Source organism: Nomascus leucogenys, chromosome 4, assembly GCF_006542625.1.
Source record: "Nomascus leucogenys isolate Asia chromosome 4, Asia_NLE_v1, whole genome shotgun sequence".
Taxonomy (NCBI): domain Eukaryota; kingdom Metazoa; phylum Chordata; class Mammalia; order Primates; family Hylobatidae; genus Nomascus; species Nomascus leucogenys.
The window spans coordinates 71,380,614-71,452,001 of NC_044384.1; the positions used below are offsets into that span (position 1 = coordinate 71,380,614).

Genomic DNA, 71,388 nt, shown 5'->3' on the forward strand with positions numbered 1-71,388 from the left:
TTTAATTTGGATTTCTCCACTTATTAGGAAGATTGTGCATATTCGTGTATGTGTATTGGCCATTTGTATTTCTCCCTGTGATTTTCATAATGATACGTTTTACTAGTTTTCTAATTCATTTAGTGATATTCTTTATATGTTCTGCACATTTATTATTTCCATATAATTACTGAGTTTTGTTTTCTTAAGGTCTGTGTCATAACTTTTACTTTGTTTATATTGTTTTTGTTTTGAAAAAGCTTTTCTTTTTACATAGTCAAATTTTCAATATTTTCCTTATCATTTCTGGATTTTGTGACAGGCTTTCAATAGTTGGTCCTTTTAGGGCTTTATTGATTTGTTTTGTTTTAAAGAACATGCTCAAATCCTACATTATATAGTGATTTACTTGCTCCCTTTATAACACGTGGTAGACATAACTAGTTCCAACTAATGTAGATTAAATGTATTCTTTTCAGTTGTGTAGTAATTCATATTATAGATACTTTCTGATTTCTTTATTCTCTATTAGATGGATATTAAGCTTATTTTTTAAAATTCCCGCCACTAATGACTTTCCAGTAATCATCAATATACATAGATCCCCCAATGTTTTTGGGTTTTTTTGTTTTGTTTTTGTGTAGTATACAATTCTCAAAATGGTATAATTGAGCTACGATAAATTATACTTTAAAAAATACTGACATTATTTTTCACAGAGTTAATCAAATCACACTCTTAACAATTACATAAGTACGCCTCTTCCTATGTAGGCTCAATAGCACTAAAAGTTTTTTTAATAAAAATACTAATTTGGTTTGTGAAAAATCCCATAGGTGCTTTAATCAACTATTTCTATTTCAGTGAGTTGCGTGTGTGTGTGTGTGTGTGTGTGTGGCTGAGCCAGCCCTGCCTGTGCCACAGCTACCCTAAAAAGAGAGGAAGGACTGTAGGTCAGAGTCACAGCCCCCTGAGGAGAGAGGGGTGTGAAGCAGAGTGGGGTGAGGTTCCCCCTCCCTATGCGGGGGGTGAGCAGGGTGAGGACAGGAGCCCAGGGTGTGGTGCAGACACAACTCCCACTTCCTGACACTGCTTTGGAGCCTGGGCTCCTTCAAAGCCACCTTACAGCTCCTAAAACCTTCATGGGGGCAGAGCCACTGCATGCAAATAAGAGCTGTTACCCGTCTGTCCCTGGGCCTCCCTCCCCTGGGTTCTCACAGCTGATCCAGTGGGTGGAGGGGGGTCCTTGCTGTCAGCGTTGCAACCCAAACCTATCCAGTGGGCACCGTGATGGCTGAACTCCCCTGGAGGCCCTGAGGGGTTTCCCAGCTGGGAGGGGCCATCTCAGCACTGTCCCCACTGTCCCCCACTGCCCTCAGACCCCAAAGTCTTCCTGCCTCCCTGACATAGCTGGGCATCTCAGTATGAGGCCCACAGTTTTCTAAAGCTGTTCATGGTGTCAGAGAGGGGCCAGGGCATCTGGGAACTGTAAACAAGGGTGCTGTCAGTGGAGGGGGGGTCCCTCTCCCTGAAAGGAGCCGCAGCCACCTACTTTCCAGCTGTACCAGCAGGGCATGTGTGCTATTTCTTCTCTGTCGGTGTTTCCTGGGAACTCTGCCTCCCGGGTTCAAGTGGTTCTCCTGCCTCGTCATCCCCAGTAGCTGGGACTAGAGGTGTGCATCATCACATCTGGCTAATTTTTGTACTTTTAGTAAAGACAGAGACAGGGTTTCACTATGTGGGCCAGGCTGGTCTCAAACTCCTGACCTCAAGTGATCCTCCCACCTTGGCCTCCAAAAGTGCCAAGTTCCTAATTTCAATAATTAATCTCATAGATTGCTCTCACATAATGCTCTTTGCTGCATCTCCCAATTTTCAATTTGCACAATTTTTATTATTTATTAGCAAGTATCTAGTTTCATTGTGATTCTTACAGAGATTTGAGTTTAGAACTATGCTCTACATTTTCTCATACTGCAGCCAATGCTCTTGTGCATGAGTCTTCATGTTTTGCAAGTCTACTTTGGGATAGATTTTGAGATGTTGAATGATGTGTCAAAGTGTTAGTGCTTATGCAGCTTTGCTAAATGTTGCCAAACTCCTCTCCACAGGTGCTGTGTCAGGCTTTCTTAACAACAATGTGTGCAGAGCCACACTAACGTAGTTACATGTGAAACTTCTAAAATTTTGTCTTGAAGTGGTTTCTTAGTATAGTTTTAATTTGAATTTTTCACATTTTGAATGAGATTAAAAGCCATTTGTTCTTTTTGTTTTTCTTTGAACTGTTTGTCTCTGACATGCTTACGTGGGATTGTTGGTAGTCTTTTCTTCCCTATTTTTAGAGACTTGTTATATATTAAGTATATTAACACCTTTGTGTTAGGCACAGAGTTTACACACACCACACTCTCATCAGCCTCTCTTTTATCTATTTTTTTCCTTTATAACTATTTCAGATCATGTTTCCGTCCATCTCTGAGTCACCAACCCAAGTGTAAATAATGTGGACCACTCTTCCAAATAATCTCTACAGATACTTAAAGATTTCATAGAGTGTGTTTGCATTTTTGCGTTAAATTATTTTCCCCCTTTAGGCCTCATCTGGTTTTTTATTTTTTCTGAGATTTAAACTCATACATTTAATTTTATCCATGTGTGCCTGTGAGCCTCTTCCGTGACTTCCAACTGGTCAGCATTGCATCAACTACACTTTCCTTATAAACCCCCTTGTGCTGAGCAGCCAGGTTGCTGCTGATACCAGCTACCTCCTACAGTGAGGACTCCTCTTGCATCTTTCCTGCCTCTGAACGAGAGAGGGCTTGGTGCATGGAGGGTGCACTCTTAATGTTCGTGTGTGCTGAGGAAATCCCTCAGGATGGTTGACCTCCTAAATACTCCCAGTTGTGAGTGAGAGTTTGACTCCCCATAACCTAACTAGCAATTTATTTTGATTTTTTTTAATTGCAACATTAGTTGTCTGCTCAGCACTCATTGGTTTCATGCCTGACTGAGAAATAAGTGCTCAGTTCTGGACTGTCCACGAGAACCCACAGGTTTTGCTTCCCCGGGTCATGCTGGCTGGCGGACCTCCATCCCTCTCCCTGTTTCCAGCCCAAGGGGCTCTGGCTGCTCCCGCCACTCCCATCGCGCTCCGCCCCAAGCCCCTTTGCTTTCCCTTTGCCCTTCCTGGAGGGAGCCGCCCACAGAGACGTGCTGGGCTTCTCCACAGCCACTCCTTTTGCCTCAGGTGGATCTGAACCTATGTTCATATGACTTTTATTCATCCACATTTGCCTTCTGTAATTGCTTTGTTGTAATATTTGTCCATTTTTAATTAGGTTTCCATTTTATTTGTCTTTTCTATTTTTTTCAGAATTCTTGATAGTCCTTGCAAATATCTTTCCATTGTTTGATACCCTGTGCAATTTTACCTATTAAATCCTTCTTTGAACAAAACACCTTAAATAGTCGTGCAGGAACTCATAAGGTTATGTGGTTTCTCAGACAGAATAACACACCATGTACTCACTTTCGTCTGTCAAATTCATAGAAACCTCAGCAAGTTTGGCATAGTAAAGCCTATGAAAGTGCACTCAATCACACATGATCGGAAGAATGCATATTCAAACTAGAGTTTCTCACTTCTACACCCACCAAAATAGACACGTTATCAGAGAGAAAAATGCAGAGGGTTGGTGAGGTTGTGGAGGAACTGGAGCTATCACATGTGACTCTGGGAACATACTTAATTTCAACCACTTTGATAAATGGCTTTCTAGGGTGTACTAGAGTAATCGGTACCTGTGACCCTATAATCCCACTCCTGCTACCTACGGCCAAAATACATGTATGAGGCAATGATGTTGGTGTCCCCCTGGGGGGCTTTATAGCAGCATCACTTCATGTGACTATAGCAGGACAAGCCGCAGACAAAACGCCTCAGACACCGAGTTAAAGAAGGAAGGGCTTTATCCAGCCGGGGGCTTCGGCAAGACTCACGTCTCCAACAACCGAGCTCCCTGAGTGAGCAATTCCTGTCCCTTTTAAGGGCTCACAACTCTAAGAGGGTCTGTGTAAGAGGGTCGTGATCGATTGAGCAAGCAGAGGGTACGTGACTGGGGCCTGCGGGCACCGGTAATTAGAACGGAACAGAACAGGACAGGGATTTTCACAGCGCTTTTCTATACAACGTCTGTAATCTATAGATAACATAACCGATTAGGTCAGGGGTAGACCTTTAACTACCAGGCCCAGGGTGTGGCGCCAGGCTGTCTGCTTGTGGATTTCATTTCTGCCTTTTAGTCTTCACGTCTTCTTTCTTTGGAGGCAGAAATTGGGCATAAGACAATATGAGGGGTGGTCTCCTCCCTTATAACCATCATGATAAACAGAGTGAATGTAAAACATAGAGGGTGTAAACTCATTGTGCCAACTTCCTACAATGTAGATGTTATATATGGACAGGACCGAGCAGTACAAAATGCTGAATATTTCATCACAATGGGACATAGGTGAAATTCACATGATATTCACGTATAATTTTCATTCAGACACAAAAGAGTACATACTGTAGGTTTCCATTTATACAATGTTTAAAAATAAATTTAAAATATGTTGATCATGAGCAGAATAGTGAGTGTCTCTTGGAAGTTACTGCCTGGGAATTAGCCAAAGAGGGGCTGCCAGGGTGTTTATATCTGGGTGGTGGTAACACAGTATTTGTTAGAAGGCAACGATCTGTACATGTAATATACTGTGCATGGTACCACAAGTAAAGCAACCATCAAATAAACACAAAGTAATAGAAACTATTTTTCCATATGCAAACTTCCATCCTTACTGTCCCCTCTGAGTCCGTCACATATTTTAAATAGAAGTAACTCCAATCTTGCATGCACACTTCCAGATATAGAGGGAACACACACTGCTCTCTTTTAATCGGGACAATCATGACAGCAAATTCAGCAAAAGACATCACAAGAAAGGCGAATTAAAAGTCACACTTAGTTGGGTGTGTGGGCTCCTGGGGACAGTGGGGTGTCCCCTCCCCTCACTCCAGCTGCCCTGATTTTCCAGCACAGGATTTCCTGGCCATGCCCTTCACTCTGTTTACACATCGCCCCCAGCTGTGAACCCCTCTAGGACCTGGATGTGACTCAGTGTTTAGCACCCCTAGGGCCTCACAGAGCACCTGGTACTTATGCCTGTGCCCAGGAAGTACATACTAGATGAAAGATAACACTAGGCCATTGATGGCTATGCTGGAAGGAAAACCCAGGGGTGGGGAGGTGACGTCTCCCTCATCTCTGAATCCCAGTTCTGGGCTCTCTGGTGTCACGGTCATTAACCAGGTGTATCTGTATTTTAAATTAATTTTAAAATGTAATCTCCAGTATCTCATCACACCAGGCATATTTCCAGTGCCCTGTAGCCCTGCGCTCAGAAGGCAGAGGGAACATTCGCGCCTGTGCAGAACAGGCTCGTGGCAGTGGCTCCAACCTGGGACAGTGCCTGTTTGTGAATCACTGACCTGTAGGGTTGGAGCCCCACATTGATAAGGCTGGTGGGAAGAGCTGCAATGATCCGGAAGAGAGGGGAGTGGCAGGTGGAAAGGGGGTCCTCTCTTGATGTGAACATTTGCAAATGTGAGCAGTGACTTGTTGAAGGCCTCTGATTCCAGAGAGCCCAGGTAAGTTCTGAGAAAGCAGAGGATGGAGCAGGGAGTTGCTGTGGCAGCTGGTGTGGCCTCCCCTGCAGCAGGGAGGATGGGCGAGTGCCTCTGGGTAACACCTTTCTTGTGGTACTTGTGTCTCCAGAGCTTGGATTGGCAACAGGAGACATGATTCCAGCAGTGACGATGATGACGCTCCACGTAGATGGGCACCCTGGAGAGGGGACGCCATGAAAGTGGCTTCCCGGGAGCAGTCCACTCAGGCCTGCAGCTTCGGAGACCAAGGAAGGAAGAGGGAGATGAAATTAGAAAAAAAAAGAAAATGTGTTATGTTTAAATGTTCATGAGAGTAGAAAAGTGGCGATGTCTACGGCCTTTGGGTGTGTTTGTCAGCTTTTCTCGCTTTGCTTCGCAAACATTATCTTTCCCTCAGGACCTGCTCTTTTCTGCCTCTTCCACACCGAATCTCAAACACTTGGGTTCTATTGGTTATCGTCTTTTGAGAATCGGCTTTTCTCCTGACTGCTTAGAGTAAAATGCAAGAAGAGACTGGGTTTTGGTGCTGGCCTACCCTGCAGGATGTCCGTGGGCACAGCTCTCCCCAGGGCGCTCGACACTGGGAGTCAGGTGGGGGTGGGGACTGGGCCTCTCCTGTCTGCACTCTCAGGTGGGGGTTGGGGGTGGGCCCCTCCTGGCTGCACTCTCAGGTGGGGATGAGGTTGGGCCCCTCCTGTCTGCACTCTCAGGTGGGGGGGTTGGGGGTGGGCCCCTCCTGGCTGCACTCTCAGGTGGGGATGAGGTTGGGCCCCTCCTGTCTGCACTCTCAGGTGGGGGTGGGGTTGGGGGTGGGCCCCTCCTGGCTGCACTCTCAGGTGCTGTCGCAGCAACTTAGTGCTTCTGCCCCCTCTGCTGACTCCTGCTTTGAAGGCACTCCTGTGGCTGCGGAACTTCCAGAATCAGCCTTGGTGTGATGCAGTTGTAGCAAACTCAGCCCCTTCTATGCTGAGCTCTGGAGCTGGGAGGGCCCCTCAGAGTCCTGAACTGGGTGAGGGCCCTCATCACTGTGCACAACTCCGTCCTTGAATGCAGGCTGTCCCTGGAAGAGGGATCATGAGGGACCCCTTACCCAAGGGCAAGACTCATAAGGGGTCTCAGCAGACACCGGCTGACCAGTAATATTCAGGCACTTGGGAAGGGGCATGCATGTTCAGCCCCGAGGAGGGCATCATGATGGACACCACTGCATCTTACACCATTGCATCTTACACCACTGCATCTTACACCACTGCGTCTTGCACCATTGCTTCTTGCACCACTGCACCTTGCACCACTGCACCTTGCACCACTGCATCTTGCACCACTGCATCTTGCACCACTGCATCTTACACCATTGCATCTTGCACCATTGTATCTTGCACTGCTTAGACCCACTTGCTTCATGGAGTAGTTTCTCCAGAAATCTGCTTGGCCTTTTTTTTTTTTTTGCCCAGAAAAAAAAAAAGTCAAGAGACTGTCAGTGGAAGGGGCCACAGGCCCTGCTGGTCTCCAGCAGCAACTGATGGGCACTGTCCTCTTCTCCGACTGCCCGTCAGGATCCCCTGCCAGGCCGGGCACGGTGTCTCACCCCTGTAATCCCAGCACCTTGGGAGGCTGAGGCAGACGGATCACCTGAGGTCAGGTGTTCCAGACCAGCCTGGTCAACATGGTGATACCCCGTCTCTACTAAAAATGCAAAAATTTAGCTGGGCATGGTGGCGCACCTGTGTAATTCCAGCCATAAATAAAATAAAATAAAATAAGATCCCTGTCAGACACCAAATGCATCTCCACAAAGCCAGTCGTGGACCTCCTCACCCTCAGGGCGATGGTCTTAGGACCCCGCGCCTCTGGGCAGTGGCTGGGTCATAAGGGCTGAGCCCTCACCAAAGAGCCTCCCGTAGCTTCTCACATCCACCCTGTGAGTACGCAGCAGAAAGACGGCCCCTACAAAGGAGGAAGTAGCCCTTCACCAGGCATCGCCTCTCCCAGTGCCTGGATGCCGGACCTCCAGCTTCCAGGAAAGTGAGAAGTGCATTTCTGCTGTGTGTGCCGCTGCCTGGTTTCCAGGACTTTACAGGCACCCTGCAGGGGCCATCTGCGTCACTGTGGAGAGGGTCGCTGTGCCATGGAGTACAGTAACACCCACCTCCTGCTCGGGCCGGCCCCGCGACCCTGAGGGCAGCCTTGTCTCCAAGCAGGGAGCCTGAAATCAGACAGGGACTCTTGGGCCCCAATTGCTGGTGTCACCTATTAGATCCTGGGGTACAAGATTGGGCTTCTGTTGGATGCAGCGGCCACAGTGCGGGGCCCCAGCACTGGAGCCTCAGGTGAGTGTGAGCAGCCCTCTAGGAGCTGAAGGCCACAGCCTGTGCCACGGCTCCTGAAAACAGGTGCAAGACCAAAAGGTCAGGAGAGGAGACGGGCCAGAGACTCAGTGTTGCCTGCCCTCCCCTTGCCCAGAAAGCCCCCCAGGACCTGCACAGGCAGCCAGGAGAGTGAGCTGGAGAGGAGTCGGCCACGGTGTAGACGGCCCAGCGCGGTGCTGTTCTAGAGCTGCTCCCATAGGGCTGCCCTCACCTCTCAGGGTCACCCCGCGGCCATCCAGGGCGGGGCTTTCAGACAGAGGAGTTTCCTTCAGGGGTCTCAGGCACCGGGTCACGGATGGAGTTGTGGCACATCAGCCACTGCAGGCTCCTGGGACCCGGGACTGGAGGAGCCTTCCCCAGCTGATCTTGCTCTGCAGAGCCCGGCCCACGGTACCCACTGGAGTCCCAGAGGCACAGGGTGCTGCCCCCAGTCCTGAGGGTCTTTCCTGTTCCTTGTGAGTGGTGGTGCTGGTCAGCACGCGGGTCAGCGTGGAGGATGCAGGAAGAAGAGCAGCACCACGCAGGTGGAACCAGGAGGGCTGCTCCGTGAAAAGTGGGAAGCCTTCATATGGCCACGTGGCCGAAGAATCTGTGTGAATGCCCGAAAGGCATATAAAATGTATGGAGCATTATGAATCCAAAATGGAACATTGCATCACAATGCTATCTCCTTACACAAACATAATAATGCCCACAGTGAATAGAGTGGGAAGAATCGATGAGGACATAGGCAAGTGCCTTCCTCTTTGGGAAGAGGCCACAATTTGAGGCAGGAGGGAGTTAAACCCAAAGTGCACCCTACCAGCAGCTCCTTAGAGGCCCATGTGGCCCCTTGGGAGGACTGCAGAGTCCAGGGGCAGGAGGCGGCATCCCCACCCTTCCTCACAGCTCTCTGGAAGACCCTGTGGTTCGAGGTCCCTTTCCTGAGGGCTCACCACATCGCCCGTGTACATATAACTAGGCAGGAGTATTGCCCATTAGGAGGCTACTTTGGTGTTGCAGCTTGGATTTTGGGCCAAGAGCTCAAGCACTTGCTGGCCTCACCTGCCCCAGCTGCTCCAGCCTCCCAGCCTCCAAACCTGCAGTTTCCTGTGCCTGATGCCCCAACCCCTGCACCAGCCGGACTCACCCTCACTCCATATAGTTTTTATTCCCATATTCTTGTTTCAAGTACAAATTACAAGATGTAACATCCTCTGTACCTGTTCTTTTTGCCTTGTAAGTTGTCTATTTCTTACATTTGGGTGTATTTTTCTGTTGTTGCTGCCAATGTGAAAATGTTTCTTGTGTGTCCTACATGATACCTCTTTACATGGCAACTATTGTTTTCTAGTCTGATGCCCACCGGATCAATTTTCCTTTCACTTTCTTCTTTGAATGCTAATTAATGTTTATTAATCTAACATCATTCACAGTTTATTTAAGGCATAATCTCCCACCTTTGGGTAAAATAACTTATTCACACACATATATATATGTATATACACACACACACAGACACATATATATATATATATACACACACACACATTGTTAGGACCTAATAATTACTTTTCCCATTAGTTTTTTAAATTAATATACTTTATTTTATAGCGGTTTTAGGCTTACAGAAGCAAGCAGTAAGTACATAGAGTTCCCATATATTCTCTCCCACCTCACGCCACAGTCTCCACTATTTTAACATTTCACTTTCATGTTGTACATTTGATAAAACTGTAGAAACCAATATTGATAAATATTGACACGTTATTAATCCAATGTCAGGGACCCACCATTACGCACTGAATAGATTCACTGCCCTAAAACTCCTGCTTGGCCACCTTCCCACGCCTGGACTTTGGTAACCACCGATCTTTTCACTGTTGTTATAATTCTAGCTTTTCTAGAATGCCATATTGCTGGAATTATACAGCCTTTTCCTATTGACTTTTTTTCACTTAGAAATGTGCATTCAGGCCAGGCTCATGCCTGTAATCCCAGCACTTTGGGAGGCCGAGATGGGCAGATCACGAGGTCAGAAGTTCCAGACCAGCCTTTCCAACATGGTGAAACCCCATCTGTACTAAAAATGCAAAAATTAGCTCAGTGTGATGGCATGCACCTGTAATCCCAGCTACTTGGGAGGCTGAGGTAGGAGAATTGCTTGAACTTGGATTAAATATATATACTCAGATTAAATGCATATAATATAATTTAATATAATTTAATTTAATATAATATAATTAAATATAATTTAATCTGAGTCACAGCACCAAAAAAAAAAAAAACCAGAAATATGCATTTAAGTTGTCTCCATTCTGTTCTGTGGCCTGAGAGCTCATTTATTTGAATCACTAGCGATACCTCATTGCATGGCTGTACCACATTTGGTTTATCATCTGCTGAACTGCCTTTTGGTTGCTCTCAGGTCTTAGCAATCATGAACGAAGCTGCTATAAGTGTCTGAGCACAGGCTTTGTGTGGACACACGTTTTCAACTCATGTGGGTGAGCACCTGATGTGACTGCGGGATGGATGTAAAGCCCATGTATAGCTGGGCGGGGATCTGCCATCTGTCTTCCGAAGGAGCTGACACCATCTGCATCCCCACCAGCCCTGAACGAGTTACTCTGTGGCTAGTTTAGCTCAATTACTAGTTTCATTCATGTGTTCAACAGGGTTTCTCTATGCTGGCAGGTTAAAACTCAGACATCCTACACAATTTTGGTAACATTCTTAAGGTCAAGCCTAGTTACTTACTTGAACTTTCTTATAAATTGAATCCACCACATGCCTGCTATTTTCTCTGATCTGACAGTGGCTGTTTGATGGTGCAAACTTTGCATCCAGGAAATTCCCAAAGTGAGTCAGCAACAGCAGAGCTTGTCACAATAACCTAAAACCCTCCCCTGCAGACCCTGGCCCCATTCCATGCTTGGTATATCATCAGCTATCTGATGTCTGTAAAAGATGACCATGTAGGCCAGGCACGATGGCTCATGCCTGTAATTCTAGCACTTTGGGAGGCCGAGGCGGGTGGATCACGATGTCAGGAGTTCAAGACCAGCCTGGCCAACATGGCGAAACCCTGTCTCTACTAAAAATACAAAAAATTAGCCAGACGTGGCCTGTAACCCCAGCTACTTGGGAGGCTGAGGCAGGAGAATCACTTGAACCCAGAAGGCGGAAGTTGCAGTGAGCTGAGATCACACCATTGCACTCCAGCCTGGGCAACAGAGCAGCAATTCGTCTTGAAAACAAAAATAAGACCATGAAATTATAATTTTTAATAATTCATTTATGTTATAATTCTCAGCAGGGGAAGTGTTCTACCACCCATAATTGAAGATTCTGGACATTATTATAAAGGCCTATTTTAGAGCTGGGTAAAAATTTGGTCCACTTTTCTGCTCTTTTGTCTCTGGGGCAAGAAACATCAAGACCCCGAAGTCTATCCCATTCCTCTCGATAGGCTTAGGCTGAGGAACAAATTCAGGACCTTCATTCACTAGAAGTCACCCCTGTAACCCCTCCTGCCTTCCTCAGTCCAGGGCAGATGGCTGAGGTGGAGGAAAGCTCCCTCAGCCTCCTTGGGTTGCTCCAGTTTGCATTTGGGCCCCAGAGGAGTCCCTTCTGTGATGGGGCATGAGCCCAATCCCCCACAATGATCCCCTGAGCAGAACATTGCCTGAAAACAGGCCTCCAGTGAGAAGGGCCAGGCTGCTCCAGCCATGAGGAAAATGGCCTGCGGGGGACTTGAATGTCCAAACAGCCAGGAGGGTCAAGGAGCTGGACTCTGCTTTCCGCAAAGCTCCCCGCACACTTCCAGGTCCAGGGCCTCTGTGATACTCAACACAATCCCATCTCCACATGGTCAGTGACAACCCCAACCAGGCAAGCTGTCCACCAGCACAAGAGGGAGTCTGCCTGCCCCAGATCAGCTCAGCTGGTTAACACCCCCAAAAACCCATATTCAGGGGTGGGGGGCAATTGTCCCCGCTGGCACCACCTGCAAATGCAAGCAACGCAATGTCCTGCAGTGTGGACACCAATCAGGCTTTACTGGGGACATTTTCAAGAATGGGCTCGGCTCAGCGTGGCTCACGGTTCTTTTGCCTCTCATGAGCCTCAGGGCAGCTGGGTGGATATGGGGTTGTGCTCCAGGATCAGCACCCTCCAGATTCTCTGCTTTTTAATAAATGCAGTGGTGAGAGGCTGTGCAGGGAGGAGTGATGGGAGGAAGAATCTCTAGCCGCTCAGGGGAGGTGCAAGGCCAAGACTGGAGTCAGTCTTACCGCTCTCACTTGACCAAATTCTGAGCAGAATTGTAGGGGGGCTGGTGTGGTAAGAATTCCTCCTTTCATCAGCATGATCAGTGGCCCTGAGACCTCGGCTGCAGCCTCCGGAGTGAGCCCCTTGTGGCTGTCAAAACTTTCTAAGTGGAAGAACTTTTCATCTATCCTCTTATGTTCAGTGCCTGGGGCCCTGCGAATTGAACTTTAAAAAAACAGATAAACAGGAAAAAGGCATACAATTAAAAAAATAATAATGAGGCTGAGTGGTGCAGTGGCTCATACCCTTAATCCCAGCACTTTGGGAGGCTGAGGCAAGTGGATTGCTTGAGGTAAAGAGTTCAAGACCAGCCTGGGCAACATAGCAAGACCCCATCTTTACAAAACTTAATGAATTAAATAATTTAAATTGTTTAAATAAATGTTTTATGTGGATGAAAATTTACAGAAAAGAAGTGAAACTCAAAGGAATGGTTAGACTCAGGGGCTTACTTGCCATTTTAACAGAGAAAAGGGGGTTTGGGCTTCATGGATGGGAAATCATGAAGAAGTGGCTAGGAACATATGGGGGACGCTAACAGAAGGTGAGGGTGAGTTTATCAAGGTTTGTTCATGCTCACTCCCTCTCCAGTGAGAAGAGTCCCTCTCCCCTCCTGGCATGGAGAGGGGGAACCTTCACAGGGGAATTTATGCCCTGCTTTCACACGGGAAAGGGGAGGGCAGACAGCTAGTCCTGCATCTGCCCATTCTCAGTTTCCTCAGCTCAAAATAATCCTTATGCCAAAGTGGCATATTTGGGGGTGCATATTCAGGACCCTTTCAATATGTAAAGCACTTAGCACCATTCCTGGCCACATTGAGCGCTCATATTAAACATTTCTTATTACTTTTATATTTACCATAGTTAGGTTCTGAGCTGGGTGTAACATCATTCCTGCCCTCAAAAAGTTACCAGTTTGAAGCAAAGAGAGACACGCGTGAACACAGACAGGTGCACAAGGTCATCAGTGGTGAGTGCCATGGAAACACAGCCAAGGGCCAGGTGTGCAGAAGGAGCAGTGCATGATGTTGGGGTGGGGGCTCCAGGAGATTCTGCAGGAAGGCCCCTCTTGAGCTGGGTCTTGGAAGATGAGTGGGTTTTAGGTGGAGGAAGAGAAGCACTCTAAGCAGTAGAAGCCACAGAAACAAGGACACGGAGTCCTCATGAACATGTGCAGCAAATTCAGGATCAGCGAGGGGCCCGTGTGGCCGGCGGGAGGGGGTGGGGTGGGCGGCAGGCAGTGGGTCCAGGGGAATGGCCACAGTCACAGCAGCTGGCACCTGGCGGAGGCTCACCCTGGGCTGGCACACCGGGCTGGAAGGTCTTGGGGCTGCACGAGCTGTGCTAAAAACTCTGTGGTTCATCTCATAGCCAATGAGGGGCTACGGGACACATCTGAGCAGATTGCTATTTGGGGAAGGGCAGGCACACGCAGGCTCTTGGTGAATGCACGGTGAATTAAATTGAACTGGATCGTGGTATAAAGAGTCCATCTGGTGGCAAGTCCCATGTAAGGGGTTATAAAATAGAAGTCCTAGCAATGAAATAGGCCAAATGCCGTTGATAAGTGGAAGTAATGAATGGGCCCAAGATCCCATGGCTCATTTTAGAATGAGTGAAAAATATAAGGCACAGTAGAGCAGCAGCTTCTATCACGGGCCACTGACTCACAGAGCTTGTGCATGACATGTGTGAAGCACCTAAGTGTCGTTTCTTATTCCTGAGGCAGTGAGGTGAAGATTCGCCCTGGCCTATGACAAAAAAGGGTCCTTCTGAGGCTGGAGGGATGTGCAGGCCCATCCTATCGCAGGAGTGGGGAACCTGGAAGCCATGTTCATAGCCTCCTTAGCTAAGTAGCTGCGAGCTCAGCTGGGCTGAGCTTCACGCTCTCCCCTGGGCTCGTAAGGCATTGTTCAGGGACACAGGAAGCCGCACCTGCGCTGGGGCGTACACAGGGCAGGCAAAAATGACATAACTGTTACCATGGGCCCTGAAAGCCCTAAGCTTGGACTGCACTGGCCACAGCTCACCTCCTCTAGAGCTTCATAGAATGCACACGCTTGCAAACCCACAGGCGCGCTGATAAACCTCAGGCCTTCCCCAGGGTCTCACCAATCCTCTATTGACAGCTGTGGCTGGAGAACCTCCACGCAAGCCCAGAATGTGGGAAGATGAGCCGGTGGGTGGAGTGGGGGTGAGGACAGCAGGGAAGCCAGTCCAGGGGTGCTCTGTCTCAGCGGGAACTGTGCAGTTTGTCAGCACCGGGTAACTGTCCTGTCGCCTGCCCCCTGGTGGCCGCGGGTGCACACCGCTCTCCCCAGGCCTTCCTGCGCCACCTCCTGATAGAGATGGGGCCATCTGGGGAGCAAACCGGGCCAGGAGCCAGTGTTGCCTGCAGAAACCACGGGGCACGAGAGCCTCCTCCCTGGACAGTGCAGAGGGTCTTGCCCCTGGAAACGCACAGGAGACGACCTTTGCTGTCTTTTGGCTTGAAATAACCTTCGGCTGTATTTCAACATTGGCTCCAAAGACACACATTTCAGCCTCTGGAAAAGCAGGAGCGTTTGCTTACCCAGGGTCACTGTCGGATTCAGTGCTGGGCATGGGTGTCGTCCTCTGTTCCTGTGCTGGCCTCTGATCAATGCAGAAAAGGAAGGAAAAAGTGACAAGACAGTCAATCTTTGCTGTCCTGGTTTTTCATTTTTAAAAATTATGATGCCATATTTGCACACCCATGTTCATAGCAGTACTACTATTCACAGTAGTCAAGAGGTGGAAGCAGCCTAGATACCCATCGATGGGTGGATGGATGATCACCACGTGCTGCATGCATGCAACGGAATATTATTCAACCGTCAAAAGGAAGGAAATCCTGAGACAAGCTGCATCATGGATGAAACAAAGACGTCGTGCTAAGTGAAATGAGCCAGACACAGAAGAACAAACACTGTGTGATTCTACTTACATGAGGTACCCAGAGTGGTCCAATTCAAAGAGACAATACAAGCATAGTGGCCAGGGCCTGGGAAGGGGGTGGTGGAAGTTGCTGTTTAAGGGGTGTAGAGTTTCAGTTTGGGATAATGAAAACGTTCTAGAGATCTGTTACACAACAGTATGAATACACTTAACACTACTGACCTGCACACTTAAAAATGGCTAAGATGGTAAAGTTTATGTGTTTTTTTACCACAATTAAACATTTTAAAAATTATTTTTTAAATATGATGACTATTGAGTATTCTCTTTTTGCAGCATTATTTATTTTATATTTTACATTCTTTTGTGCTGAGGTGTAGTTTATATACAGTAAGTTACACAGTTCTTCTGTGTTCTGTTTGATGAGCTTTGACTACACCAAACAAGATACGAAGAACATTTCCATCACCCCAGAAAGTTCCCTCGTATCTCCACCCCATCAGCCCCCTTCCCCAGCCAGATAATCGCTTTCTGACTCTGTCACTAGACATTATTTTTCTCTTGGAGGTTAAGAATTATATACAGTGAAATGCACAGTTCCAGGCATACAATTTGTGAGTCTGACAAATGTCTGTACTCATATAACCAGCACTGTAATCTAGATGCAGACATTCCCTATAGCTCCAGAAAGTCCATTCTGTCCCTTCCCACCTGTGACCTCCTCTACCAAGGTCATCAGTGATCAATGTGCTAAAAAACACAGCAAAGTGCTGGGGACACAGAAAGAGCAGTCTCCCCCCATAGGTCATTCTACGTGTTCTTGAACTTCACAGAAATGGAGTCATGCAATCCGAGCTCTTTTATGCCTGGCCCTCCCACTCAGCGTGTTTTTAGACTCACCTGTGCTGCTGTGTAGATCAACAGCTTGTTCCTTTTTCTTGTCGGGTAGTATTCTGTTGCATAAATACACCAGCAACTGCTTATCCATTCTGTTAGTGAACATTAGTTAGGGCTGTTTCAGGTTTTGGTTGCTGTGAATAAGGCTGCTATGAATATTCTTGTGCAAGTCTTTTTGTCAACAAATGTTTTGTTTCTCTTGGGTGAAATACTGGGAGAAGAGCTGATAGGTAATAGGATAAATGTGCACTTTACTTTTCAAAAACTGCCAAAGAGTTTTCCACAATGACTCAACCATTTTGCACTCCTACCAGTCTTTTTCACGTGACTTACACACAGTAAAGTTCATTCTTTTTAATGTATATTTCTGCACATTTTAACAAATGCATACAGTTATGTAACTACTGCCACCCTCGGGATATATGACAAGCCCATCATCTCCAAAATTCCCGTGTGTCCCCATCATAGGCTCCCTCCCCACAACTCTGCCTCCTGGTCACCCTGATCTGCCCCTATATTTTTGCCTTTTCCAGAATGCCACATAAATGGAATCATACAGTGCATGGTCATTTGAATCTGGCTTCTCTCTTCTCATAATGCATTTGGGGTTCATGCGTGTTGTTGGAGGTGTCAGTAGTTCGTTCCTGTTTACCGCTGGGTAGTGTGCATTTACGAACACAGCAGCTGGTTCATCCCTGGCTGGGGCGCATACATCCTTGCAGTTCAGTGGCATTCACACTGAATTCCATTCCCGTTGCTGTGCAATCACCACCACCATCCACTTCCAGGACTCTTTCATCATTCCAAACAGAAACTCTGTACCCATTCAACAATGGTCCCTACTTCTGCCCCCACCCCAGCCTCTGGGAACCTCTATTCAATTCTGTCTCTATGAATTTGACTACTCTAGGTACCTCATGTAAGTGGAATCATACAATATTTGTCCTTTTGTGACAAGCTTATTTTATTTAGCATAATGTCCCCTAGGTTTAATCATGTTTTAGCATGTATCAAAATTTCATTCCAAGACTGAATAGCATTCCATTGTCTGGAAATGCCACATTTTGTTTATCCATTCATCTGTGGATGGCTATTTGTGTTGTTTTCACCTTTTGACTATTGTAAATAATGCTACAATGAACGAGTGTTCATTTGAGTCTCTGATTTCAATTCTTTTGGATATATACCTGAAAGTGACATTGCTGAATCATATGTCAATTCTGTTTAACTTTTTAAAGAAAAACTGAAGTTTTTTTTTTTTTTTGCAGTGGCTGCACCATTTTACATTCCCATCAGCAATGCACAATGGGCTCCAATTTCTCTGCATATTCACCAACAATTTGTTACTTCCCTTTTTGTTGAAAATTGCCACCCTAATGGGTATGAAGTGGTACGTCATTGTGGACTTGATTTGCATTTCCCTATTAATTAGTGATGCTGAGCATCTTTTCATGTGCTTATTGGACATTTGCATATCTTCTTTGGAAGATTATCTGTTCAAGTCCTCTGCCCACTTTTGAATTGGTTTTTTAGTCATCATTGTTGAGTTGTAGGAGTTCTTTATATATTCTGGATATTAAGCCCTTATTAGATACATGATTTGCAAATATTTCTCCCATTTTGTGAGTTGTCTTTTCACTTTCTTTATAGTAAGAATTTAATGAGCTTTTAATGCAATTGTAAATGATATTTAAAATTTTCCATTTCTAATTATTCATTGCTAGTATATAGAAAAATCGTTGATATTTGTATATTGACCTCATACTTAGTGACTCTTCTGAATTAACTTGTTAGCTCTAGTAGCTCTTTGCATTTTCTACATTAAAAAATTATGTCATTGCAAGAAGAGCATGTTTTATTTCTTCCCTTGCAATCTGTGTGCTTTCTTTCTTTTTCTTGCCTATTGCACTGGTTAGAACCTCCACTATGATGTTAAACAGGAGTGGGGAGGGAGAGCATCCTTGCCTTGTTCTCAGTCTTAGGGGGAAAGCATTCAATCTTTCACTATAATGTTAGTTATAAGATTATTTAAAAATTGAGATATAATTAACATATGATAAAAGTCACAATTTTAAAGTTTAAAATTATTGTTGTTCAGTTTATTCCCAAGGTTATCCAATCGTCATCGCTATCTAATCCAAAACATTTTTTTTTTTCTTGAGACAGAGTATTTTAGAGTGCAGATCTCCTCACGGCACTCCAGTCACCCAGGCTCACTGCAGCCTCCACCTTCCAGGTTCAAGCGATTCTCCTGCCTCTGCCTCCTGAGTAGCTGGGATTACAGGCGTGTGCCACCATGCCTGGCTAATTTTTGTATTTTTAGTAGAGACGGGGTTTTACTATGTTGGCCATGCTGGTTTCGAAATCCCAACCTCAAGTGATTCTCCCTCCTCGGCGTTCCAAAGTGCTGAGATTATGGGTGTGAGCCACCACGCCCCGCCTCTAATCCAAAACATTTTCATCACTCCAAAAAGGAATCCCATAGCGCCACCAGCAGCCACTCCCCATCTCCCCCTCCTCCCAGACCTTGGCAACCACGACCCTATTTCTATTTCGGTGCATTTGCCTATTCTGGACATATCTGGCTCCTTCCACCATGCATGATGTTTTCAAGCTTGATTCCTCTTACAGTGCATATCAGCACTGCACTCCTTTTTCTGGCTGAGTATTATGCCATTGTATGGATGTGTTACATTCTGTTTATCCACTCACCAGTTGATGGATATTTGGGTTATTTTCACTCTTGGCTATCATGAATGATGCTGCTGGGAGTATTCCTGTAGAGATTTTTGTGTGAACACATATTTTCAGTCCTTTTGAGTAGGTATTTAGGAGTGGAATTGCTGGGTCATAAGGCAACTCTATGTTTAACTTTTTGAGGAGCTGCCAAACTGTTTTCACAGCAGCGGCACCATTTTACATTCCCGCCAGCACCAGGAGTGTGTGAGGGCCATTTCTCCATATCCCATCAACACTTGTTATTTTCCATTGTGTTTTTTCAATATATACATAAATGACAAGATGATCATATGGCTTTTCTTCTTTAGTCTGTTGATGTGGTGAATTATCTTGATGGAGTTTCACCTGTTGAACCTGCCTTGACCAGCAATGACCACTAACTTGAGCACCTTTCATGTGTTGACTGGCCATTTGTGTATCTTCTTTTGTCAAGTGGCCGTTCAATCTCGTGTCCACTTTTGATTTGGGTTGTTCATCTTTTTATTGTTAATTTTCAGGAGTTCTCTAAAGATGCCTCTTCAGATATATTTTTTGCAAATATTTCCCCCAGTGTGTAGCTTACCTATTCCATTTTATTGGATTTTTATTTGGTAAGCAGAACATTTCAAAATTTAATGAAGTCCAATTTATCAATTTTTTGTTTTACCGATAGTGGTTTTTTGTTTTTTGGGCTTTGTTTTTGACAGATCTCACTCTGTCCCGTAGGCTTGATTGAGTGCAGTGGCACAATCACTGCTCACTGCAGCCTTCACCTCCTGGGCTCAAGTGATCCTCCTGCCTCGGGCTCCCAAGTAGCTAGGACTATTGTTGCATGTATCACTGCATCCAGCTACCTTTTTATTTTTTGTAGAGACGAGGTCTCTCTCTGTTGCCCAGCCTAGTCTCGAACTTCTGAGGTAAAGCAATCTTCCCGGCTCCACCTCCCAAAGTGCTGGGATTACAGGCATGAGCCACCACGTCCAGCCCGTGTGTTTTGCACGATCTCCAAGAAATCTGTGTCCACCCTAAGTTGTAAAGACAGTTCCTTCTTTTCTTCTAGAAGGCTTAAGGTTCTGCCTCTTCTATGGGGGCCTATGATGCATCCTGAATTCCTTTTGCAGGTGGTGTGAGAGAGGTCTGAGGCCCATGTTTTTCCATGTGAATATCTAGTAGTTCCAGCCTGAAGTGTTAAAAAAAAAAAAACTCTCCTTTCCCCATTGGGTTAACTTAGTCTCTCAGTCAGTATTCCTTTTTTTAAAAAGAATTCTTCACAATTATGTCTATATAATTACACAGAAGTAACTGAAGAGCATTCTGAGCTGATATTGAAAGATAACTAATCAATTAATACCTTATATTGGTAATACATGCATGTGGTTTTAATTGAAATTAAAAGGTACAAAATTCAAAAAGTACAAAAGATCACAGGAAAAATCTCAATTTCCTTTCCATTTCTGTTTCTTATCCTCAGTGCCATCCACTAAGGCAAATGCTGTGAGCAGTTTTCTGAGAAACTTAAAAAGCCGGACTCCACAAAACCAAATATTGAGGTTCTGGTTGAGGCCTGAGAGTCTGGGAGTTTTGTGTGTGTATGTGTTAAAGCTGCAAATATGAGGTGGGTATTGCAAACAACTCCAGCTCATTCTCAAGGACTCACCTGAGACATTATAAGCAGTGCCTCAGAATGTTTACAAGACCTTATTTAATTCTCTCTTTCCAGCTTATGTAGATAAAGAGAAACATTGTACGGCTGAGTTTTAAGTTCACACATAAGGTGAGGTGGTAAGCTTGTTTCTTTTGTTTTTCTTCTTTCTGTTTTGTCAGTATTTATAGACCAACCCATCAGATTCCGTGCCCTGTAGGAGCATCAGAAATTGCAAATTTAAGAGGAAAAAGTAGAGGACTCAGGAAGACAATAACGAGGATACATTTTTTACTTGGTAAAAATTACTGCACTAGACCATCCATGGTGAATACAGTTAGTGGGTTTTTGAATTTTTTCTCTCCTTTAAGCAGTTTTCATCTAGTCACATGATCCTTGGGGGTTCTGCTATTTCAGGTTGTCTTTAATTATAAAGTGGAAAGGAGGGGAATGCCTTTCTCTTAACCAATCCCGGGTGTCATATAATAATAAGGGAGAGAAGATTTGGGCTGCATTACCATGATTTTTATGAGAGCTTCCCTTTCTCTGAATTTTGGCTATTGAATTCAGGTATGTCACTTAATGACTATGCTGCTAATTCAGAAAGTGTAATCGCTTGAAACACGTGCTCCACTTATGGCTCTAACATAAATCCCTCGAAATGCCGAAACTTCGCCTTTTCCAAACAAGTCATTTTTCTTCTGGCCCCAGTGCGGCAGTCAGAGCTTGGCCTGCCCCACCTAAGAAGGCAGGGTTGGTGGCCGCAGTGGCTCACGCCTGTAATCCAGGCACTTTGGGAGGCCGAGGCAGGTGGATCACGAGGTCAGGAGTTCAAGATTAGCCTGACCAAGATGGTGAATCCCTGTCTCTACTAAAACTACAAAAATTATCCAGGCGCAGTGGCAGGCACCTGTAATCCCAGCTACTCAGGAGGCTGAAGCAGGAGAATCACTTGAACCTGGGCGGCAGAGGTTGCAGTGAGCTGAGATCACACCACTGCACTCCCGCCTGGGTGACAGTGAGACTCTGTCAAAAAAAAAAAAAGAGAAGGCAGGGTCGGCCCTCAGACCCACTCCCCATCCCGTGGTGTGCTGAAGGGGGCCCTGGCACCAGGTCACTGTGCTCTGCTGGGGCCTCTCAGACCACGGCCGTGCCAGGGAGGAAGCAGAGCTGAGCAGCCACTGGCTGTTTCTTGTCAGGGCCACCCCACCCTGCAGGGTCAAAAGAGGACCATTTCCATGAGCACCAGGGAGGGCAGAGGCTGGAGCTCCAGGATGGAGGAGAAGATGGCAAAACCGGGGCATGAGGAGCAACGACGCAAAGCCAGCTGGGTGCAGAGCCACCGCAACCCCACAGCCGCCACCAACCTCCTTCCTGCCCTTTCTGCACGAGACCTGCCGACTGAGTAGACCAAATACACACCAGGAGTGCTGCGGCTGCCTGGAACGGTTCTCGGAAGTGGAATTGGTGGAGGAAAGGTCAGGCTCATTTGTTCAAGTTTTGATACATATTTACCCAATTACTTTCCAAAGAGTGGAGCAGGTGATCCTCCCACCAGCAGTAAGGGTACAAATTCCTGTTTCGTTGCACCCTCCCCAACATGGATAGGTTCTTTTAAACAAGCTTCACTAAACGGACAGGCAAAAGGCGGCATCCAGGGACTGTTTTATTTCCCTTTGATTATCCGTCATCCTGGACATTTCCTCAAAGGCAATTCTCACCAGCCATTTCCATCGTTTTTCTGTTTTTCTATTCTTTGAAAAGGTAAGTTTCTGAATAAGGTTTGAAGGAAGGCATAAACGGCAGTTATTACATTATCGTTAGTATGATGTTAATGTCATAGAAAGGGGAAGGAGAGCACTGTAGAGACACCGTCCAGCCCAGCCTCACGGTCAGCACAGGGAAAGTGGCTGCATACATGGAGGAAAGAGAAGCAAGGCGGGATCTACTGGAATTTTAAAATACACAGGTTTGCAGACGCCGCTGCCTCCCAGAGTTCCCTGCCATCAGCCATGGTCAACCCCACCGTGTTCTTTGACATTGCTATTGGTGGTGAGCCCTAGGGCTGGTCTCCTTCCGAATGTTTGCAGACAAAGTTCCAAAGATAGCAGAAAACTTTCAAGCTCTGAACCCTGAAGAGAAAGAATTTGGCTATGAGGGTTCCTGCTTCCACAGAATTATTCCAGGGCTTGTTGCCAGGCTGGCGACTTCACAGGCCATAATGACACTGGCGGCAAGTCTGCAGGGAGAAATTTGATGACAAGGACTTCATCCTGATTCATCTGGGTCCTGGTGTCTTGTCCGTGGCAAATGCTGGAACTAACACAGACAGGTCCCAGTATCTCACCCGCGCAGCCAGGACTGAGTGAGTGGCAAGCACGTGGTCTTTGGCAAGGTGCATGGACACCGTGGAAGCCACAGAGCGCCTGGGCCCAGGAATGGCAAGACCAGCAGCAGATCACCACTGCCGACTGTGGACAGCGCTAACGATTGGACTTGTGTTTTCTCTTAACCACCGGCGCACTCCTTCCGTAGCTCAGGAGCGCCCCCTCCACCCCATTGCTCGCAGCGTCTTATCATCTTTGTGCTCTCGCTGCAGTTCTTTGCCTTCCACAGTTTCCTTACTCCCCTCCACATTTTGCTGGACTGCAGAGTTTACGGTTATGAAATAAAAACGAAATAACAAAATAAATAAATAAATGAAATACACATACCCTAAAATCCACCAATTCCACTTCTTGGTATTACCCCCAGCGAGGCACCCACGGGGACAGGATGCACGCGAGCATGCTCAGGAGAGCACTGTGGATGCCAAGGACCAACTGGAAACAGCGCAGAGAGCAGCAAGAGGGAGATGTTCGCTGTGATGCGCTGTACACCTGCCGGGAACTCCAGGCAGTTACAACAGCGGGGCAGTCCCCGTGCCGGGGACAGGAAGAGCTACACACTGTTGGGGGAGAAAGCAAGCTGTGAACATTCCGTGGAATAGATACCACTGTGCAAACCACCCACAGCGCAGAATCCCACTTGTGACTTGTGGCTATCACCCACAGGACAGGGCACTGGAGGATTCAGAGAGAGCTGAGGACGGGGTAGGAGAGGGGCAGGATTGGAGGCCGTGATCCCAGAAGATTTTGCCTTCTCCACAACGTTTACATAAAAATCATTAATAATGACACAGTATTTATCTATTACTTACAGAGTTAAGATGTTATTAAAACCTTTCTGGAAGATCAGGACATTTTGTATGGAGAGCCTGGGGCTGGTGTCTTGGATGTGCTGCTGTTGACGCTGACACACCCATTGCACAAAGCAGAGTCTGCTCTGCCCTCCTGCCCAGTTGGGAAAGTCCTGGAATCAGCTCCGAACACAGGCTTCTTTGGCCACATTTTTTGGACAGAAAAACACAGATGGAAGTCAGTGAAAAGAACATCACCTTTGTTCCTAAATTTGGAAGGAAAATAAATATCCAAGCCCAGCAACAGCCACAACAAAAACAAGTGTCCGGAGTGCCCAGCTTATTAATAGCACAAAGCACTGTAGGGTCGGCTGCAGCCTGCAGAGACCATGCCTTCCCTCAGAGCAGGCTTCCCAGCCTGCCGCACATGCGACCCCCAGAGTGTGAGCGCAATGTCGCTGGGTTATATGAGTCTTTTCGGAGAGAAGGGCTATCACGCTCATCAGACGTTTCAGGGATTTTGAGCCCCAAAAAGTTAAGAATCAATGTATGGGGGCCTCATTAAATATCATAGGCATGAAATAATACAAGATTGAGTTTCATTAATTTTTATTTTATTTTGTTTTTTAGATACAGAGTCTCAATCTGTTGCCCAGGCTGGAGTGCAGCAATGCAATCGTAGCTCAGTGCAGCGTTGAACTCCTGGGCCCAAGTGATCCTCCCACCTCAGCATCCAGAGTAGCTGGGACCACAGGTATCCCCCACCGCACCCAGCTAATTAGTTCATTTTTGTAGAGACGGGGTTTTACTATGCTGCCCAGGCTGGTCTCAAACTCCTGGCCTCAAAAGATCATCCTGCCGTGGCCTCCCAAAGTGCTAGGATTACAGGTGTGAGTCACCACGCCCAGCCCACCACACTGAGTTTTTAATGTAAGCTGCCCAAGAAATCAAGAAATTCTTAACGTCCACTCCAGAATTAAAAGGATCTTTTGCTTTTCACCTAGTTGTACAAGCAATTGTCTACACTGAGAGCCCCTCACACAAGTTTCCTGACTGCCCTTACCCTTTGCAACCTTGGATATCAATGCTGAAACCTAGAACCTGTACTTCAAATAGGGCAATGCTAAGGGCAGGTGAATTTCACCTCCTCCTGTTCTGAATATGCTGCAGCTGCCCCCTCAAATCCAGCTCTCTGCATACACGACAGCATACAAGACAGATGCAGAGAGCTGGATTTCCCTGTTTATGGTTATTCTGTGTGGAACTGAGGCTTGGAATTGGAATACCGAGGAGAGATGGTACCCTGACTTCCTGCGTAATCTTTCCCACACCACAGGGCTCACCAGCTCTGGGCCATCAAGTGTGAACCCACTAAAGCCCCATCTGCTGCCCTGGCCCTTCTGGCTACAAACCCATTCACTGTCCTAACGGGCATGCCTGACCTCATTAGTTAACAATGTGAAGAAAGACATCTTAGTCAACTGCAAGCAATGCTCCTCAATTTTGTGAAAATTCACCTTAGTTTTTTGCAGTAACCCAGCTCATGACCAAGGCATAGTTGCATAGATTTGAGACACTAGAACTCAAACCTGAACTGCTGGAAATGCAGATGCCCAGGCAGACCTCCTGGTCAGACCTCAAATCCCACCTTCCACACCTGTTCCTGGGAGATGAAGTTGGTACCCATGGTCATCTGTCCCTCTGCCACTCCATTCAGATGTGTCCACATCCCCATGGCCCATCCATCCAAGAGAAAGCAACACACGTGTGCTACCAGGAAACATGTACAAAAGTGCCTTGCAGCCTTGTGGATCCTTACCAGCCAGATAGCCATGGGCTGTGGAATGGAACATAATTATCACACAATGCAGTTCTCCTTGGCAGCAAAAATGAGCAAACAAATAACATATATGATAAAATGAATAATTTCACAGGCACAATGAGGAGTGAACAAAACCAGGCACAAATGAGAACACCCTGCATGATTCAATTTATACAAAGTTCAAGAATACGCAAAATGAACCTGTTGTAATGGAAGGCAAAACAGTGTGATCTCCAGTGTGGGGTGGGTGGTGCTGCCTTGAAGGGGCAAGGGGAGCCTAATGGGCATTGCAAATATTCTGTCTTGATCTGAGTAATTTATGAACATAAACATTCACACAAAGATCTGTGCATTTTAGCAGATGCACATTATTCTGCAATACAATTGTTCTTAATTTTTTAAAGCCCAGCATGAACCAACTGGTAGCCCAAGGGCAAGGAGCAGCCCGTGGGGCAGCCTCCTGAGCACAGGGCTGGACAGAGAGGGCGGGGGAATGGACCTGGTGGAGACTAACCAGAGAGATGCTCAGAAAATGTTTGCTGAGTGGGACAGCAATCATTTACACCTTAGTATAAATAAATATAGAACGTTTTTTCAAACAGGGAGGCTGGAAGCTATATGGAAATAGGAGGACACTTGGCTTTGGCAAATAGCAGACCAAATTGAAATAAATCATTTGCCTTACTGACCATTCTGCTGAAGATGCCCTGGCTATGTGTTTAACGGTATTTGGATTAGTCCTTTTCCAGTGCTTGATGGTTCACAATGTATTTCAAAAGCATTACCTCAGTTGACCCTCACTGCACCTCACTGAAACTTGGTAAAACGTGCATGTCATCAGGGATCAGTAGGAATAAGGAAACTGAAGCTCAAAAAAGAAAAGTTCCCCACAGTGACAGAATTTGAAATTAGCAAGGCCAAAGTTCAGGGACGATTGTTTCCTCCACCAAAAAAAAACAAAAACAGAAATTGGATTCGAAACTGGAGTTTCTCTGAACCCTAAGCACCGATGTTTATAATGTATTCCAGTAAGTGGGAATTAATTACTGTTTCAGGCACTCGCCCTTGGCTAGGAGCAGGGAGTGGAGCCGTTCATTGCTGTCATGGTCAGTCCCGTTTACGCTGCTGGAGTTGACCAGGCCGGCCCTTCCCTCATGGCGTTTGAGTCTCACACTCCCTGTGAGACAGACAGGCCGCTGCCCTGTGACAGATTAAGATCTGCGGCTTGGGGTAGTTATGTGACTCGCCCAAGGTCACCCAGCTAGAGGAGGTAAAGCCAGTCTAGGAACCTAGGCCTCTGCGCTGCAGAGCATGGGCTGTGCCCAGCACATGCTGAGACTCGGGGAGTGGGGAGGCATCCGTACTTCAGAGAAAGAGCAGAGCCCTCTGCGGCATCACCACACAGATACTGTTGGGAGCCAAGGGAAGGCAATGCTGAGGTCCCTCCCTGAGGGTGTGGGTGTCAGGTGGAGCCCACTGTTCACAGCTGCACAGGCTCTGTGACAACAAACATTTGGTGAATTGAACTAAAAAGCTGGGTTCCCAATCCTGGTTGCCCAGGCACAGAGTAGTTGTTGAACACGGATGGATGAAACCTGTCAAGTGAGAACGGAATGAATTTGTGCGCTGGAGAAAGGAATGTGCTGGAAGGCTGGGCATGACTCTCACTGTTTTCTTCATCATCTGCTGGGTTTACAGCCAAGTCCCCTGGAGCTCAGTCTGCCCTCTGCCCTCTCCCACCTCTCCCCACCACCCTCCTAGCGCAGCACTCCAGGACTCCCACTCAGCAGCAGGGCAGTGACCGACTTTTACTCCCAGCCTGAAGATCTGCATGAGAACCGATGCTGCCTCCCTGACCGAGTGGTCCCCAGGCCCAGTTTCACTACCATCTCTGCTTCCACCACAGACTTGCTCCCATCCAGGGTTCCTCATCTCTCCAGTCTCCCAAGCTCAAAATCCCAGGGTTATCTCCCGCTGGGTCCCTTCTGCCATCACCATGGCCTGGAAATGTTCGCTAGTCCCCACCCCACCCCCATGTCCACACTCGGTGCCCAGATCTTTATTTTTATTTTGTTAGAAGTGATAGTGTCACTATGGTTATGTATGAGATCATGTCCTTGTTTCTCCAGAGATGCAAGCTGAAGGATTTAATTTGGAGGGGTTCAAATACAAATATAGATAAAGAACAAAGAAATACGTCAAAATGTTAACAGTGGTTGAATCCAGGGGCTGGGTGTAAGTGTGCTCATTGTACTCTTCTCTATCTATCTATCTATCTATCATCTATTTATCTATCTATCTATCATCTATCTATCTATCATATATAGATATAGATATATATACACAAACAGATTTTTTTCTTTCTTTAGAGAGAAAGTCTCACTCTGTTGCCCACGTTGGAGTGCAGTGACATGATCACAGCTCACTGCAACCTCAAACTCCTGGGCTCAGGTGATCCTCCCTCCTCAGCCTCCTGAGTAGCTGGCACTACAGGTGCTCGCCATCATGCTTGGCTAATTATTGCTTCTTTTGTGTAGAAATGGTAGTCTCACTCTGTTGCCCAGGCTGGTCTCAAATTCCTGGCTTCAAACCATCCTCTTGCTTTGGCCTCCCTAAGTGCTGGGATTACAGATGTAAGCCACCACCCTCAGCCCTGTTCTTTCTATATATCTCTATATTTGAACTTTTTCACAATAAAAGTTTGTTGGAGGTAAGTTGACCTGAATTGATTGGACCCATTTTCTCATCCATCAGATTGGGGCTGTGAGTGGGAGGGGCAGTGAATGACCTCCCAAGGCTGTGTCCGCCCAGTGCCTCTGGGGGAAGCTGTCCCCTGTGAGCCCGGAGCTGGGTGTTCCCAGCAGGCAGAGTCCTTGACTCTGGAAGGCAATTGCCTTTGGCTTCAACAGTCCTGGAAGTCACAAGGCTTGTTGACCACGGTGACCCTTTCTGAGAGCCAGCGGAGGAAGAGGGCGGGCATAGGGTCAGGTCTTAAGAGATCGGGTCAGCCTGCTCAAACCAGGTGGAGTCAGGAGGAGCCAGCGAGGGTCCCGCTGCAGCTCCCGAAACGCAGTTCCCCAGGCGGCAGTCAGCAGTTGGGCACGAGAGGACGTCCTAGCAAGCCTCCATCCCAGAAAGTTACACCTCTTACTGCCCGAGTCCCACTCCTCAACACAGAGCCCACCTCTTCAGTTCTGTAGAGAGGGGCTCTGGGAACCCCTTGTGACTGCCCGCCTTCCTCAGAGGTCTCAGAGGCCCTAATTGCATCTTCCGATGGGAACAACCATGAGAGCAAGGTGTGGATGGAAATCCCCCAGCCCCAGCGGGGTTTGCTCTTTGCCTCCTCACTCTGCGAAGGTCCCTTACTACAACTAAAAGGCAATTCATGCAATCCAAAGGTTCCTTTTCCCTCCCGTTCTGCATGCCCTTCTCACCGTCCCCAAATGCTCGTGACACGGCCTTGAGAGCAGCGCAGGGGTCAGGAAGCCCAGGCGCCTCGGAGAACCTGAAGGGCTGCAGGTCCCGGTGTCTGCGGCAGCTTCCGCATCCCTGCAGGGAACCAGCGGCTCGCTGAGCCTGGGGCTGGGCTCTGGGGGACTCCGGCGCTGGAGGCAAGTGGCGCTCACACCAGTCTCCTCACTCGAGCCACCCGTGGCCTGGGTTCAAAATCCACACACCCGTCTTTCCGCGGCCAAAGCGATGCTGCCTGGATTGGTGATGACCCCAACTGCCCTGACCCCCAGAAGTGCCAAACGAACAGGCTGACAAGTGACCAAAAGAGACCCGCGGAGCATCTGGGCTTCCAAGGTCCTCGGTACCGCCCAAGGCAGCGAAGGACGCGCGGCTCCAGGCTGCGGGAGCCAAGGATGACCGGGAGCTCCCAGAGCGCGAAGCCGCGATCCTCGGCGGTGGAGAGCCCTTGCCAACGTCCTCCCCTGCGCGGGTCAGGCCTTCGCGGGGCTGGCGGGCGGGCGGGGGCGGGGCCGCCGCACTTTAAGAGGCTGTGCAGGCAGAGAGGCTTTCAGGCCCGCGAGGGGATCCGCGCCATGGAGGCCGCCCGGGACTATGCAGGAGCCCTCATCAGGCGAGTGCCCCCGCATCCCCCTGAGCCCCGCATTCCCGTGCGCTTCCGATTGCCTTGCGTTCCGTGCCCTCATATTCCCCTGTGCGCCTCTCCTACCGTACGTACCCCGCTCCCCTCACCCCCCAGCTCCCCGCATTCTCTTGCCCTCCACGATCCCGCGCACACACCCATCCGCCCCACTGGTGCCCAAGCCGTCCAGCCGCGCCTGTGGGCAGAGACCAAGCCCGTCCCGCGCCTCCTCACCCTCCTGCAGCTGGGCGAGGTACCAGGTGTGGCTCTCGCGAGGTGCGCGGGCGTCTGCAGACCAGGTGACAGTGACAGCTGGCGAGTGGCTGCATATCTGGCCGCTGCTGCAGTCGCGGGCGCAGAAGAGAGTCCGGTCCCAGGAACCCCGAGCAAAGCTTCCACGGTGCGAGGGGACCGGGCTTCTGGGGGTCCTGGAAATCGCAACGGGAGCTGGGCGCGGGAGGGGCGCAGGCTTGGCCCCTCCTGGAAGCGCGGGCTCTGGTCTCCGAGGGGAGGCCCGGACCGTCCGGCGGAGCCCGCCAGGTTGATGGTGCTGGGAGAAGCGCTCCTCCTGCCTCCGGTCCAAGGGCGGAGAAGCTGCCTGGGGAGCAGGGGGGACAAGGGGCGGGTGGATCCTGAGGAGTCTTCCCTGTGCTTCGCACCCGCTCGTGGTCGAACAGGCAGCATTGGCTATTTTCCTGCTTGGGTTAATCTTCATATCCCAACAGACCCAAGCCAATTCTTGGTAAAATCCTAAGTCGTTGCGTGGCAGCAACTGTAAAGTAAGGTCTAAGAGGGAGATCGTGTTTCTCTGAAGATCAAGTGCCTGGAAAAGGATAGAGAACCACTTGCGGGCTTGAAGGTGAAGGCGTTCAGCGGCGCCGGGTCCCACTGTGTGTCCTACCTGTGGCGGGCAGAGAGACTACATGGGTGAAAGGGAGCGGTCCGGCTACAAAACGCAATCTATGAGCTTCTGATCCCGGGTTCTTAAATGGGAGCTGTTGTACATACTCCAGGTTAGAAGCATCTTTCTCTTTAAAAACAAGCCCACAGTACAAGTCTGGGTGGTGGCAGGGGGACGCTGAGAAACACCTGCTTCGTGCATGGTCATTAACACGCTTAGGCCTAAAGGTCAGGGCCCTGTTTCTTCTGCATTATTCCAGAACCATCCACACCACAGTCCCACTTCTAGGAGGTGAGGACTTAGCAGTTTGGAATGCATCCTTCCAACCACTTTTCCAGTGAATTCACAACACACCCACTGTTCCTCCGGAGCATGGGGGAAGGAAGTGTGGGCTGACTCGCACTGACCAATCCTGGTTGGCCTCTGAGCAGGATTCAGGCTGAGCCTGTCCCTGCTCTGACTATCACAACGGCTCACCAAAATCCAAAATGCAACTCTGTGGGGTCTCCGTGAGGTCAAGTGTGAAGTGGAAGTGACTTGCTTACGAGCTGTTGACAAATGAAACATTGGGAAACCTTGAGTCTCCTAAGACACATTCCTTCTAGCTTGGCTCCTCCCAGGAGTGAATGACTCTACCTGTTAGGGACAAACTGTTGCTGCAGTTCTTTGAAATCTACCTGCTCCCAGGCTGAACTACTGTCATTCTGTGAAATCTACCTGCTCCCAGGCTGAACTACTGTCATTCTGTGAAATCTACCTGCTTCCAGGCTGAACTACTGTCACTCTGTGAACTCTACCTGCTCCCAGGCTGAACTACTGTCATTCTGTGAAATCTACCTGTTTCCAAACTAAACTGGAAGAAAACAATTTGTAATTCTTGTTGAAGGGAAAACACTTTTTCTTCCCTGCCCCTCTCTAAAATCCTGTCTGGGCAAAAGAGCCAGAGGTCAGGTCCTAACACATTTGCTAATTGTGCTCTTGCTGGACTTCTGCCTCCTCTCAGGGTTCCTTAATTTAAACCAGGTCCAGGATGCCATAACTCTTTCCTTATTAGTAACTACATTTTGCCAAGGAAAGAACTTAATCAATGTGCACAATTTTTAAAAATCAGGTACTTGTAGTCAGTGGTGAAACCTTAACCCAGCCATTTGTTAGTCAGCTGGAATCATTAGAGGCCTTGGTCATGAGGAAAGCAGCCTGAGGTCTCACAGCAAAGCTCCAGACATCAAGGAGGTCCACATGCAGGTAGACTGTCACAGACAAAGTCTGCTCTGTTCATGTGTCCTGCCAGTGATAACATTCCTGCCAAACGCTGAAGTTGTTATGAAGCTGATACATGTTATAAACTTCGTGTGAAACGGCTGCTTTCACAGCTATCTAGCACATCTTTCCTTTCCTTGAACAAGGAACTCTAGGTTTTGTGCTGCTATTTCAGTACAAATTTCACCACAGTCTTCTTAGTGACATTAGTAAGGAATTAAGTATGCTTCAAGTGAATCTCTCAGCTTTCTGCTTCTTGAATCTAAATTCTTATTTTAATGAAGCTGCAAAGTGTCCAAAGACTTGGTCATGTGTTGAAAACTTGATAACGTCAAGCCTTTAGGTAGCTTGCGAAGAACTGAGCCATGAGCCAGGCAGTCCTTGTCGGGGCGAGTTCATCTGGGGGGTGGGTGTGCTCCCACCTGTGTATGTCACGTCCAAGAGCCCTAGGGGAGCCGGGCAGCAGGAAGTCTCGTCAAGGCAGCACTCGCTTCTCCGCCTCCTGCCATTGACCCCACCATCCTCTGACGCTGTCCCTACAGCTCAGGGACTCTTCTCCAGGCCTGTGGAGCACTTTCCCAGCCTTCCCTTCCTTCTCTGCACACCTATGCTTGACCTCACACTTCCCTCCTTGGCATTCCCTGCCACTTTTGGTGACAGAGCTCTGTTGGCTTCTGTCTACTCCTGCATACTACTTCTTCCTCCCACAGTGGCTGCCTCCTTTTCTTCCTAATGATGAGACACAGGGTTCCCTCAGCCATCACTGCCCCCTGAATATTCCCCGGCACTACCTTACACAGCCTGTACTGCTGCCCCCTCACCCATGACACCAAAATATTTCACTTTGAGGACGACCTTAATCCTGGGCCCTTTTCCTCCATAGGTGGCATATAAAGAAAGCTTTTTAATTCTCTGTACGGCTCAGGTTTGTTTTACTGGAGAAGAGTTCAGGTCTACTGTCAGTCTGTGGCTTGTTGGTATATTTCACACACTTTTGGAAGTTGGCAGCGTCCTGCCTCCCTCGGGGTGGAATACAAAACCTTCCCTTCCCGTCTTTTCCTGGGAGACATGCCATTTCACAGCATTCTATGAAGTCTGACTTTTCTTCTCTGGATTTCTCTGAAACAGCCTATTTCCTTAAACAAACTGTTTCCTTATATCTTCCCTGTTAGAGGGTTATTTCCCTTTCTGTTTCCTGTGGTTGTCTGCCCCCACTTTCACAGGAATTAGGAGTGGTAGTTCTCATGTGTGGTGTGTCTAAACGCAGGATCCTAGGGCCACTCAGTGGCCCTGCTTTCAGGCACCGTGCTGATGGCCAGTGATAGAGATTACTCTATTTAGTGGGCTGGAGGTGAGTTGGGTGGAGACGGTGGCTTGTTCATGTAGCAGCAGATTCAGTCCCTGTAGGGTCCTGGTGTACACAGGCCTGGTGTGCAGAACATCTCATCTAACCCCTTTCTGTGTTACATAGAGACACCCTTGATTTTACAGAACTTGACCCAGAAATCACTTACCCTCCTCCTTGATAAGAAGGTGGGGTGTCAATTTCCTGTCCTCTGTGCCCCCACCAGCCTTTCCTCCAGCAGTCACCCAGCGCTTGGTTGGGAAATGCTACAGGTGAGAACAATAGGTGTTTTTTCACTGACGATGTTGATCTTGAGGGCAGGTGAAGGCAGAAAGAACCAGAAATGGTTGCCAGCTCTTATCTTGTCAGACAGGTAAAGACTGCAGGAACTTGGAATTAATCATCTGAGCCAGGTCACTGGAGCACAGGTGCTTATGAAGGCGTGAGCATGTTCGTCCAATGAGGAGATGCAGCACCAGGGCTGTGCCTTTGACCACTGGGGCTGGACCTAGCACTGGAAGACATGGACCATGTTCTCTCATTTCTCTGATTTTGGCCTAGCATCTTTCACTCAGTAAATAGATGGCGTGCTGACAGGCACTGTGGGAAAGTAGGAAATACACCGCCAGGCCCCGTGAGACAGATGCTAGAAGCCTGTGCAAGACTGTGGTGACTTCTTGCCTTGGGGGTGAAGAGAGGCTCTTTCTTGCTGCTGAGGCCGGGCCCTTCTCTCCTGTGGGAGCGGCGTCTTCTGGCCAGGTGCCACACCACTGGGTGGAAGCTGGAGCTGGGCTCAGACCCTGGTCTAGCCTTTGCTGCCCTGACGATTCGCCTCCTGCTTTCCCCAGGCCTAGGTTTCGCTGTCTGTAAGGTGGATCCCAAGGAGTGGTTAGGCAAGGCGCTAGCTCTCACACACGAGGGTTTGGCATCCAGTGGCACTTGGGCCTTTCTCTCTCCCTCCTTGTGGGGACTTCAGATAGTTTAAATTTCAGCCGCTGTGATGAGGTGGAGGCGACACCAGGGTTCTGAATGTGAAATGTAACATAGCCCGTCCTCACTGCCCTCTCCCCCGGGTCACCAGGGGTGAGAGTGTGCGCAAATTCCCCGTGGTGTCAGCACAGCAGTGTTGTTCATGGCATTGTGTAACTGAGAACCCTGCGTCACTCTCTTAATCGAGGTGACAGTTCAGAAGCTGTGTGCCAGTCCTGGGGCCGTGTTAGTACACAGCCCGGCCGGGCGAGGCTCTGATTGACTTGGTGGGTCCCTGGTAAACGTGTGCAGGTCATTCTGACAGGTCGGGAACCCCAACCCAGCACATTTCCCTTGGGCTTGCCTCATTGAAAACAAATTGTGTAGCAACTTTGTCTACCCAAGACGGAAAGGCGTTGAGGGCATGAACTCAAAGCGCTGCTGTGCTTTCAGCCATAGAGCAGCTCCCGCACAGCCCTCTGGATAGATGTTTATTGCTTGAGATTTGAAGTTCAGAGGATGGATAACAAAACCACCTACTCCCCTAACCAAAAAAAGTCTTGGCTTTGGACAGACCTGGGATCAGGTTCTATCTTTTGCCCTTATTGACTGGCCGACTTTGAGAAGCCACTCTGAGCCTCAGTTTTCTCATCCGGGAAGTGGGGCAATAGTTTCCTTACAAGGTTGTGAGGATAATTTGTTAATATTAATTAATATTGAACTAATGGGCATGGCAGCTCATGCCTCTAATCCCAGCACTTTGGGAGGCCAAGGCGGGCAGATCACTTGAGGTCAGGAGTTCGAGACAAGCCTGAACCATGGTGAAAACCTTTTCTTTACTAAAAATACAAAAATTAGCCAGGCATGGTAGTGGGTGCCTGTAACCCCAGCTACTCGGGAGGCTGAGGCAGGAGAATTGCTTGAATCCGGGAAGCAGAGGCTGTAGTGAGCCAAGATTGCGTCACTGCACTCCAGCCTGGGCAACAGAGCGAGACTCTGTCTCCAAAAACAAACAAAAAAATTGAACTAACATTAACAAGAGCTGAAATTGCTAATACACTGCTGGCCGTGGCAAGTGCTCAGATGCCAGCAGTTATGAGGCCCTGATGTCATCCTGGCCAAGGATACTCCAGACCAAATTCTTGCCAATGACCTTGGTCTGGTTCTAGAATGACACTTTGTTGGTGAGGCACCAGAAGAAGGCACAAACGCTCACTATTATGGAAAGCCTGAAACTGGGATCAAGCTGGTAGCGCGAACTCAACAAGGCGATTTTTGAGAGCCAGCTTGTTACTCTACTATCACGTTTTTTGTCTGTTTTTTGTTTGTTTGTTTGTTTGTTTTAGAGACAGTGTCACTCTTTTGCCCAGGCTGGAGTGCAGTGGTGTAATCACAGCTTACCGTGGCCCCAATCTAGGGCTCAAGCAATCCCCTTGCCTCAGCCTCCCAAGTAGCTAGGACTACAGGCATGCACCACCACGCCTGGCTAATTTTTTTTTTCAATTTATTTTTTGTAAAGATGAGGGTCTCACTGTGTTTCCCAAATTGGTCTCTAGCTCCTGGGCTCAAGTGACCCTCCTGCCTCAGCCTTCCAAAGTGCTGGGATTACAGGCGTGAGCCATTGCACCCAGCCAACTATCAGTTTTTTATATTACAAACAATTTGGTAAGTCACTGAATTTTCACTTGGATCCATTTGTAGAGCTTTAAGTTAGACAATATACTATCTAAAATGTATGTGCCTACAACTAAGCTAGATATTACAGGAAATATAACAAAGAAGTCTTTATCCATACAGAAAATAAAGCATGGATAGATGGCTGTGTGTCATAAAGTGCCAAATCGCAGGTGACAGGCATTGGCAATCCATGCAGGTGTTCCCTAGGATTTTAGCATTCAGTGAGTTAATCCAGAAAAACTGCTCTAACAGTCAAAAAGCAGTGATGTGCTCACTTTGTGTCCTTTTCAAGGTTGTCCTGAAACTACACCTTTTGTTTCATTCTCCTGAATGTCCCTGTACAAGCATTTGTCCAAATAGCCACTAATATGAGCACCTGTGGTAGGTGGGTGCTCTCCGGGGTGAGGGGAGTGTCCAGTCCTGCTCTGTGGGGGCATGGGGATTGAATGAGGTCACACAGATGCCACTATCACAGTGCCTGGCTCTAGGTAAGACCTGAACCCTTGCTGATTTCTGATTGTGTTATTTGCAATCATTTTGTTATGAATCTATTTCTGAATGTAAAAAAGTCAGCCAGGCATGGTGGCTCACGCCTGAAATCGTAGCACTTTGGGACGCTGAGGTGGGTGGATCACTTGAGGTCAGGAGTTTGAAACCAGCTTGGCCATCATGGTGAAACCCAGTCTCTACTAAATATACAAAAAATTAGCTGGCCATGGTGGTGCGTGCCTGCAATCCCAGCTACTCAGGAGGCTGAGGTAGAAGAATCGTTTGAACCCAGGAGGCAGAAGAATCGCTTGAACCACTCCAGCCTGGGCAACAGAGTGAGACTCCATCTCAAAACAAACAAACAAACAAACAAAAGTCTGCAGTCCTGGGTGAAAACTCTACATGTTGCTCTACTGGCTCCCCTTCTAGTGACAGCAGCAGGGCACCTGTGTGTCCCCTCTTGGAGTTATTTTTGTATAATTTCATGCCTTCGTGCTTTTTGGTTTAAAAGCATGCAATCATGTGTTGAAGGCAGTTTACCTTTTCTTTTCTCTTTTTTTTTTTTTCAGTTGGAGTCTCACTACATCATCCAGGCTGGAATACAGTGGTGCAACCTTGGCTCACTGCAGCCTTGACCTTCTAGTTTCATCCTGGCTCAAGCAATCCTCTCACCTCAGCTTCCTGAGTAGATGAGAGTATAGAGGCACCACCACACCCAGCTAATTTATTTTTATTTTTATTTTTTTGTAAAGACAGGGTCTCACTATGTTGCCCAGGCTGGTCTCGAACTCCTGGGTTCAAGCTATCTTCTTGCCTCAGCCTCCCAAAGTACTGGAATTACAAGTGTGAGCCACCATGCCCAGCAGGTTTTGCATTTCTTAAATTGCTATCAAAAGCTTCATCTGGGAGGCTGAGGCAGGAGCAAGGACTGCTTGAGCCCAGGAGTTCAAGACCAGCCTGGGCAACAAAGTAAGGCCCTGTCTCTACAAAAATACAAAACTCAGACAAACATGGTGGCTTGCACCTGTAGTCCCAGCTACTCAGGAGGCTGAGGCAGCAGGATCGCTTGAGCCCAGGAGGTCAAGGCTGCAGTAAGCTGAGATCACACCACTGCAATCCAGCCTGGGCAACAAAGCAAGACCCTGCATCTAAATGGAGAAAAAAAAAGTAAATGTTTGAATTAATTCTTTGATAAATGAGGACTTACTCCAAAGTGTCCTGTGATGTAAGCCCCGAGGGTCTTTTCTTTCTGTGATTCCAGCCACAGTTCTAAGGGTGTTTCTGCTGTTCTTGGTTCATCCTAAGTTGATTTCAGAAACTTCATTGATTGCTATAGTGACCAATATTGCACTTTTGAATTGATTTCTGGTTTACCCTTACTGTATAAACATGTAGCTATGTGCACGTGTCTGAGTGCACTGAATCTCTAACTCTGTGTAACTACTTCATGGCCACTAGAAATCATTCTTTTAGATTTTTTAAATCTCCCATCCATATTTGCAGAATATAATTCTTATTTCTTGTTTGAGTTGAATTCCCTAACCATTCCTTCTCAAAGAGTTTTGGCAAGGACTTTGGATGTTCTAGTAAAATAGGAATAAAGACTGTTGTGTTTTCTGGCTTGATGTGTTACTTGTTTCTTCTTTGGAATTATGTGTACACGTGTATATATAATTTTAGTAATCCCAACCACTGAATTTCTTTCTTTTAGATGCAAATATTAAAAATGCATTATTTTTAGGTACTTTCACACTTCTCCTGAGAGACTCTTTTTAAAAGGTTTTACTTTTCACCTCCATTTTCAGGCCCCTGACATTTATGGGATCACAGACTAAGCGAGTCCTGCTCACCCCGCTCATGCATCCAGCTCGCCCTTTCCGGGTCTCCAACCATGACAGGAGCAGCCGGCGTGGGGTGATGGCAAGCAGCCTGCAGGAGCTCATCAGCAAGGTGCCCCACAGCCCGCACCTCTCCCCCAGTCCACAGGGGCACCCTGCACTCACACAGGGCCATGGTCTTGGGCTCTAAGCCAGGGCCAGCACAGAAAGGTCAAGAAAAGCAGCATCTCACTGGGAGGAAACGGGGAGAGAAATTGGGAATGACTGCTGGTGGTTATGGAGTTTCTTTTTCTTTTTCTGTTTTTGAGACAGGGTCTTGCCATGTTGCCCAGGCTGGCCTCAAACTCCCGGGCTTAAGTGATCCTCCCACCTCAACCTCCCAAGTCCGTGCCAGTTTCTTTCTTGGGTGATGAAAGTGCTGTAAAATTGATTGTGGTGATGGTGGTCCAACTCTGTGAGCATACCAAAAACCACTGCACTGTATACTTTAAATGAGTGGATCGTGTGATATGTGAATTATATATCAGTAAAGCTGTTTTTAAAAGAGGAGGAAGAGAAAGAAAGAAGGAGAAACAGCAAGTTAAACTCATCAGACCCTCTCTTGGCCTCAGAAACTCTGAGAGTAAAGGTTAGGTATAAATGATCAAGGGGAACACTACATCTCTGTACCATAAAACACTGAGGTACAGAGACAAAAACCTTAAAACAGTCACTAATGGAGAATGTCGCTTTGTTTCTTTGACAAGGGAGGATGCAGGGATGGAGCCGACTTTGGAAGTCTGGGTTTGGTTGTAAAGGCCAGGATCTAGAACCGTGTCCTAGACCACCAAATAAGGAAGAATCCCAGCCTCTCAGGGAAGCATAACTCAGACTCAGGCACCCATGGAAACGAGAAACAAGCACCCAACACGCAGTCTGTGAAGCAAGAGAGACACTCAGCTACACACACGAGGCTGCGGCTCTTACAGCAGCAAACATGCAAGAGCTTTCTTTTTATTCATCTAAGTAAATAGGAAATCTTAGAAATTACAAATATTATTTAATGTGATCATTATCTCATGTATCTTAAGAAGACAGATCCATTAAAAATCTTAACTTCCTGGCGGCATGCAGTGGCATGTACCTGTAGCCCCAGCTACTCCGGAGGCTGTGGCAGGAAGATTGCTTGAGCCCAGGAGTTTGAGGCTGTGATGCACTATGATTGTGTCTGTGAATAGCCACTGCACTCCAGCCTGGGCAGCATAGTGGGTCCTCATCTTAAAAAGACCATTCTTCACTTCCCTGTTTCCAAGCAAAGACTGAGTCATAGACACAAGTCAAGGTTACCTTTACCGTTAAAATTTTATCAGAATCAGCCAACACTTTTGACAACTGTAACTTAATAAATGTCATTGGCTGGTCACATGGAAATACCTGGCTTCACTCCATTTCTCTGATGTGTTGCACACCTAGACTCTGGATGCCCTCGTCATCACCACCGGACTGGTCACTCTGGTGCTGGAGGAAGATGGCACCGTGGTGGACACAGAAGAGTTCTTTCAGACCTTGAGAGACAACACGCATTTCATGATCTTGGAAAAAGGACAGAAGTGGATACCGGTAAGAAAAACACTGTCACCCAAACAGCTACTGGGTAGACTTTTTACCTACAAAAGTACATGCCCCACTTGGCTGTTGACTTGTCCATTTTCTTTTTTTGTTTGTTTGGTTTTTTTAGACAGAGTCTTGCTCTGTCGCCCAGGCTGGAGTGCAGTGGCGCGATCTCGGCTCACTGCAAGCTCCACCTCCCGGGTTCACGCCATTCTCCTGCCTCAGCCTCCGGAGTAGCTGGGACTACAGGCGCCCACCACCACGCCCGGCTAATTTTTTGTATTTTTAGTAGAGGCAGAGTTTCACTGTGTTAGCCAGGATGGTCTTGATCTCCTGACCTCATGATCCACCTGCCTCCGCCTCCCAAAGTGCTGGGATTACAGGCGTGAGCCACCGCACCTGGCCGACTTGTCCACTTTCTAAATATGCCCTTTGTATTCACCTAACAACCAGATCCACTGCCCTCAAAAGGATTCTTACAAGTGTTTCTAGGAAACTTAGTCTCTCTGTGAACTGAGGCTATTTGATATAAAGCAAGTAATTCCAAGGAACAGGCTTTGGCCAGTGAGTAGCTACAGATCCTGTAAAATGCACAGAATTGACTTGGCAACTCTTCACCATTTCTGTTCTTAGAAGGCTGGAGAAGTAAACACCATCAAGGAAGTTAGTGAGAGGGGTGTGTGTGCATGCGTGCACATGTGTGAATACGGAGATTTAGAAAAGTAAAGAGATAGAATGAAACCTTCGGTCTCTGGGAAAACTATAGATGATATAGCTCAAAAAACCTTCTCAGTATAAAATGCCTAAAAATGTAAAGCACAATATCAAAATATCTTTTCACATAATAAACTGATTTCCAAGAAAGAGAAATCCTCAGTGGTTAAAATTTTGAGGCCAGCATCCAGAGAGGAACATGAACACTGAAGCTGGCAGCTCCCCGGGCATCTCCTCTGGGGTTTCCCCACCTGTGAGCACCCACGGACCTCAGGGACAGATGCTGGGAGGACAGGAGACAGCCTCCAGCTGACACAAAGTCAGAGGGTGAGATTTGAGGGTCAGGGTAAAGCAGGGAATCTTAGAGCTCTCTCCTGGGAATTTGGGCCACAAGCTGCCCTCATGAGGGTTTAGGCATTGCTGAATCCCAAACCCCTAAGCTCTCAGTTCAGTTTTCAGAGATCTGGGGGAGTAGCATCAATGGAGGGGTTTGCTCATTGGATTCTCTTTGCTCCAGCCCCGTTTCCAGGGTTGATAGTGCCCCAGGTAACTAGCAGGAGCTCAGGCAGATCCCCTTGGGATGAATGTCCATCCTGGCCTCAAAGAGTTTTCATTCCTAATGTTCTCACAATGCAAGTTCACAACCAAAACACAGAATGTAAGGACTCAGGCACCACATTCATGAGAGTAAGCAGAAGCAATAAAGTCAGGCCTGCCAGGACCGCAGATGTTGGAATCATCAGATACAGAGTATAAAATTAGTGTACTAAAAATGCTCACCCATGGCTAAATTTGACTCACTAAATAAATTAAATGCTCAAAGAAACATTAAAAATAATCTAAAGTAAGAATAGCTAGGAATTGAAGACCAGCCTAGGCAACATAGCAAAATCCCAATCTCCACAAAAAAAAAATTTTTTTAAGGCTTAGCTGGGCACAATGGTACACACCTGAAGTCCTAGCTACTCAGGAGGCTGAGGCAGGAGGATCACTTGAGCCCAGGACTTGGATGCTGCAATGAACTGTGATCACACCACTACACTCCAGCCTGAGTGCCAGAGCAAGACCCTATCTCCAAAAAAACAAAAAATAAGAAAATACCAGCATGGGCAACATGGCAAAACCCCATCTCTACCAAAAAATATAAAAATTAGCCTGGCATAGTGGTGCATACCTGTAGTCCCAGCTACTTGGGAGGCTGAGGCTGGAGAATCACTTGCGCCTGGCAGGTCAAGGCTGCAGAGAGTCATGATTGCACCATTGCACTCCAGCCCCAGGGACAGAGGGCGACCCTGTCTCAAAAAATAAAAATACATTAAAAAGGAACAAGAGATAATAAGAACTGACTACACAGATTTGAAATAATCAAATAGAATTTTTGGAAATGAAAAATATAGCAACTAAAATCAAGTAAATGGAGACTCAGGTTAGACAGAGCTGAAGGTAATGATGAAAGATCTGAAAGATGTTGCCTGTGATGTAACACAAAGCAGTAGAGGTGGGGAACACGAAGGATGTTAGAGACCAGGCTGAAATCTAATCTCTCTTTCTTTGACATCCTCACGTAGGGAAGGATTTTTTTAAAACAAGACACAATGCACAAGTCATTTTTTTTTTTTTTTTTGAGATGGAGTCTCACTCTTTTGCCCAGGCTGGAGTGTAGTGGTGTGATCTCAGCTCACTGCAACTTCTGCCTCCTGAGTTCAGGTGATTCTTCTGCCTCAGGCTCCCGAGTAGCTGGGACTACAGGCGTGTGCCACCACACCTGGCTGATTTTTGTATTTTCAGTAGGGATGGGGTTTCACCATATTGGCCAGGCTGGTCTTGAACTCCTGACCTTGTGATCCACCTGCCTCGGCCTCCCAAAGTGCTGGGATTACAGGCGTGAGCCACCACACCAGGCCAACACAATGCACAAATCATTTTTTTTTTAAAAGATAGAAATCAATTCATTTAAGAATGTTTTCCATCAAAAGACACTATAAAAGAAGTAAAACAATAAGCCACAAAATGGGGAGAAGGTGTTTCCAACATAACCTGATAAAAGATTAGTATTCAGTAAATGTAAATAACTCATATAAATCAATTATGAAAACAACAAGTAATCTAATTTTAAAACGAGCTACAGGAGCCACACACGGTGGCTCACACCTGCAATCCCAGCACTTCGGGAGGCCAAGGCAGGAGGATTGCTTGAGCCCAGGAGTTCGAGACCAGCCGGGGCAACATAACAAGACTTTGTCTCTACTAAAAATAAAAAAATTGGCCAGGCATGGTGGTGCGCACCTGTAGTCCCAGCTACTTGGGAGCTGCGGCAAGAGGATTGCTCGAGCCCAGGAGTTTGAGGTGGCAGTGAGCTGTGATCCAACCACTGCATTCCAGCTTGGGCACTAGAGTAAGTCTTAAGGAAAAAAAAAAGGAGGGAGCAAGAGACAGAGACAGGCATCTCCAGAATAAACAATGATATCATTTTTACACCATTAAATTTGGTATTGCCAGACTTCTTGATTTTTTTTTCTTTCTTTCTTTTTCTTTTTTTTTTGACACGGAGTCTCACTCTTTCGCCCAGGCTGGAGTGCAGTGGCGTGATCCCTGCTCACTGCAACCTATGCCTCCTGGCTTCAAGGGATCCTCCTGCCTCAGCCTCCTGAGTAGCTGGGATTACAAGTGCCTGCCACCATGCCCAGCTTTTTTTTTTTTTTTTTTTTTTCATGTTTAGTAGAGAAGGGGTTTCGTCACGTTGGCCAGGCTGGTCTCAAACTCCTGACCTCAGGTGATCCACCCGCCTTGGCCTCCCAAAGTGCTGGGATTACAGGCATGAGCCACCGCCCCCAGAAGTTTTTTTTTTTTTTTTTAATTTGTTTGCTTTTTGTTTGGAGACAGTCTTGCTCTGTCACCCAGGCTGGAGTGCAGTGGCACGATCGCAGCTCACTGCTACCTCGACCTCCTGGGCTCAAGTAATCCTCCCGCCTCAGCCTCCCAAGTAGCTGGGACTACAGGCATGTGCCACCATGCCTGGCTGATTTTTGCATCTTTTTGTAGAGACAGGGTTTTGCCATGCTGGCCAGGCTGACTTCAAACTCCTGGTTTCAAGCTCCTGATCTCCAGCGATCCACCACCTCTGCCTCCCACAGTGCTGGGATTACAGGCGTGAGCCACTGTGCCCAGCCAATCTTCAAAATTTAAATTGTTTGGAAGTTACTAATTAGCATATTTTTGAAAGAAATTAAAATTCAGAAATTTTAAAATATGTATTAATTCATTAAAAGTAATAACCCAATACAGATTAACTTAACTCACTTTTTTTTTTTTTTTTTTTAGACGGAGTCTCGCTCTGTCACCCAGGCTGGAGTGCAGTGGCGCGATCTCAGCTCATTGCACCCTCCACCTCCTAGGTTCAAGCGATTCTCCTGCCTCAGCCTCCCAAGTAGCTGGGATTACAGCTGCCTGCCACCAAGCCCAGCTAATTTTTGTATTTTTAGTGGGGTTTCAGCATGTTGGCCAGGCTGGTCTCAAACTCCTGATCTTGTGATCTGCCTGCCTCAGCCTCCCAAAGTGCTGGAATTACAGGCATGAGCCACCGTGACCAGCCACCAGGTTAACTTAACTTACATATTTTTATGAAAAGTAACTATTTTCCAAAACAAAAAGATTAAGGAATGGCATTTTTTACATTTTTGTAAATTTCTTTAATGTCTAGCTTAATAGAAGATTCTTATATCTGCTTCTTTATATTCAGTCTGTTGTAACATATTGTTTTGATGGAAGTACGAAGAAAATCCATCCTGACACAGATATGCAGCTGGGAAAGGAGGAGGATTTTAATAGCCTATTCAGATAACTGAGGATATTCTTTTTTTTATATTATGCCAGAACTCACCAAGTCATGGTTTCAGAATAGTGAGTTGAGGTGTTTTCAGAAAGGTCAGATGCAGCGTGTAATCTGAAGGTGTACCAGTGAAGTTGGCCTCCTCTCTTACAGTGAATCCATCGGTCTGTCTTCCATTTTGAATGGACCTTTTTCCTGGGGATGATTTTGTAAGAGCAGGCGTTGGTCATTGAGAAAAACTGATTCACTGAGTTATGCAGGTTTTCAGAATGTGCTGTGGAAACAGCATTTCTTGTGAGAACAGAGAAGGCAAACTGCATCTTACTGTTTATTATGGCCTTTCTTTCTTTTTTCTTTTTTATCGAGACAGGGTCTTGCTCTGTCACCCGGGCTGGAGTGCAGTGGCATTATCTTGGTTCACTGCAGCCTTCACCTCTTGGGCTCAAGAGATCCTGCCACCCCCTCCTCCCAAGTAATTGGGACTACCGGTGCATGCCACCACACCCAGCTAAATGCTTGTATTTTTTTTAGAGGTGGGGTTTCGCCACGTTGCCCAGGCTAATCTTGAACTCCTGGGCTCAAGTGATCCACCTGCCTCAGCCTCCCAAAATGTTGGGATTACAGGCATAAGCCACCATGCTTGGCCTACTTTTGACCTCTCAGTCCCTTGATAGGGCCTCAGGATTCCTGGATGTCTCCAGGTTGCACTTTGATAAACTCCACATCAAATCATTTACAGATAATTCAAAAATATGCAAAATTAACAATATAGTGTTTGAGATACACATGTGCTGAAAATAAAGAAAAGTGAGGGGAAAACGCATGGCATAAAAACCTCTTGAGAGGAGGGGAGATGTGGGAGGTGGATTGGGTCTCTAAGGGATGGCAGTGTGTAGGTTTCATTTTATGTCTCTCTGTTCCTTACTTCTACATATATTATACATATACATATATATATAACCTCACAATTTTCCTGACTGGGAAAGAAAAAACAGACCAATTATAAAAGCATAATATTTAGAATAAAATGTAATCTTTAATGCAGATGAGGGCTGGGCATAGTGGCTCACACCTGTAATCCCAGCACTTTGGGAGGCCAAGGTGGGTGGATCACAAGGTCAGGAGTTCAAGACCAGCCTGGCCAACATGGTGAAACCCCGTCTCTACTAAAAATACAAAAGTTAGCCGGGCATGCTGGTGGGCACCTGTAATCCCAGCTACTTGGGAGGCTGAGGCAGATAATTGCTCGGACCCGGGAGACGGAGGTGCAGTGAGCTGAGATAGCACCAATGCACTCCAGCCTGGGTGACAGAGCAAGACTCCGTCTCACAAAAAAAAAAAAAAAAAAAAAAAAAAAAAAAAGCAGGTGGGGAGATTATGTCTGAAGATGAGACTATTAATTGTGGGGTGAATTAGATAAATCTTTTAAAGCAAATATTGGTCTACATGGCTTTTTGCTTGAGGAAAGTGTAGCAGCAAAAATAATGCCCCCACAGACCACAGACACCTCTGTTTGTTTTCTTTTTCTTTTCTTTTTCTTTTTTTTTTTTTTTTGAGACAGTTTTTTGCTTTTGTCGCCCAGGATGGAGTGCAGTGGTGCAATCTGGGCTCACTGCAACCTCCACCTCCAGGGTTCAAGCAATTCTCCTGCCTCAGCCTCCCGAGTAGCGGGGATTACAGGCACCCACCACCACACCCGGATAATTTTTGTATTGTTAGTAGAGACGGTGTTTCGCCATGTTGGTCAGGCTGGTCTCAAACTCCTGACCTTAGGTGATCCACTCACCTCGGCCTCCCAAAGTGCTGGGATTACAGGCCTGAGCCCAGGCGCCCGGACAGACGCCCCTGTCTTAATCCTCAGCCGCGGCAGATGGGATTAAGTGAAGGCTACTGGGGCGGGGTTGGGGTGGGGTTTGTCCTGGATCATCTGGGTAGAGGCCGAAGTCTTCACAAGGGTCCTTATGAGAGGGAGGCAGGTGAGCATGAGGGCCAGAGACAGAGGAGGAGGAGGGATGTGGGGTACCCACGAAGGCAGGCGCCCAAGAAGCCGGGAAAAGCGAGAGGCCGGGCCTGCCCTGCAGCCCCCACGGCGGCCCTGCGCCCTGGCTTTGACTCTGACCTCGGCAGTGGGACAGCATTGGTTCTGGTCATTTGTTACGGCAGCAGTAGGAGGTGGAAAAGGCGGGTTTGTTTTTCCAAAGGAGACACGCGGCTAACAGGGAGGAGTTGGTGGGCGCTGGGAACCTGGTTGCAGGGCAGGGCGGTAGGGGCGGTCGATGCCACGGGTGTCGATGCCACCGCCGGCCACGCGCTCCAGGGGGCCCACGGCCCCCGTTTCGGCTGCCCAACCACCTTCCCTGGATCCCAGCCACCTGTAGGCCTTTCTGGGCAAAGCCAGTTTAGACTGAGACCAGAACGCCGGAGCAGGAAGCCGCCAGCAGGTGTCTCGCTCCCCGGTCCCAGCGCCCTCAGGAAGAGCGCGGCCCGGCAGCCCCCGCTCGGCGAGGCCACAGCGGATCCGCGGCGGGAGGGCGTCATAATTTTAACCAAGACTAGAGACATTTAGGGAGAGTAAAATTACAACTTTCAAAAGTCAGAAAGTGAGGCTCGGAAAAAGAGGTGCGGGATGGGAGGAGAAGCCCTCTCTGATGCCAGGATCCGAGCTTTCCAAACACGTTTCCCGGCTGAGGGCTCGCTAGCGCCCCCAAGAGGCCGCTGAGAGAAAACAGCCTCAGCCTCAGCTTTGATTTTTTTTTTTTTTTTTTTTTTTTTTTTTTTTTTTTTTTGGTGGTGGTGGTGGGGTTTTTGTTGTTGTTGTTGTTTGGTTGAGTTTTTTTGTTTGTTGGTTTGTTTTGAGACAGAGCCTCACTCTGTCGCCCAGGCTGGAGTGCAGTGGCGCGATATCGGCTCACTGCAACCTCTACCTCCCAGGTTCAAGTGCTTCTCCTGACTCAGCCTTCTGAGTAGCTGGGATTACAGGCGTGCACCACCATGCCTGGCTAATTTTTGTATTTTTAGTAGAGACAGGGTTTCGCCATGTTGGCCAGGCTGGTCTCAAACTCCTGACCTCAGGTCACCTGCTCCTCTTGGCCTCCCAAAGTGCTGGATTACAGGCGTGAGCCACTGCGCCCGGCCTCAGCTTTGATTTTTAAAGTAAGAAGAGGGAGTTACAGCCACTTAGAAAAGGATGATGAAGTCAACCTCACCCGAGATTCCACCTCACAAAATCTTATTTTCTTTTTCCTTCTTTTTTTTCTTTTTTTTTTTTTTTTTTTTTTTTTTTTGACAAGGTCTCTCTCTGTCATCCAGTCTGGAGGGCAGTAGCACAATCATTGCTCACTGCAGCCTCAACCTCCTGCCCTGTTCAAGGGGTGCTCCTGCCCCAGCCTCCCAAAGTGCTGAGACTACAGGCATGAGCCACTGTGCCTGGCCACAAAATCTTTCCTGAAAGACAAATTCAAGTCAAAGACAAATGCCTGATATTTGTACCTTGGGGCAGCTTTGCTCTCTTATATTTTTAAAGTATCACAGGAGGGAGAGCTTTTAGAAGACAGATTCCTAATCCATACATACCCCAGATCTATTCAAACAAATTCCGTATGATCCGAATTAGAGGCTACAGCTGGAACCACAGGTGGGTTTGTCTGTATGGTGGGACAAGGGAATAAAGAAGGCTGGCCACAGCGACGAGGGTTTGGGTAATTTTAGGGGTATTTACATTTTCAGTTCCCATTCATGAGGTCACTGTCATTAGTGAATTTACCATTCACAGCTTCAGAGGCTCCCAACCTCGAAGGCTCACAGGACCTAGGAAGCCTGCATAGACCCGAATCCTGAGTGCTGCAAGATCTGTATGTGGCACAAGCCACTCAGGAAGAACAGCTCCTGGCCTGTCATTTGTACTGGGGGCAGCTTTGCTCTCATATTTTTAAACCATTTTGTGGGGAAAATTCTGTTCCAGTGCTATTTATAAACCTGGGATGTGTAGAGGTCGCTGACTTCCTCCTCCTACCCAGGGGGTCTGCTGCATGGCTTTGGGCTTCCCCATGGAGTCTGCTCTCATCCCGGGGGGTTATTAAAACACAGAGGTGCTCTGGGAAGGTGCCCACTCCGCCCTCACTTCAGCCATATGATTCTGGTACTTTCCACCCAGTAGCCCCCATAAAATTGAACCAATGCTACCTGCTTCTCCATTACCATAACTGTGTTATGGTGATGAGATGAGATTGTTTTGTCACCAGGTAACCATGGTGGCCTCCAGGGCAAGTGGGTCCCCACCACTCATCAGGGCACAATTATCCACTGAGCAACAGGGTCCTAAAATCCAGGCCCTGATGCCACACCAGACTCACCCTGAGTCCGGAACTGAAGGCAGATTAGGGACAGACGCCTCGTGGCTAATTGGACATAGTCGTAGTGTGTGCAAATGGGTCATGCTGAAAGCATCTCTCTATCGATTAGCCACGGAGCTGCTCACAGACCTTAAACAGACATATAGGAGAATCTGAAGCTGGCATAAGAGCAGAGTGATGATGTGGGAGGGTTAGGAAGCCTCCTGAAGCCTGCCCCTCCCCACATTGTCACAGGGCAGCCAGCACGTCCCCACTTGCTCGCCGCCAAAGAGGTCGGGAATAGCAAGAGTCACCTTCAACTTGTACAGGCTGAACCCCAAGGACTTCATCGGCTGCCTTAACGTGAAGGCCACCATGTATGAGATGTACTCCGTGTCCTACGACATCCGGTGCACGGGACTCAAGGGCCTGCTGAGGTAACACACTCCAGGGGTCACCTCCGGGGGTCTGCAGACTGCACAGGGTGTGGCACAGGCAGTGGTCCCCACCCTGTTTCTCGGGGCTCCCTGGCCGGCTAGCACTGTTAGGGGCAGTTGGAGTAATGTTGTCTGGAGGTCAACTCTTATCCCTCAGGCTCATCTCACACAACAGAAAATCTCAAGCCAAAACAGATTTATTTCTTCCAAAGACCATTAGCTATTCATTAGAAACAAAAGCTAAATAATAAATATAAAGAGGAACCACATTCATTTTAAGAACTAGAGCACTTAATTCTAGGTGATGATGACTAAAACCAGAGCCAGGGAGGTTGTGGCCCGGTTTGTACAGAGCGGTCACCTAGACCCTGGTGAATCACACACTTTTGCGTGTATCCCCTGTACTCCTGATAACTTCAGCCTCACCAGTAAGGTGGCATGGGCATGTGTCCTCTCCACATAATGCCAGGGCACCGTCATCCCAAAGACGAGGGCCAGGCTGGTTGCACAGCATCCCAGGAAACAGAACTTTTAGAAGACAGACTCCTGATCCAACCATACCCCAGACCTATTCAAACAAATTCCATGTGATCAAAAGGAGCCTTCCTGGGTGTTCCTGCCCCATAACTGGGTGGCACCCCTGCCATTGAGCCTGGGACTGAGAGAGACACCAGCAGTCCCTGCTCTAAGGAATCAGCTGTGTGACCTTTCACAGACTCCTTAACTTCTCTGAGCCTTGCTTTTATCATCTTTAAATGAGAAGGTTGGTCAGGCATGGTGGCTCACACCTATAATCCCAGCACTTTGGGAGGCCGAGGTCGGCAGATCACTTGAGGCCAAGAGTTTGAGACCAGCCTGGCCAACATGGCAAAACTCTGTCTCTACTAAATATACAAAAATTAACTGGGTGTGATGGTGGGCGCCTGTAATCCCAGCTACTCAGGAGGCTGAGGCAGGAGAATCGCTTAACCCCAGGAGGTGGAGGTTGCAGTAAGCTGAGATCCGCCACTGTGAGCCATAACCACACCACTGCACTCCAGACTGGGTGACAGAGCAAGAATCTGTCTCAAAAATAAATAAACAAACAAACAAAAAATAAATAAAATAAAATGAGAAGGTTGTTTCCAAGCTCTTTACGATTGCCAGGGCTCTAACTACACCTGCTTCTACTCCAGTAAATTTACCATTGATCCTTAAAGAACTAATCTCTGTGGAAGGAGTGGATGGGACAGTGGCTGACTGCAGTAGAAAGGTCTTCAAGTCGAAAAGTTTTGCAGCTGCTGCCATTCCAGTGCCCCCTGCATGTCCCTGTGGTCAGGGCCGCCCGTTTCTCTTTGAGGGTGTTGTTGCCGTCCCCCGTGGCCTTGACAACTGCTCTGATCTGTGCTGAGCACAGCAAAGGGGAAATGCCCTCCTCTCAGAGGTCTCCCGGCCTCACCTGAGGTGGGCCAGGGTGTGTGGCTCCTCTGTGGCCTCAGTTTCCCATTCAGAGCCATCAGTGGCTGACTCTAAACTACAGTCACTGTCATAGTGCTGGAGTCTTGACTCCCAGGAGAGCTTCCTTTTTTTTGTTTTTTTCCTTTTTGCCGGGATAGGAGAAAATAGCTTTACACTTGGATTTTAAAAGTGAGGCAAGAGAGTTACAACAACCGAAAAAGGTATGATGAAGAAAGCTAACCTCACCCAAAATTCCACCTCAGCGAAATCTTTTTTCTTTTTCTTTTTCTTTTTTTTTTTTTTTGAGATGGAATCTCACTCTGCTACCCAGGCTGGAGTGCAGGGGCACGATCTCAGCTCATTGCAACCTCCGCCTTTTAAGTTCAAGCGATTCCCGTGGCTCAGCCTCCTGAGTAGCTGAGATTACAGGCATGCACCACCACACCCAGATAACTTTTGTATTTTTAGTAGAGACGGGGTTTCACCATGTTGGCCAGGCTGGTCTCAATCTCCTGGCCTCAGGTGATCCACCTACCTCGGCCTCCAAAAGTGCTGGGATTACAATCATGAACCACATTCCAGGCCATTTTTCTTTTTTTTTTGAGAAACAGGGTCTTACACTGTCCCCCAGGCTGGAGTGCAGTGGCACAATCATAGTTCACTGCAGCTTCCAACTCTTGGACTCAAGCGATCCTCCCACCTCAGCCTCTGAAAGTGCTGGGATTATAGGCATGAGCCACCACACCTGGCCACAAAGTCTTTCTTGAAAGACAAGTTCAGCCTTCTTGTTACTAATTTGTATTCTCTGATAAATCTGATGACACCACAGGCAGCCATGGAACTCACGACAGCCCCCACACTGGAGGCACCTCCTGCCAGGGACCCTGTTGTGGGTGCTGGGGGCAGTGGGCCCTCCTGATGAGACAGTTGCCCAGGCTTGGCTATTGCATCCCCACGGGCTCAGTCACTGCTGAATGTCCTGCTACTACCTTAGGAAGGGAAGGGATTTCAGTAGCTGGGCCCCTAGAACAGCCCAGCAGCCGAAGCCCAGGACACAGCACACCTGTGTGGGTGCGGCCATCTGCTCCACACAGAGCTTGCCAGCCACTCAGCAAGCAGGCCACACTTCAGGTGGCTCACGGGAGCTGTGCTTCTTGGGGTGGTCTTGGGCCAGCAGCAAGGGGGTCCTCAGGGAGCTCACAGAGACCTGCTCCTGGCCAGACCCACTGCCATGGCAGCTGCATCTGTGCCAGCCCCGGGACACCTGCACCCTGAAAGTGCTCAGACAGCCACTCTCTAAATGTCAGTCTGGCCTCCTCCGAGTGCCTTTTGGTGGGGGGAATGAAGTATTCCCATCCTGTCTGTTTCTCACTGGCCCAAAATCCCAAGCTAAAGCCTCCCTATCTCCCTCTGCCACAGGAGCCTGCTGCGGTTCCTGTCCTACTCCGCCCAGGTGACGGGACAGTTTCTCATCTATATGGGCACGTACATGCTCCGGGTGCTGGATGACAAGGAAGAGCGGCCATCCCTCCGGTCACAAGCCAAGGGCCGGTTCACTTGTGGATAGGGATGCAGGCTGTCGCCGGCTCTTGAGCCAAACACTGTGTTTTGTTTGGCTCAATGACGAACGTTGAAGATGCTTTTATGTTCTGAGCCACACGCACTTGTAGGCCGCTGGTCACGCTGCTCAAGAGCGGTGCCCAGGAAAGGAAAGGGCTTGGTGGTACATGAAGTGGGGGCAGTGGGCAGGGTGACCTGGGGGGAGGCATAGAGGGCCCCGGGGGTCATGGGAAGCGACCACGCAGCAGGCGTGCCCAGGAGCGTGTGCATGTGTCAGAGCCATTTGGTCCATCATCTTCTGCAATAAACCCATCGCAAGAATGACCTTCAAGATGTGTGACACTTCCTGCGTCTCCTTTATCTCTCAGAAGAGCAAACAAACAAACAAAACAAAACAAACAAACAAAACTATCAGAACAGCAAAAAAAAAAAAAAACTTTTTATAGAAGCAAAACTCATCCAGGAATATTCTGCTAACAGGTATAATCCCTCATAAGTCTTTATTAGTGCCACAAAAATAACAAGCTGCAAAATGTTATTGTATGTTTTTTTCAAACGTGGATTTTTAACAGGCTCAAAGGGGCGCGCACACTGAAGGACTCAAATTGTGGAGGTCTTCAAGGACGTTTTTACTTTTTCACTTGTGAAAGTGAAAGGACTTTACTTTTTCAGCCTCTTTTTTCTTTTTCTTTTTTTTTTTCGAGACAGGGTCTAGCTCTGTCACCCAGGCTGGAGTACAGCGGCATGATCTTGGCTCACTGCCACCTCAACCTCCCTGAGCTCAAGCCATCCTCCCACCTCAGCCTCCTGAGTAGCTGAGATTACAAGTGCACACCACCACGCCTAGTTTTTTTTATTTTTGTAAAGATGGGGTCTTGCTATGTTGCTCAAACTGGTCTCAAACTCCTAGACTCAAGCAATCCTTCTGCTTGGGCCTCCCAAAGTTCTGAGATTACAGACGTGAGCCACCACACCCGGCCCAGCCTTTTTCTTAAAAAACAAAAAACAACTGCTGCACTCTCAACTGCAGATGCTACCTGCAGCCAGGTGGGGCACCGGGTTGCCAAGGTGGAGCTGTACCTCATGCTGGCTCAGCTGCGAGGAGCCTCCTGTCCATGCCTAGGGTCTCTAGCTGCAGGCACAGCTGGACGAAGGCAATCAGATAACATTGTTAAGAATCTGTCTCCCACTCTCTTGGATCTGATTCCCTGCAGGGAGGGGGGACCCCCTCAAGTGGAAGCAAGTGCAGACCTCAGGCCCTGCAGCAGGAAGCTCTGGGCTACACCTTGTCCCCTCATCGGATGCCCTGGGTTACACCTCATGCTGCAGACACAGCAGCTGGTGGCTCTGCCAGGCTGGGCCACACACTGAGTCCTGGAGCCACCCCAAAGAGAAATAGAGTGCTGTCCCTAGAATCAGGGGGAACAGATGCTAGAAAAAAAATATTTCCTGATTAAGAAATGATGACTTGGAGGCCTTTTCCTTCCCTAGCCACCAACTCTGGCCACGGAAAGACACCGCAGTGTGTCCCGAAACCCTAGAGGAAGAAAAACTCTCCCCTCCCCTACCCTCTTCCCGGGACTCCCAGCTGCTGCTCAGCCGTTCCCGGCCTGGACGGTCCTCCCTTCACAGACAGTTTGCAGTCCCCTTTGAGAGGCCCCGTGACAGGCGTCTGCCTGAGTCCTGGGCTCTCACTGTGTCTGAGCCAGTTCTTGGAGAAGCTGGGCCAGGCCCCACAGCAGGACAGACAAAAGGAAAGAAGGTGGCGTTCCTCAAAGCACAGGCTCTTCTTTCACACTGCGAAAAAAACAGGCGCTTTCAGTATCATCCTTTCTTGCCTTCCAGAATGAGCTGCGCTGCTGGTAGAGCGAGGGTTACAAAGATTGTTCAGGCACAGGCCGTCTGCTGTGACTTCAAAACATTTTCTATATAAGGAGCTCCTGACCGCCCTGCCCACCTCGGGCCAGCAGGAGAGGAGGTGAGGAGGAGGCCGTCTGGCCGGCCTGGCCAAGGGGCTCTCACTCCTGCCTCTCACTGACTCTGGGCTTGCGTCACTTCCCAAGGATTCCACCGGCCTGGGCAGTGACTGCCTGGCTTCCAAAAAAGGAATTTTCACTCCAGTGCCTGATCCCGTTGACTCAGCCACTGCCCTCACTCGCTGGGAGGCCCTAGGCCTACGTCCAGATGGTGGGGAAACTGTGGGGGCCCAACCTGTTCGAAGGGAGGAATTGAGGAAGGGACAAGCTGGCCTTCTCCCCATGGGAAGGGGGAGGACATTCAGAAGGACCCCTTGGCATTTGGGAGCTTCTGAAGGAGCTGCGGCCATCTCCTCCCTGTCTCCTATGCCCATGATTCACAGGGTGGCCTGGGTCAGAGCAGCCTCTTCGCAGAACCCTCAGGGAGGCTCCGGGCCTCGGGGAGGAGGCAGCAAAGGTTGGTTTTGCTATTGTCACAGGCTTCAGTGGGCCTTTGGCCAGGAAACTGGTGGAATTGAAACCCACTCCCTTAGGGGAAGGGTCCCAGCAGGCGTGGCTCTCTTGTCTCTGGTTCGGATTAGGTGACGGGCACTCCAAACGTGACACTTTCTTGTTCTCATCTTAGTTTCTCTATCATCTGCATTTAGCCCGCTAGCTCAGACCAGGATGTGCCCCACGCAGGTGAGGTGGGTGGGGACAGCCATGGTGCTCCAGTGGGCTCGGGGCCTGGACCCTGTGGGGCCTGGACACCGCCACCACCTAAGCCTTCAGCTGAACCCCCAGGGTGGTGTGTGTGTCTCGTTCAGGGGCTGAGTGTTCGTCTGTGCGTCTTTGATGGGGCCAGGCTGAAGAGCTCGAATTGGAAATTATTCACTTCTAGAATCACAATTCAGAAAAAAAGAAATGGTTCCCCTGAGCCCAGGTTCCACGCTCCTGCAGTCACTGCATGGACCTGGACGTCACTCCTATGACCCTTTTTCAGGCGCACAAACACAGGTAGCTGCCATGAGCATCCCGCGCACATGCGTCCTGGTGTGTTTCTGCCACATGATCCCTAGGCTAGATTCAAGGAGCACTTTCTGCCAGGAGCAGGGAACAGGGTGCAGGCCTGGGATGAACTGAGGACATCAGAATGAAATGCTCTAAGAGCCATGACCTCATGGCCAGAGAAAGACTCTGGCTAAAATCACCCTCGGTGACCAGACTTCACAGCCCAAGCCACTGTCTTCATCCATAAAATCAGGATCCAATCGACGTGGTCCAGGAACTCCATTCCCAGACAGATTTTCTTGGCCCAGATTTTAAAAATGTAAACACGGTCCCTCTTCCAGCCAGCACTTTTCAGTCGGCCAGCCACAGCTTGCCCTTCTCCTGCACCCCAAGGAAAATGTCACCACCCGCCAGATCAGGAGCCCAGCTCAAAGCCACAGCGTAGGCCTCTTCAGGACGAGGATTCTAAAACAGGGGGTCGATTTCCCCAAAGGGAAGTTCTCCTTTCTCCTCCTCATGTGATGAGGTGGGGACAGCTCATCAAGCCACATGTGGGGGTTGGCTTCCATCCAGGATGGCACTGTCCCCACGCAGGGTCTCCTGGCTCCCACTCCCTCCTGTGTTATAAATTGTAGAGAAAGAAAACTGTGGCCAGCACCTTTCCCTACCACCACCTCCACGGGGACAGCTGTTCCTTGCTACAAGTATCAGGCCCCCTCCAGCAGCAGAGGCTATGGGGCTACCTGCCTGCCCTCCATCTCTGACAGCCAGCTCTCAAGTCCCAGTGGGCCGGGAGGATAGCTCTTTCTTCCCCAAGATTTTATTGTATTGTGGCAAAATCAATATAACTTTTTTTTTTTTTTTGAGATGGAGTTTCGCTCTTGTTGCCCAGGCTGGAGTGCAATGATGTGGTCTCGGCTCACTGTAGCCTCCGCCTCCAGGGTTCAAGCGATTCTCCTGCCTCAGCCTCCTGAATAGCTGGGATTACAGGTGCGCACCACCACGCCCAGCTAATTTTTGTGTTTTTGGGGTTTCACCACATTGGCCAGGCTAGTCTCGAACTCCTGACCTCAGGTGATCCACCCGCCTTGGCCTCCCAAAGTGCGGGGATTACAGACATTAGCCACCATGCCTGGCCAACATAACATTTTTTTAAATGTAGCTTCCACCTCAGCCTCCCAAGTAGTTGACACTACGGGTGCACACCACCACACCCAGCTCATCATCTTTTTTTTTTTTTTTAGATTTTTTTTGGTTAGCAACGGGATCTTACTATGTTACCCAGGCTGCTCTCCAACTCCTGGGAACAAGTGATCCTCCCACCTCAGCCTCCCAAAGGACTGGGATAATGGGCATGAGCTATTGCTTTTAAAATCTGATGGTCAGTGCAGTGCCTTTTATTCTGAGCCTCCACTCCACTGAGTGGTCTCCCCAACTTCATGCCCCAGGGGCTCATGTGCCAAGGCACTGGTGGACACACTCCAACTATGGGGAGTTGTGTCCCACCCAGGCCTCCCCTGAGATGCCCACTGGCTATGACTGTTGGAGGCCAGTCTGTGAAGGTCACTGCGGCAACTCCCCCAGCCCACCTGCGAGAAGTCTTCAGGCCACCGCTGCTGGAGCCAGGTTCTCCCTGCTACTCCAAGGCCAGGCCAGGGCACCAGGACCCCTGTGATATTGTGATATAATAAAAAATACATATTTGGCCTCTGCCCCCATTCCTGACACAGATCTCCTAAAATCTGTTATCTCCTGAGTGATTGGAATGGCTGACAGAGAGTTCCTAAATCCTTTGGAATTTCCTGGGTTATGGGGGCATCTTTTTTTTTTTTTTTTTTTCAAGACAGCATCTTGCTTTGTCACCCAGGCTGGAGTGTAGTGGTGTGATCACAGCTTCCTGCAGCTTCCTGGGCTCAAGTGATCCTCCCACCTCAGTCTCCTGGGTAGCTGGGACTACAGCTGCACACCACCACGCCTGACTAATCATCTTTATTTTTCGTAGAGATGAGGTCTCCTTATGTTGTCCAGGCTGATCTCAAATTCCTGGGCTCAAGCAATCCACTTGCTTTGGCCTCCCGAAGGGCTGGGATGACAGGCATGAGCCCCCGCGTCTGGCCAGGAGTATCATTTTAGGAGATGCTTGGTGGGCTCCTGCATGGCCTCAGGATAGGGGCTGGTTGCCAGGGAACCAGCCCTGTGATTAAAGGGTCAGGACTTTCAGCCACATCCCCCAACTTCTGGGGAAGGGGGAGGAGCTGAAGGTTGAATCAATCACCAGTGGCCAATGAGGTAATCAATTGTGCCTACGTAATGAAGCCTCCAGAAAAATCCCCAAGCTACAGGGCTCAGGGAGCTTCTAGAGAGTGAACATGTGAACATGTAGAGGCTCTGAGATCGTGGTGTCCAGGGAGGCCATGGAAGCTCCACGCCCTGCCCCACATGCCTTCCCCGTGAGTGTCTTCGTCTGTGTCCTTTGTAATATCCTTCATAATAAAAGGGTAAACATACAGAAAGGGTTTCCCTGAGTTCTGCAAGCTACCCTAGCAAATTAACCACCCCCAAGCCAGGGATCAGGGGAACTAAGATTTGTCACAGCTTGGGGCTTGCAATGGGCATGAAAAGTGAGGGCAGCCTTGAGGACAGCGCCCTCAGCCCGTGGTGTTCGATGCTATCTCCAAGAGGACTGTGTCAGAGTTGAATTGAATGAGAGGACATCCAGCTGGTGTCTGCTGGAGAATGGGTTGTCTGTGGAGAGAAATCCCCACACATTTCGGTGACCTGACGTGAAATACTCTGTATTGAGAGTGAGAGGAGAGAGAAAAAGCAGTGTTTTTTCCACAGCCCCCCATGCACCCAGCCATTGTGATGTTACTGCTTGTGATGGTGACTTTACGTGTCCACTTGGCCAGGCCACTGTACCCAGTTTCTGGTGAAACACCAATCCCGATGTTGCTGTGAAAGGTATTTTTGAAGATGAGACTAACATTTAAAGCAGTGGACTTTACGTAAAGCACATGCCCTCCAGGTTGCCCATTAGAGAGTGGCCTCATCCAGTCCACTGAAGGCCTTAAGAGAAAAAAACTGATAACCCCTTAGAGAAAGAATTCTGCCCGCAGACAGCCCTGCGGGTGGCGCTGCGACATCAGCTCTTCCGGGGCTCCAGCCTGGAGCCTCCCTGCAAATTTCAGACTTCCCAGCCCGCACAGTCACACATCTGTACACACAGCTCATGGGAATGACATGTGGGAAGACAACTAAGGCAGGATCACTTTCAAGCCATACACCAACACCTGCCTCATTGGTATGTGGTTAGACCTCAAACTTACAAAGGCTGGGCACAGTGACTCACACTTGTAATCCCAGTCCTTTGGGAGGCTGAGGCAGGAGGATCACTTGAGCCCAGGAGGTTGAGGCTGCAGTAAGTTATGACCGCACCACTGTACTCCAGCCTGGGTGACAGAGTAAGACTCTCTTTTTTAAAAAAAAAAAAAAAAAAAAAAGAAGAAGAAGAAAGAAAAAGGAAAAAGAAAACCATGCAATCTGCAGAGTCCTAATTAGGAAAAAGGAGTCAGGTTGGCCGGACAAGGTGAAAACAAAGAGATAAAGCAGATGAGCGATGGGTCTGCCTTCCTCCGTGGTCCAGGACAGATAAACAAAGAGAGGAAGCAGACACGCTGTGGGTCTGTTTTTCTTTATGGTCCAGGGCATGTGGCCCTCCTGAGCAGATAACGTACAGAGCTCACAAGCTTCCCGCTTCTCAACACACACCTTCATTTATCAAACACCTAGGCTGATAGAAAAATGGAAGTTAGTGATCAATCAGCTGAAGTTCCATTCTATAAACTCCCCAGCCAGCCTTGGTCTCCTGGCAGGCGGCTCCTCTTCTGCTGATTCTGCCCGCTGCAACCTTGCAACACATTTTCCTACTTTCTCTAATAAATCTGCCTTTCTTTACCTACAACTGTCTTGGTAAATTCTTTTACCCCCACGCCACCAACCCAGTGAGTCTCCGCTCACTCGCTGCACAAACAAAATAAAAACCTAAAAGTTTCGACTCACTCCTATACCTGACAGAAGAATTAACAGTAATGCTTTGACTTATTCCTTTACCTAATTCACCAGGATTTACTCCAAATGATATTTTACTTTAGGAAAAAATCATCTCTCTCCTCAAAGGATAAAATGTGCCAGGGTTAGGAGCTGAGTCTCAGATGTTATGAATGTGCACAGAAATGCCTCTCCCCAAGACCCCCGTGCTGTTCACCATCCTTGGCTTGAACACTTAGATATGGCAGCCCCTGCAACAGGAGCTCATTCAACTTGTGCAGTTTTGTCTGTCTTAGGGTGTGTTTTATTTTTTTAAGGTAAAGTCTTGTTTTGTTGCCCAGGTTGGAGTGCAGTGGCATGATCAGAGCTCACTGCATTCTTGACCTCCCAGGCTCAACAGATTCTCTCACCTCAGCCTCCCAAGTAGGTGGGACTACAGGTCCACCAGGCCCAGCTAACTTTGGGGAGGTTTTAGCCAAATATCTGGGTCCCCAAAACTTCTACCCACAGGTTATAGTTCTGTCCTCTTGAGTTATTATTATTATTTTTAAATCCCTCCTGTCCAGCTTCCCTACCGCAGGGCAGTGCCTTTTGTGCTTGATCCAGCATCTCCCCAAAAGGGCCCCACCCCACTTCCTCCACAGGCCAACATGTAGAGACCTCTCAAGTCCACAAACTGGGCTCTCCAATGCTCTGCCCTGAACCTGCCCCAATCCTGCAGGGTGTATTTCTTTCATTAGGTTATTTTATTTCCCTGCAGTCTCTGTCAGTGCGAAGCAGAAATGTTAAATGACAATACAATCTTTCAACAAGACTGTGGCAAAGGGAGGGAGCCCCCTTCAGAGTGGCCACTCCAGGGGACTCAGGGAGGCAGCCCGGGTGCCGTTGTTGAACAGGGGATGTTAGCATGGGTACCACCTGGGGGGTCCCCCAGGGAGGCAGGGCTGGCCTTGGGGCAACCCTGATGGTCCCCTTGTGACCAGCCTTGGGATCTCTCTGAAAGCCACCTCTAAGATCCTGGGGGTGTACAGAAGAAGACAAACCCACCTGGTCCTCCTCCCCTCTGGGACTGGGAGAAACCATATCCACAGGTGCCTCCTCGGGCCTGCTGGGTCAGCCAGGCCTCTGGAGTGCCTGGGTTATGGGGGTTATCATCTTATTCAATTACCACTGGAGAGCCTGAAGTCTACTCAGGAGGCTGAGATGAGAGGGTCACTTGAGGTCAGGAGTTCAAGACCAGCCTGGGCAACATAGAGAGACCCTTGACTCTCAAAAAAAAAAAAATTAAAAAGAAAAGTGTTGTATAATGCAACAAAATATGTAAACCTGGAATCGCATTAGATTTTTTACTCCATAAACTTTTTATTTGCTCCCAGATATCTCTTAAGTGGCATGAAGAATTAACTGATGTGTCTGGCAAGCTGGGAGCTAGGGTAAGACTAGCTGGGCCTCAACGGGCAGGCTGCGGAGCCAAAGCTGAAAAGACAAATTGGCTATTTTCTTTTCTTTCCTTTTCTTTTCTTTTCTTTTTCTTTTTTTTTTTTTTTTTTTTTTTTTTTTGACAGAGTCTCGCTCCGTCACCCCGGCTGAGTGCAGAGGCACAATCTTGGCTCACTGCAACCTCCACCTCCCAGGTTCAAGCAATTTTCCTGCCTCAGCCTCCCAAGTAGCTGGAACTATAGGCATGCACCACCACACCTGGCTATTTTTTTTTTGTATTTTTAGTAGAGATGGGGTTTCACTGTGTTGGCCAGGCTGGTCTCGAACTTCTGACCTCAGGTGATCCATCTGCCTCAGCCTCCCAAAGTGCTGGGATTACAGGTGTGAGCCACTGCGCCTGCCAAATTGTCTATTTCAAGCTTTGCATATTCACTCTAATTTTTAAATGGGGCCGGACATGGTGGCATGCACTTGTAGTCTCAGCTACTAGGAAAGCTGAAGTGAGAGGATCACTTGAGCCCAGGAGATGGAGGCCAGCCTAGGCAACATAGCAAAGCCCCCATCTCTAAATAAAAATAAAAATAAAGAGCTTGGAGCCTGGATGGGGCTGGGCATATAGCAAGCACAGATGCTTGGGAAGTACACCCTTTAATTTTCACACTAAGGAGAAAGAAAGGGCTAAAAGTAGTTCAATATATTATCTTCAAAATATTTGACCCATTTATTTGCCCATTTTTTCCTGAAAAGAGTGAATGAAAACATTTACTATAACTCAGATACTAACACACCCTTTTGTTTCTTTAAGAAACAGGCACAGTTGTTAAGATCTGTTTCAGATGAAGTTGGGTGATGGATACATGGGCTTTCATTATTCTAGTCTCTGATTTGGGTATGTTTTTAATGTTCTATAATGAAAAGGGTTTTTCTTGATTGATTTTTTTTTTTTTTTTTTTTTTTTTTGAGACAGAGTCTCACTCCATCCCCCAGGCTGGAGTGCAGTGGTATGGAGTACAGAGGCATGATTTCGGCTCACTGCAAACTCCGCCTCCTGGGTTCAAGCGATTCTCATGCTTCAGCCTCCCAAGTAGCTGGGATTACAGGCACCTGCCACCAGGCCTGGTTAATTTTTGTATTTTTAGTAGAGATGGGGTTTCGCCATGTTGGCCAGGCTGATCTCAAACTCCTGACTTCAGGTGATCCACCCACCTCGGCCTCCTGAAGTGCTGGGATTACATGGGGATCTCACTATGATGCCGAGGCCGGTCTTGAACTCCTGGCCTCAAGCAATCCTCCTACCTTGGCCTCCCAAAGCGCTGAATGACAGGCATGATCCTGGCCAAGCCCTTCCGTTAACCACAGCTCTGGAGACCGTCACCTGGGCGACCAGGGCTGCCAGGGTTTCCGGAGGGAACGGCCTCCTAACTGCTCAGGGCTTCCTCAAGGTGAGCTCAAGACCCGCGGGGCTTCCCTATGGCAAGCCGTCGAGGCTTTCTTTGGATGCAGGTGGCGGCAGAGCGCTCATGCAGCGTCGGTGCTGGCAGCCCGGTGAGCTGCACCAGCTCAGCCCGAATGAGCAGCGTCAGGCTATGCACTGTGCTTCCGCCCGCCCTGCGCCCAGACCTCCGCCTGCCCTGGAGGTGGAGAAGGACGCGAGCTCCCCACGCTGCCCCAAGTGATGGTGCAGAGGCGTCCTCCCTCTCGGTGTCCCCACTCCACATTCTGGCGTCCTCGGAACAGCCGGCACAGGCAGGGCGGGCGTCAGCTGTCCGGCCGCACCTCCCTGCAGGGGCATTCCTTGGCCTGCTGCCGCCTGCCAGGCTGACCCAGGCGCAGGCGCTCAGGTAAAGGCAGTGGCCAGCCCGAGCTGCCGACCCAGCCGCTCCTCCCAGCAGAAGCCAGGTGAGGAGGCGAGGATGGTGGGGGGCGCCCAGGGAGAAAAATCTCATCCGACAAGGAAAGCTTGGTGACCCCCTGTCTCCCTGGGCAGAACTCCCCTCCAAGGAATGAGCTTTGGACAACGTGGTTCCTCCCATTGAATCAGGTTCTGACCGAGTCCGCTGCAGCTGCAGGCCGGGGCGCCCTGCCAAGCAGATCCTCCGCGGAGCTCCGGGGCCCCGCTTCTACTGTAAGCAGCTAGGGGCCAAATGTGCGCCCGGGCAAGTCTCTTGGCCTCTCCCAGACTCGGCTCCCTCATCTGTAAGAACGTGAACGATGTCCGCCCTGGACAGGACTGCGGTCGCGAGAGGTGCTCGGGCCAGGGAAGGGACACAGCGCGGATCTGCTGGTTTCTCCCTTGATTCCATGCGTGGGCGTGAAGAATATTCTTGGGAGTCAGGCACAAACGTGACTTAGTAAGGAAGGGTGAGCGTTGCTGGGATGGGTGGGGAAAAATGTTTTCTGCATCATGGGGCCAGCTGGAGCGGGGAGTGGCCACCGCAGGATTCCTGGGTGCAGCTGAGACAGCTGGGGCGGGGCGTGCTGCGCTTACACTGAGTTCAACTCTCCAAATAGCCCTCGCGCCACTGTCCAGAACAGACGATAAGAATTTCACGGGACTTTTGTCTGGAAGTTTGCGGTTGACAAGGCGTTTTTACCTACATGATCACAGTAACTTTCCCAGCAAGGCTGTTAGCTAGAGAAGGTGCCCGCCCCGCCCTGGAGCCTGAGAGAGGACGAGCTGCAGCCTTGTCCAAGAGAAAGGCCTGGGGGACCCAGCCACCCATCTCCCTGCCCCCCACCACCCTTCCTTCCAAGGAGCACCCAAGACCAAGCCTAGGACTCGCTACAAAGTTTGGTTCCTAACTAGACCGGCGGGGACTGACTAGGAATGGAATCCGGGCAAACACCTGGCCGATCATAATCAGGTGCAAACAATTCTGACTCTATTTTTTAATGCCATCCTAATTTATAATATGTTAAACTCTGAGAAAGACCTAGAGAGAGCCACTTTGCTAAGACAGGCATTATTCAATTTTTCCTTATTCCTATCGTAATATTCTGGGTCCTCCTCTCAGAAACGGAAAGTCCTGCAAGGCAAGCTTTCTGCCGTCCTAGTCTCTCCATTCACAATCGTTCGCTAAGGGCATTGGCATAGGAAGTAACACGCTGAGTCTTACGCACAACACGCAGGAGGTGTCCTCTTTAACCTTCAGGAATGTACGTTCTAGTGCCGGAGGTGGGACTTCTGAATGTGAAAGGCGGGATCCTCTGCTGGGACAGAGCTTGGTGAGTGCAGAGGCTGTGGTGGGTACAGACAGGAGGTGGTCGCTCAGCTCTCACAGAGCTGCTGTGGTGATATCCTGCCCACCTGGAATCTGGTACCTGAAAAAGAGCACATCGGCTCATCCTAGCCTGGAGGTGCAGACGGTGCAGATTAAGTTGATTTAATCCAATCCACAGGGGTAAAAATAGCTTAAAAAAAGAATGAACATTCCACTTGTGCTTTTAACTGAGAAAGTGCAGCACAGCTTTAGGTATCTTTGCTGGCAGCTTTTCATTATGCAACAGTTCAGCTGGTGGCAGGAAAGGCAGGAAGAAAGATGAGCAGATCCAAAAGATCCAGAGATGGGGAAGGAGCCGGAAGGAGGGGAGGGAAGTGGGAGAGGGTTTTGTTTTTGTTTTTGTTTTTGTTTTTTGAGACGGAGTCTTGCTCTGTCGCCCAGGCTGGAGTGCAGTGGTGCGATCTCGGTTCACTGCAAGCTCCACCTCCCGGGTTCACACCATTCTCCTGCCTCAGCCTCCCGACTAGCTGGGACTACAAGCACCTGCCACCATGCCCGGCTAATTTTTTGCATTTTTAGTAGAGATGGGGTTCCACCATGTTAGCCAGGATGGTCTCGATTTCCTGACCTCGTGATCCATCCGTCTCGGCCTCCCAAAGTGCTGGGATTACAGGCGTGAACCACCGCGCCCTGCCAGGCAAGGGTTTTTTCAGAGGTGAAGGGCAGAAGTCCCAGAGGTGGATAGGCACAAGAGCAGGGTCCAAGCAGAGGACAGAGGTGGAAGCCTGGGACCGAGGATGGAGGTAGCACCTATGGGGAGAGCAGGAAACAAGAAGTGGGGGCTGCAGGGAGAGACTCCAGCTCCTGGGAGGGCTCGTCTCAAGGACCTAGGCAGGGTCTGAAGCCCAGGGGAACAAAGTTCTGTGACTAGAGCCAAAGGTCAAGGTTCTGAGTGGGGTCCACTGAAATTATAGCTTTTCCATGAATGCCATCACAAAGCAAAGAGGAAGATAACTAATCAACAGATGCAAGTTCTGACTTATAAAATCTGTGTCACACAAAGCTGTATCCTGGCCTGCACGCACACACTTTCTGGACTCACCACAAGCATGGTCCCGGAAACCACTGGCCCACGAGGCAAGAGAAGGCAGAAGTCACCAGGGTGCCCCTGGGAAATCCTGTTTCCCAGAACCTGTGCCAGTTCAGCTGTGTTGCACAAAGTCTGCCCCCTGCTCCCTGCAGGGTTGCATCAGGGCCCCTCTGCCCTGCAGACTGGAGCACGGGTGCCCTCACTGTTGGCTGTTGAGCCTCCCAGCCCTGGCGGAAGGCAGGCTGCCGTTCCTTCCTAGGCACCTTCCACACCCTGCCCTCTTGCCTTCACCAGCAGCTTCCCGCATTCATTCTCAGCACTTCCATCCTCAGTATGGACAGGAAGAAAATGTGCCAATCCATGTAATAGTAAGAATGATGGCAGTCACTATTTGTTCCTGGAACAATTTTATAAATTATTATAATAATATTGGCTGGATGCCGTGACTCCCAGCTGTAATCCCAGCACTTTGGCCGAGGTGAAAGGATCACTTGAGCCCAGGAGTTTGAGACCAGCCTGGGCAACATAGTGAGACCTTGCCTTTTATTATATTTAAAAATTAAATATACAAAAGAAAAATAGGCCAGGCGCTGTGGCTCACACCTGTAATCCCAGCACTTTGGGAGGCCAAGGCAGGTGGATCATCTGAGGTCAGGAGTTCAAGACCAGCCTGACCAACATGACAAAACCCTGTCTCTACTAAAAATATAAAAATTAGCCTGGTGTGGTGGCTGGTACCTGTAATCCCAGCTACTCGGGAGGCTGAGGCAGGAGAATCACCTGAACCTGGTAGGCGGAGGTTGCAGTGAGCCAAGATTGTACCACTGCACTCCAGCCTGGGTGACAAGATTGAGACTCTGTCTCAAAAAAAAAAAAAATATATATATATATATATATAAAGTATCATATGATTATATAAGTTACAACAATTATTATAATTATTTTTGTCTGTTTCAGATGTTACTAAATATTCATGAGGATTACAATCAGCACCTAGCACAGTGTCTGGGACATGGCAAGTGCTCAATATTTGTGCAAGAAAAGAGTGAATAAATCAAGAAATCGTCATTAAACACCAAAATTGTGTTTAACAGAACCAAACAGCGCCACGCCCTTGTGACCCTGACCTGAAGCTTCTGGTCGAGAAGGCCCTTGAACTCCCAGGCCCTCCCTGTAAGCAGGTCGGCCAGTGCAGAGGGCACAGGGCACAGGGCGGAGCCTCGGGGAAAGATGAGCAGGGTGCTACCCACAGGAAGGTGCCCGCCCGATCCCCCCACAGCCTCTGCCCCCTGTGAACACAGTGGCCTGTCTTCTCTGGGCCTCTTCCCTTTTCTCTGCGTCCTGCCCTCTCTTTTCTTCTCACTAACACAGAATGGAACATTTATTTTGTTTGTTACATAAACTTAGTAAATACTTGTTTGATTGTAAATAAAAGGTGATTGAGTTTATCTTTCTCTATCCCAAAAATCCCACACAAAACAACAACCTTCCAAATCAAATAATCACTTTTATCAATATTTTACTTAATGTGACCTTTACTTTTAATAGCCCAGTGGCCCTTAACAAAACGGTTTCAGAACTGTCTCCTACAGCGTCAGGACTATTGGTGCAGGCATGCGGTGTGCACGCCGCCAAACATGTGACAGGCCTGCTGTGTGCGGGACAGCAACAGGATGAGACTTACACACAGCACACAGCTACCCGACAGCCCCATACGGTCACAGTTACATCCCCCGGGTTCCCGTGTGGCAGAGCCCAAGTTAAGCCACAGGGCTGTGGGACACGCTCATCCCAGCCACCCCTCTATTAGCAGGAGGGTTCTGTGCTCTGACACCCACAAGGGCTAGACACTACAGAGTCACATTGAAGGGGACGGAGAATACCGCCAATGAAACCATCAAGACAGTCCCTGGAGGAAGAGTGAGAGCAACACGGCCTGCAGAGCATAGAGCTGTATCTGTGTTATCTTTGGTTACTCTTCAGTGTTCTCCAATGTTTGTGAAGCTTGTCTATTACTCCCCTTCCCCCTTTACAAAATCGCACCACTGTACTCCATCCTGGGCGACAGAGCAAGACTCTGTCTCTAAAAAAAAAAATAAATTATGGTTAAGGGCTGGGCGTGGTGGCTCACATCTGTAATCCCAGCACTTTGGGACACCGAGGTGGGCGGATCACCAGGTCAGGAGTTCGAGACCATGTATGGTGGCATGCACCTATAATCCCAGCTACTCAGGAGGCTGAGGCAGGAGAATGGCTTGAACCCGGGAGGTGGAGGTTGCAGTGAGCCCAGATCGCGCTGCTGCACTCCAGCCTGGGCGACAGAGTGAGACTCCGTCTCAAAAAAAAAAAAAAAAAAAAAAATTCTGGTTAAAAAAGCCTATCAGGCCGGGCGTGGTGGCTCACACCTGTAATCCCAGCACTCTGGGAGGCCGAGGCAGGTGGATCACAAAGTCAGGAGTTTGAGACCAGCCTGACCAACATGGTGAAACCGTCTCTATTAAAAATACAAAAATTAGCTGGGCATGGTGATGCGCGCCTGTAATCCCAGCTACTCAGGAGGCTGAGGCAGGAGGATCGCTTAAACTTGGGAGGTGGAGGTTGCCGTGAGCTGAGACGGTGCCATTGCACTCCAGCCTGGGTGACAGAGCGAGACTCCACCTCAAAAAAAAAAATCACATGCCGGCACAGTGGCTCACGCCTGTAATCCCAGCACTTTGGGAGGCCGAGGCGGGCAGATCACCTGAGGTCGGGAGTTTGAGACCAACCTGACCAACATGGAGAAACCCTGTCTCTACTAAATATACAGAAAAAATTAGCCTGGCATGGTGGTGCATGCCTTCAATCCCAGCTACTCAGGAGGCTGAGGCAGGAGAATCGCTTCATCCCAGGAGGCAGAGGTGGTGGTGAGCCAAGATCACGCCATTGCACTCCAGCCTGGGCAACAAAAGCAAAACTCCATCTCAAAAAATAATAATTATTATATATAAAATATAATAATATAATATATTATTATATTATATAGATCTCATACATATCTATATATATATGTCATAAAATTGACCATCTTACCCATTTTTACATGTACAGGTCAGTAGCATTAAACATATTCACATAGTTGTGCAACAGATCTCCAAAATTTTTTCATCTTACAAGACTCATCTATTATCAACTATTACTTTTTTCCTTCTTTTTTTTTTTCCTGAGACAGAGTCTCTGACGCCCAGGCTGGAGTGCAGTGGCACAATCTCAGCTCACTGAAACCTCCTCCTCCCAGGTTCAAACAATTCTCGTGCCTCAGCTGCCCAAGAAGATGGGAAGACAGGCACCCACCACCACGCCTGGCTAATTTTTGTATTTTTAGTAGAGATGGGGTTTCACCATGTTGACCAGGCTGGTCTTGAACTCCTGACCTCAGGTGATCTGCCTACCTCAGCCTCCCAAAGTGCTGGAACTACAGGCGTGAGCCACCAACCCCAACCTCATGTATTACTTTTTAATGGAAAGGTAATAAAAGAGTATTTTCAAACATGTAAGCCCCAAGAGTATTTTCAAACATGTGAGCCCCAAGTAAGAGAGTTGTCCTGCTTCTGCTGCTTTCAAAAATCCCAGGGTGAGGGTGCCTTTCCTTACTTCCCCTGCTCCTACCCTAAGTCTCGGGTTGGGAGATTCCAGAGTTGGTTCTCACCTGGCTTCCCCTGCCCATCCTGGAGCTTCTCTCCCCTCCTCTCTGCTCCTGCTTCAGCCCCCAACCCCTGCAAGCGTGTGTTCAAGACCAGGGGCCAGGCTGGGGTGGGTGGAGGTTGAAGGTCCACGATCATGTTGGGGCATGTGACAAGGGGGCTCTGGGGCAGCCCAGGAGTTTGGGATCCTCACATGTGGCTTGATTCAACCCCCCGGTGTTGCAGAGGAAGACACTGAGGCTCAGAGTTCACACAGCTAGTTAGAGGTTCATCAGGGACTAACCCAAGGGTTCTGTCACCTCACTCAGAGCCCATCCTACTAAAACGCACTGAAGACAGAAGGGTCACGATCCGCAGGGAAAAGCACTCCATCACAGCTGTGTGTGGGATATGCCCCCCATATGCTGAACTGCTGTACAACAAGACAACCAGCCCCTTAGCATGAGACAGTTGTCAGATCACATGTGTTACAAACCGGACTTGCTGCACTCAACTGTCTACACAAATATTTATTCTTCATCGTGTACTTCATGGATAGATGCTCACTACCATCTTAGAAGAGATGAAATGGGGTGGCGAGATGTTGGTCAAAGGAAACACAATTTCAGTAATAGGAGGAATAAGTCGGTGAGAGCTATTACAACATGGTGACTGTGCTCAGTAACAATGTATCGTGTTCCTGAAAATTGCTAAGAGAATAGAGTTTGAGTGTTCTCATCACAAAAAAATAAGTATGTGAGGTAATGCATACATTAATAGCTCGATGCAAGGCCAGGTGCGATGGCTCATGCCTGTAACCCCAGCACTTTGGGAGCCCAAGGCAGGCGGATCACAAGGTCAGGAGATTGAGACAATCCTGGCTAACACGGTGAAACCCCGTCTCTACTAAAATTACAAAAAATTAGCCAGGCGTGGTGACAGGCACCTGTAGTCCCAGCTACTCAGGAGGCTGAGGCAGGAGAATGGCATGGACCCGGGAGGCGGAGCTTGCAGCAAGTTGAGATCACACTGCTACACTCTAGCCTGGGCAACAGAGTGAGACTCCGTCTCAAAAAAAAAAAAGATAGCTCGATGGAGCCCTTCCACAATGTATACCTCTTTCCAAACATGTTGTACACAATAAACGTACACAATTTTTGTCCATTAAAAATAAATAAATAAATGTTTTGTAAAAGAGGAAGTCAAATAAATTCCTTGATATCAAGATCTTTTAAAATAGAATTGGCAAATCAACTATAATTAATAGAGAAATAGATAAAATAGACAAAATGCAGCAAGCAGGCTGTAGCCTTGTAGAGGGAGTTGTATCAACTGGTTTTTGTTTTTTGGGTTGTTTTTGAGACGGAGTCTAGCTCTGTCACCCAGGCTGGAGTGCAGTGGCACAATCTTGGCTCACTGAAACCTCCGCCTCCTGGGTCTAAGTAATTCTGCTGACCCAGCCTCCTGAGTAGCTGAGATTAGAGGCACCCACCATAAAATCTGGCTAATTTTTTTTTTTTTTTTTTTTTTTGATTTTTAGTACAGACAGGGTTTCACCATGTTGGCCAGGCTGGTCTCAAACTCCTGACTTCAAGTGATCACTCGCCTCGGCCTCCCAAAGTGCTGGGATTACAGGCAACTGGTTTTGTTTAATTTAAGAAGCACTGGTATTGATTAGTCGCAGGATGAGAGAGCTGGAGGGAATTTAAAGATCGTCCAGTCTTACTCACTGGCCAAGGAAGAAACTGATTTTGTCTAAACCGAGAATTTCCAGGATACAGGGAAAGAGGCACTGTGAGCTTTACAATTCATCTTCTACTTGGATCAAAACTCTTCACACAGGACTTCCTCTATCGCTCTTGGGATTTAGCAGTTCCACAAAAACAGAAATATTTTCTAATCAGACATCCTGAACCTGTCTAGACTCTTGCTCTCTTGTCTAGGAAAAGAACATAAACAGGTTCTTTATTTTGTTTCCAACCCTACACAAAACCAGCCCGAGGGGGAGGTGCAGAGGTATGCCCCATCCCCAGACCACTGCCACCGTCCAAATGCACCCAAACACAGAACCCCGGGTGCATTTCAGCGCACGTCCTCCCAGAGACCTCGATGGACTCGATGTCACCCCCCGTAGGCAGCGGTCCACTGCCTCTCTACCCAGCACGAGAGAGGCTTGGTCATGCTGGTGGGGTGGAATTAGCCCGAAGGGGTTGTGCCCCTAACTGACCAGCAGAGCCCTAGAAGTGTAGAGATTCAGGTCTCCCCTCCCCTTCACATTTCGGTGGTAACAGAGCAAAGAGACAGCCCGTGATTGAGAATGTCCCGCCTATAGAAGCCCTTCCCGGACACTGTCCTCCCTTCCAGCCACCGTGTCTCTCCGCTGCCTGGCACCGTGTGCTCGTCTGTCCCTTCTCTGTCCACGGAGAAAAGAGAAAGCCCAGCATTGCCCTCCTTTTTTTTTTTTTTGAGATGGAGTCTCGCTCTGTCACCCAGGCTGGAGTGCAGTGGCGTGATCTCGGCTCACTGCAAGCTCCGCCTCCTAGGTTCACGCCATTCTCCTGCCTCAGCCTCCTGAGTAGCTGGGACTACAGGCGCCCGCCACCATGCCTGGCTAATTTTTTGTACTTTTTAGTAGAGACGGGGTTTCACGTGTTAGCCAGGATGGTCTCGATCTCCTGACCTTGAGATCCGCCTGCCTCGGCCTCCCAAAGTGCTGGGATTACAGGTGTGAGCCACCGCACCCAGCGAGTACTACCCTCTTGGTGGCAGCTTCTTATCTGCAGAACTTGGAGACTTGGTACCAGGATGTCTCTGTCCCCCACTCATTGGGCTGAATCATTCACTCTTCATTCCCCGCCCCTAATATTTTATTTTGAAAGTTCTCAAACATATAGGAAAGTTGAAAAAAGAATACAATAATAAAACAAACACCTGTACCGTTCTCCTAGATTCACCT

The 71,388-nt window shown here is 48.5% G+C and overlaps 1 protein-coding gene across 2 annotated transcripts; it reads left to right on the top strand.

Moving 5' to 3' along the window:
- Positions 1-29,568: 29,568 nt before the first annotated feature.
- CIDEA (cell death inducing DFFA like effector a) lies at positions 29,569-52,340 on the top strand. 2 transcript variants are annotated; one of them, XM_030810110.1, is made up of 5 exons: positions 29,569-30,172; positions 38,079-38,223; positions 39,564-39,710; positions 48,831-49,012; positions 51,869-52,340. In XM_030810110.1, exons 1-5 carry the CDS (start codon positions 29,586-29,588, stop codon positions 52,014-52,016), a joined length of 1,209 nt encoding a protein of 402 aa, XP_030665970.1. In that variant the 5' UTR covers positions 29,569-29,585; the 3' UTR covers positions 52,017-52,340. The 2 variants fall into 2 exon arrangements, with proteins under 2 accessions (XP_030665970.1, XP_003276736.1); XM_003276688.3 differs by having other exon boundaries at positions 29,569-29,623.
- The last annotated feature ends 19,048 nt before the right edge of the window (positions 52,341-71,388 follow it).

Coding starts and splice junctions, on each gene's coding strand:
- CIDEA (XM_030810110.1), top strand. CDS start 29,586: ATGGAGGCCGCCCGGGACTATGCAGGAGCCCTCATCAGGCGAGTGCCC. Junction 38,224..39,563: donor TGCAGGAGCTCATCAGCAAG/GTGCCCCACAGC, acceptor TTGCACACCTAG/ACTCTGGATGCCCTCGTCAT. Junction 49,013..51,868: donor GGACTCAAGGGCCTGCTGAG/GTAACACACTCC, acceptor CCTCTGCCACAG/GAGCCTGCTGCGGTTCCTGT.